The 55,995-nt window shown below is 60.0% G+C and overlaps 1 protein-coding gene across 1 annotated transcript; it reads left to right on the top strand.

Annotated features, from left to right (window-relative positions):
* The first annotated feature begins 21,624 nt into the window (after positions 1 to 21,624).
* BLK (BLK proto-oncogene, Src family tyrosine kinase) lies at positions 21,625 to 32,273 on the top strand. The gene is made up of 12 exons (XM_004614703.2): positions 21,625 to 21,723; positions 22,650 to 22,695; positions 23,655 to 23,748; positions 24,661 to 24,759; positions 25,564 to 25,667; positions 26,509 to 26,655; positions 27,496 to 27,648; positions 28,158 to 28,337; positions 28,654 to 28,730; positions 30,597 to 30,747; positions 31,484 to 31,615; positions 32,068 to 32,273. Exons 1-12 carry the CDS (start codon positions 21,625 to 21,627, stop codon positions 32,271 to 32,273), a joined length of 1,488 nt encoding a protein of 495 aa, XP_004614760.2.
* Positions 32,274 to 55,995: the final 23,722 nt, after the last annotated feature.

Raw genomic sequence — 55,995 nt, 5'->3', positions numbered from 1 at the left:
GTCCCTCCCCCAGTGCACGCACATTTCCCAGCACCTGTATCCCTAGGTTCCCTCCCATCACCCCCTGCCTCTATGGCAGGTGCATCTTCCTCTCTCTCTCTCTCTCTCTCTCTCTCTCTCTCTCTCTCTCTCTCTCTCTCTCTCTCTCTCTCAGCATTGTGGTTTGCAGTACAGATACTGAATGGTTGTCATGTATATTCCTTTATTGTCACCTACTTCTAACACTCAATTCTTGTCCAGCGTGATCTTTCCCAGCTATTATTGCCATACTGGTCCCTTCTCTATCTTACCTGCCCTCTGCCCCCCACACACTTGTGGTTGATTCCAACCATTGTCCAGTCCTCCTGGCCCTCGTTTTTCCCCGGCCTTGGATATTAGTCTTCTACTACATACTTGTATATCCCACAAATGAGCGCAGTCATTCTGTGTCTGCCCATCTCCTTCTGACTCATTTCACTCAGCATGATACTCTCCACATCCATCCATTTATAGGCAAATTTCATGACTTTACTTTTCCTACCAGCTGAATAGCATGCCATTGTGTAGGTGTGCCATAGTTTATCCATTCATCTGTTCTTGGGCACTCAGGTAGTTTCCAGAGTCTGCCTATGGTGAAAAGTGCTACAATGAGCATAGGAGTGCAGATGGCATTTATGTTGTGTGTTTTTGAACCCCCAGGGTATAGTCCCAAAAGTAGCATTGCTGGGTCAAATGGGAACTCAATGTCTAGTTTTTTTTTTTTTTTTTTGAGAAATGTCCATATTGTTTTCCCAAAAGGCTGGATCAGTCGGTGTTCCCAGAAATGAATGAAGGTCCTTTCTCCCCACATCTGTGCCAGCACTGGTTGTTCTTTTGCATGTGTGCTAGTCTCTGTGGTGTGAGATGATATCCCATTGTCGTTTTGATCTGCATCTCCCTGATGATTAGTGATGAGCATTTTTTTATGTGCCTTTTGGCCATTTGAATTTCTTCTTTTTTTTTTCTTTTTGGGTCACACCCGGCAATGCACACACAGGGGTTACTCCTGGCTCTGCTCTCAGGAATCATTACTGTCGGTGCTCAGGGAACCATATGGGATGCTGGGATTTGAACCTGAATCAGCCGCGTGCAAGGCAAATGCCCTACCAGCTGTGCTATCGCTCCAGCCCCCTGAATTTCTTCTTTAAGGAACATTCTGTTCATTACTTCTCCCCATTTTTTTAAATAAGAATTTTATTTTATTGAATCACCATGTGGAAAATTACAATGCTCTCCCCATTTTTTGATGGAGTTAGATTTATTTTTCTTATAAAGTTCTACCAGTTTCTTATATATCTTTGATAGTGACCCCGTATCAGAAGGGCATTGGGTGAATAACCTTTCCCATTACGTAGACTGTCTTTGTATTTTGGTCACTGTTTCATTTAAAGTACAGAAGCTTTTTAGTTTAACGTCCCATTTGTTTATCTTTGCTTCCACTTGCTTGGTCAGTGTATCTCATCTTTGAAGATACCTTTAGCTATAATATTGCGGAGGGTTTTGCTTACATTCTATTCCATGTTCCTTATGGATTAGGGTCTGATGTTGAGGTCTTTTATTCATTTTGATCTGACTTCTGTGCATGGCATTAGATAGAGGTCTGAGTCCATTTTTATTTTTTTTACGTATAGCTGTCCAGTTTTCCCACCACCACTTGGTAAAGAGGCTTTCCTTGCTCCACTTCATATTTCTTGCTCCTTTATCAAAGGTTAAATGACCATCCATTTGAGGGTGTGTCTCAGGATATTCAACTCTATTCCATTTTTCTGTGGATTTGTCTTTATTCCAATACCATGATGTTTTATTTACTACCACCTTGTAGTACAGTTTGAAGTTGGGGAAAGTGATGCCTCCCATCTTCTTTTTCTCTAAGGATTGCTTTAGCTATTCATCAGGGCTTGTTATTCCATGTGAACTTCAGGAGTGTTTGATCAATTTCTTTGAAGAATGTCATGGGTATCCTTACAAGGACCACATATAATCTGTATGATGCTTTGGAGAGTATTGCTGTTTTGACAATATACAGGTCCTTTACCTCCTTAGTTAAGCTAATTCTGAGGATTTTCTGAAGCGTGACTGTGAATGGGATTGTTCTTTAATATACATTATTCCCTTTCATTATTTGCATATAGGAAAGCTATGAATTTTGGGGTTTTGATTTTGTAACCTGCCACTCTACTGTACAAAACTATTGTTTCTAGTTTTTCAAGGTTCTCTAAGTATAGTATCATGTCACCTGCTAATAGAGTCTGACTTCTTCCTTTCCTATCTGGATGCCTTAATATCTTTTGCTTCCCTAACTGCTGTGGCAAGTACTTCCAGTGCTATATTGAATAGAAGTGGTGAGAGTGGGCAACCTTGTCTTGTCCCTGATCTTAGGGGAAAGGCTTTTATTTTTCCCACTGAGAATAATGCACTCTGTGGCTTGTGGTAGACAGCTTTGACTATATTGAGGAAAGTTCCTTCAACTCCCATTTTGTTGAAAGTTTTCATGATGAATGGGTGCTGGATCTTGTCAAATGCTTTCTCCTCATCTATTGAGATGATCATATGATTTTTTTTCTTTTTGAGTCATACCCAGAGATTCACAGGGGTTACTCCTGGCTCTGCACTCAGGAATTACTCCTGGTGACGCTCAGGGGACCATATGGGTTGCTGGGAATCAAACCTGGGTCGGCTGCGTGCAAGGCAAATGCCCTACCCACTGTGCTATCGATCCAGCCACAACCATATGATTTTTATCTTTTCTTTTATTGATGTGATGAATTATGTTGAGTTATGTGAATGTTAAACCATCCTTGCATCCCCAGGATGAATCTCACTTGATCATGGTGTATGATCTTTTTAATAGTGACCCAGGAACCCTCTCTAGCATACACCTGAGCTCTTTTCTGTCAGGCTGTGTGAGGAAAACCCCGTCTGAGTTTTATTTCCTCATTGTGAGTAACAGTGCCTGCTACTGTGGGGGTAATATCTCTGGTGAGAGTTAACAGTGCCTGCTGAAGCTTGGGGGAGGGTCACTGGTGGCTGCAGCACCCATAGCCCTTGGGATTGGGGGAGCCCCCTGTGCACCCCGAGGGAGGGACCAAGCCCACAGGCCCCGCCTGGTCTCTCCCATGAATCGAGAAAGAGGCTGAGTGCAGGGGGAGGTGGTGTCACCCGGCCAGGCTGCACAGGAAGGACCCTGAGGGCCATCAAGGCAGAAGGCCATGCATCTGCTGCTGGGCCCTGAGCCCAGCCACCTCAACACGCGGTGGGGTGGGGGGATGCTAGTGTAGCCTCAGAGGGGTCTCAGCAACTCTGCCTGGAGCCGCAGGCTCCGTCCTGGGATCTGAGAGGCCATGTGGAGGCCCTGAGCACTGCCCAGGTGAGTCCCGCGCGTTCTTGGCCACCTCGGCCCCAGAGCTGTGGGGATTGGTGGGGAGTGGACGAGCCCGGGGACGGGAACATGGGCCGAGCTGTCGGGTGTCTGGGAGGTGTTTGGGCTTCGTGACACCTCGTCCCTCCCGCACATGACGTGCTCGTCCTGCCAGAAAGACGGTGACTGTCGGGGAGGCTGCAGGGGCCTTTGGGGGGTCTCCAGAGCTCCCCTGAGGCGGTGCCACCGGGTCGGTCACCTGTTGCTTAGTGTTGTCCTGCTGCTCTCTGAGGTGGTTTTCCCGCTGTAGCGCTTCGGCTCCCTCGTTGCCGGGGCAGGTGACAGCAGTGAGTCAGGCCCCTGGGGTTTCTGCGCTGTGCCCTGTGGGTCATTCTGGCCGAGTCCCGCCTTCTCCCGCAGAGCCGGGGCAGCCGTGTGAACACTCCTGTCCTGTGAGCACGTCCCCCCATGGGGAAGCTGGCGCCTCCACCTGAGCCTGCAGCGGTGACCAGGTGGCCCCAGACCACAGCCACGGCCACGCCGCCGCCCCCAAGCCTTAGTACAAAGTATGAGGCCTTGGGCTGGGGCGATAGCACAGAGGGGAGGGTGTTTGCTTGCTTGTGGCCGACCCGGGTTCGATTCCCAGCATCCCATATGGTACCCCGAGCACCGCCAGGAGTAATTCCTGAGTGCAGAGCCAGGAGTAACCCCTGAGCATCGCCAGGTGTGACCCAAAAAGGAAAAGAAAAAAAAAATCTCAGCAAAAAGATCTTATGTGCAAAGTGTGAGGCCTCCAGATGCCTCAGGGTCACCAAGAAACACCAGCGTTTCCCTCCTGGGCCAGACCCTGGAGGAGCCCACAGGGATGGGGGGAGCGGCGGGCGGGACACGCCTGGCAGGGGCCGAGATCCAGCACTGCCCCGTCCAGGAGCCCTGCTGGGCACAGCCCTGGGCCCGCAGCACCACGCAGGGCGGGGGTGGGGGGGTGCTCTGAGCAGCACTGGGTCCTTGGGCCTTGGCGGTGACTTGCAGGCCTGGTTATCCTGGTGGGGCCTGGGGTCCCGACCACCACTTGGAGCCCCCCAAAGTCAGAGTGAAACCAGGAAGAGGCAGTTTCCTCCGGAGCCCACGTTTGTCCCACTCCTGCCAGACCCCGCCTCGCCGCACCCCGACCCAGGGGTGGGAGACGCTCTCTGCCAGCCCTTCTCTCTCCCCACTCTGCCGTTCCCCTGGTCTTCCTTTCCCCTGTTTTTTCAGTTCGGGTGTAGCCGGCTGTGCTCGGGGGTCACTCTTGGTGGTGGCCGGGAGCAGACCAGAGCAAGGCCTCTGGACTGTCCCCCATCCTGTTTCGGTGACTTTCCTGAAAACCAACAATTATTCCTATGTAAAAAGTCAAATAAATCTCGAGAGCACGGTGACTGCGCGGTGACTGTCCCAGGAAGAGGGCCCCTCTGTGGAACATTCCAGAACCTGCCCTCTCCCGCCTCATCTCGACAGGGATTGAGGTGCGGGGTCAGGGACAGGCCAGTAAGTAGGCTGAGCCCTGTGCATGAGGCGAGGCTGGGGTGGCCGGCGGTACTCAGGGGAGCCCAGGCGGGCGGCAGTGGGGGCGGGAACAGGCCCCTGTGTGGTGAAGGTCATATCAGTGCGGTGGTGTCTGCCCGGCTGCCCCCACCCACTTCCTGACCTGCTCTGCTGGTGGGGGCGGGGGTGTCAGCACCTGCACACCCGTCCCCTGCAGGCAGGCAGACAGCAGAGCCCTGAAACCAGGATGGCAGCCTCCCCGGTGACTCCTCCCGTGGTTAGCCGCTGCGACCTGCGACCTGCGACCTGCGGGGAGAGTGTGGGGCCATGTCCCCACCCCTTGCTGCAGGTGGGGGTCCATGCGGCTGTGAGGGCCAGAGGCTCAACCCAGGGCCGTTCCTGGCTGGAGCCCTGGCAGCCGGCCGCCCGGCCCAGCCCGGCTGCGATCCCAGAGCTGGGCTCCCTGCGCTCTGTCTCCGCTCTCCTCTGAAACAGGCACAGGTGGTAGCTCTGTCCGGGGGGAAACTGAGGCTCCCAGCAGTGGCCCTGCGTCTCCAGGCCACTCCCAGCAGTCCCCTGCCCTTTGCACAGGCCTTTCAGGAGGGGCAAGTGTCTGTTCCCTTTTTCTTTGGGCGGACCCTCCCGGGTGGGCTCGGGAAACAGGGCCCTCTAGCTCCTCTGTCAACAGGTTGTAAGTTTGGGCCTGCGGGGGGGGGAGAGAAGGGGGGTGCCGCTGCTCAGGGCTCGTTGGGGGTCTCCAGACCACACCCTGCAGGGCTCAGGGGCCATACAGAGGGTTGGACCCTAGTTACCTGCACACAGGCACCTGACTGCTGCTCTCTCTGTCTCTCTCTCTCTCCCCCTCCTCTCTCTCCCTCTCTCTCTCTCTTCCTCTCTCTCTCGCTCTCTCTCTCTCTCTCCCCTCTCTCTCCTTTTTTAAAGCACAAATATTTATTCTAAAATCTTGCGAAGGGAGAAGTGATCATGTTCCACTTCTCCCGGGAGGGAGGGAACGTGATAGCCTTGGGAATGTGGGCCTGAAGGCTAAGAGCCCGGCCACCTCCTCCTCTTGCAAGGACAGCCCCCCCACCCCCCAGCTGGACCACAGGGGCTGGGGCGATGGCTCAGAGGCCAGGGGACTTATGACACCTGTGCTCAAGGCCCTAAGCTGCACCCCGGCACCAAGGGCCCCCAGGGCCCCACCTGGGAGGGCCCCAGTGGGTCTGGTCAGGACTGATGATCTCTCGCAGGTGGATCCGGTCAGGAGAGCTGCCATTGCCCAGGCCCGTCTCTCTCTCTCACACCTGCTTTTCTTGTTGGGACCGGCGGGGATCAACACTGGGGCGGCGGGGGGGGGGGAGGAACAGGGGGGGCTGGAGGCTGCATTTCTCCTGTGTATCCGGGTGGGGGCTCGGCCCCTTCCAGGTCCAATGGAGGCTGGGGCACATCACTGCTCACGCCCACTAGAATGTGTTTAAGGGTCACTGGAGACACTCTCATGCAGAGAGTCCCTTTCTCCCACCATTTCTGTTGTTTAATCCAATTTTAAAATATGAAATAAGGGGGCTGGAGTGATAGCACAGCAGGTAGGGCATTTGCCTTGCACGCGGCAGACCCAGGTTCGAATCCTAGCATCCCATATGGTCCCCAAGCACCGCCAGGGGTAATTCCTGAGTGCATGAGCCAGGAGTAACCCCTGTGCATCGCCGTGTGTGACCCAAAAAAAAAAAAAAAACTTAAAAAAAATGAAATAAATACATTTTCAGAACTATGGCACTTGGGAGCAGGCAGTACTCTGGTGGTTCCACTCGAGGGGCCACGTGGTCCTGTGAGCGTTGGCAGGTGCAGCCAGGGACCCCCAGCACTGCCAGGGTGGCCCGGGACCCCCGGTACCTCTGGGCTGAGCAGAGCCACACCCTCGGCCTACAGTGAACTGCTGCTAGCTGCCATGAAGGGCCGTTAGCTGAGCATCTCGGGTCCCCTGTTTCCCGACACCCCGAGACGCTCCGCCCTGCACCCGGGGCTGGGATGTGGCTCAGACATTCGGCTCGTGCCACACCGTTGTGGTGCCCCAGCCCCCGTGGTTCCAAGCTCCGTGGACAGACACTGCTCTGACCCACGCCCCAGGGCTGGGACCGGGCGGCTCAGAGGCTGCTGCCCACCCCCCACCCCCGACGGCCAGTGCTGTGGGAAGCTTCTGGGGCTTTCCTCTAACCTCTCAGCCCCTCTGGGGTCCTGCAGGGCCCCCTCCCGGCATCAGCAACGAGGAGCAGGAGGCGCTGGTGGCAGCAGGGAGAGCCGGGGACGGTGCATCCACGCAGCCGGGCCTGGGCAGGGCTCAGCTTCGTCATCTCCACCCCCGGGACGTGCCCTTGAGAGTCTCCCTGAGCCTTGTCAGACCCCAGGCCCCTGACTTGGCTTCTCAGCACTCAGTCTGCCCGAGGGCTCCGAGGGAACCGGGTGTGCTTGTAGAGGGTCCTGAGCACAGGAGAGGAGAGACCAGACCCTCGTCCCTCTGGGCGGCGGGAGCCACCGTGAGTCCTTCCGGCTTGTTTGTTTTGTGGTGCTGGGGATCAAACCCGGGGCTTGGCCTTTGCAAGACAAGCACTGGCCACCCCCTGGGTCCTCTGGGGCTCGCCGCTGAAGCAGGGAGACTCCCCCCGCCCCCAGCTCCGTTTCCTGCTGTCCCGGGGCTGTGATTAAATCTCAGCTGCAGGCTGCTCCCCCCAAGCCGCAGGGCAGCTGCCAAGGCCCCCGGGGTGGGGCTGGGCGTCAGGGCGCCCGAGCCTTCCTGCCGCGCTCTATAACTCCCTCCCCTGTGGTCGCTGGCACCGCACACGCACTGGAGCACGCAGTGACTCACAGGCCACTGGGATCCGTGGCCAGGGTGGGGACCCCAGGCTGGGCACTCCGCAGGCATGTGCGGCCTCCGTGTGGCTTCTGGGGCTCCTGCTCAAGTTCCTTCAGATTCTCCAAAGAGCCCGGGTCCCTGGACGGTCGCAGCGATGAGCTGTGAGCTTTCCGCTCTGCCTGTCCTGCCGCTTCTCTGCCAGGAGCCCGGGTTTGAAGCCAAAGGGTCTGAGGGGCGTGTCCCAGGAGACACAAGGACACAGGGCTTGGGTGTGCTTAATTATTTGGGAGCTCAGGGCGACTCCACTCCTGGCTCAGTGCTCAGGGCTGGCTCCTGGATTTGTGCTCAGGGCTGACTCCTGGATTTGTGCTCAGGGCTCCCTCCTGGCTCTGTGCTTAGGGCTCACTTCTGGCTCTGTGCTCAGGTCTCACTCCTGGCTCTGTGCTCAGGGAGACTCCTGGATCTGTGCTCAGGGCCCCCTCCTGGCTCTGTGCTCAGAGCTCCTGACTGGGTGTGAGGTGTGTAAGGAAATCACCTTCCCCCGTTCTATCTCTTCAGCCCCTCAGACATACTTCTGAGGGCAGAGACTGGGCTTGTGGGATCCCCAGACGGCCCCCTGTCCGTGCTGGCCTGAGGCCTCACCCTGCCCGAGACGCGTGTCTGTTTTGCTTGTCGAGCCCTGGGTGTGTGCAGAGGGAGATTGGCTGTCAGACCCGCCCCGGCCCCCCTGGGAAGTTCCTCATTCCTCTCCAGGTGACGAGGTGGAAGCATACCCGAGGCCCCCGAGACAGTCCCCCACTCCGGCACTCACGGAGGAGGTGGACTCCTTCTCCGGCCGCAGGAGGCCTCGAAACTCCAGAGGCCGAAGCCCAGGGCAGCCCAGTGGGGGTCGGTGCTTGTTTCCAGGGGGCTCTTGGGCCTTTTCCAGCAGATGTTCTGGGCAGGCCGGACCCTGGCTGCCTCTCCCGGCTGCCCTGTGCCTCCATCTCCTCGGTATTCCCCGGAGTCTTGCCGCGGGGAAGTGGCAGCCAGAGGCTGGAGGCCGGGCTGGACACACGGGAAGCGGCAGGTGCTTGTCCCGGGCCTCCAGAAGCCGGGCACTGTCTGAGGGATCTCTGGGCCTCGTGGGCCGGGCACGTCAGCTCTGGGCCCTTTGGGGAGCGGGGGCCGGGGGTTGGGAGTGAATGCATTTTCTCCCATTTCATTTTACCCTTCTGGGTGTCCCCAAGTCCTGTCCAGTGCCGGGGGACCGCGAGACAGGAAAATGGGGACACCATCCCCCCAGTACCTTGCGTGCCCTCAAGGAGCCGAGGTCAGCGGCACAGTTGTGCCCGGAAGTGTTGGGAGCCACCAGGGAGGGTCCCTTGGGCTGGCCCGGCCCCAGCAGAGGCTGAACTCCAATGACCTCTGGGCCCGCCCCTCCTGCTGGACAATCTGGCCCCGAACGTCCCTACTTGGTCCTGGGGTCAGCCTGGCTACCCCCCGCCATTGGAAATGTGTTTGTTCTGTCGTTTGGGTCTGAATCAATTCTGTCTGGTACTTTAGAGCTTACGAAGGACTGAAATCGCTCCACGACCCTCGAGGGCCTGAGGAAACCACCACTACTCCTGGCCCCATGTTATATAGACAGTGACCGAGACTTATGCAGCTTGTCCCAAGTCTCCGGAATTCCAGAGAGATAAGTGCGTGGATTCTCCGAGGGCCGCTCTGTTCGACGGCCCAGCCCCATGGGCCGAGGGGCTGCGGGCGCCTTCGTTCCTCCTGTCAAAGGCAAACCCTCGCAGCTCACTTCCCCGTGGGCACTTTACCTTGCTCCCGTTTTCTGCTTTACATTATATATTTTTTAAGATTTTTTATTAGAGAATCGCTGTGACGTACAGTTACAAACTTATGAACTTTTGTGTTTGCATTTCACTCATACAGTGATCGTTTACCCATCCCTCCACCAGTGCCCATTCACCTCCACCAATGATCCCAGTATCCCTCTCACCACCCCCCCCATCCCCCCACCCTGCCTCTGCGGCAGGGCATTCCCTTTTGTTCTCTCTCCTGTTGGGTGTTGTAGTTTGCAATAGAGGTATCGAGTGGCCATCATGTTCGGTCTATGGTCTACTTTCAGTTCAGCTCACATAGAGCTGGGAGGACCCATTCGGGTTGGAAGATGCTTTACATTATTTTTGCTTTCAAGATTTTCTGGGCCACAGAAAGGCAGAGATGAAGCTCCCTTAGTTCCGTCAGTCCTGGGGGTGGGGGGGGTGTTTCTGTTCCTTTTTTGCAGCTTCCCTGGCCCCCACAAGGCCCAGTGCCTGGGGAAGCCGATTGTAGGGGGCTGGCCACGTCCACATGCAGGGACCCACACGGGCTACAGTCAGCTCCCTGGGGACCCTGAGTGTGACAGCTGTTACCAGTGGATTGGTGCAGGGCAGCAAGGTGGGAGATGGGGGTGTTCACCGCCCCCACCAAAGGCACTTTGCCGAGCGGGCCTCAGGCCACACCCTCAGTGGCCACTCGTGGGGGTAGTGAGAACAGAGGAGGGACGCCCATGCTCCTTTCTCACTGCCAGCTGCTCTAAGCAGAGCCTAGAGAGCCCCCGGCCACTGCGGGTCCTTCCCCCAGCGTCCACGGCCACTGCGGGTCCTTCCCCCAGCGTCCCCGGCCACTGCGGGTCCTTCCCCCAGCGTCCACGGCCACTGCGGGTCCTTCCCCCAGCGTCCCCGGCCACTGCGGGTCCTTCCCCCAGCGTCCCCGGCCACTGCGGGTCCTTCCCCCAGCGTCCCTGGCCACTGCGGGTCCTTCCCCCAGCGTCCCTGGCCACTTTGGGTCCTCCTGCCCCCACCTCGAGCCCTCACTCTGGGGTCATGACTTACAGGATCACCCACCAAAGTCCTCACTGTCCAGGAGAGCCATGAAGGCCGACTCCTGAGTTGAGCCGTGACACCCCCCCAGGGGCCCCCAGACTCCAATCCCCCCGGACCTAGAGAGGTCACTGTGCTGAGAAACTTGGGCAGCACAGTGATCCAGTGGGTGAGTGTTGGGGCGGGCGCTGGGTTCTCAGAACACGCCGACTTGGGGGAGCAGGGCCCCTGCGCCCCAGGACTGGGAGAGGTCCCGGCCTCACAGCCCGTCTGGGGGGCTGTGTGGGATGCTGGAGGCCTCAGTGGTGACGGCTTCGCTGCAGGGCCCAGGAAGAGTGTGGGCACAGCTAGGCTTGGGCCCGCCCCCGGGCCACTTCCTCCCAGCAGGGCAGGCAGTTAAGGCGACCCTCAGCCCCCGCTGAGGCTTCAGTCCCGTCCCCCCTGATTCTGGTGTCGGATCCTAGCACTGGTCCCCGGGGTCACCGCAGGCCAGCTGGAAGCGCCTCAGTCCAGGTCAGTGGCTGCTCCGTGGCACCGCCCACGGCTCTGGGGGACACGCAGGGTCCCGGCCGCCCTGGGAAGGTGCGTTTCTGTCGGACTCGTGCACGGCCGTCCGCAGAGCCAGGCTCAGAAAGAGGGTGTCTGGGCGCAGCAGGCAGGGCCGGTGGTGCCCCCACAGTGAGCCCACTGGGGACCTGAGCCCCCCGCTTTGTGGGAACAGTGGGGACCCTCCTGGGTGGTGGTTCTACAGCATGGGACCCCAGCCCCACCCTTCCAGCCCTTCTCTGCCCTCCCACCGCTGGGACCCCAGACTCCAAATCCCCTCTCCCCGCTGCAGGGCTGCAGGCCTGGGTGGGCACTGTCTTCTGGAAGGTTCTCTGAGGAAGGAGCTGCTTTGTAGGCCATCTCCAGGACAGGGGCGCTGGGCTCCAATCCCAACTCAGCAGAATTCCAGTGGGGAGTGAGGCTTTGAAAATCCAGTTCTGTCCCTTCTTGTCCCGGGGAGGTCCGTGGGGGGCTCCGGGCCCGGGGGCAGCTGTGCAGGGCCCTCCCCACTTGGATGTGCTCTAGGCTTGGGCAGGCCCGTCAGGGCACCTGTCCCCGGAGTCTTGTCTCATGTTCCTACCAGCTGGAGAGCCACAGGCTCCCACCATGCCTCCCCTGGGGGGGCTCTGACCTACAACCCTACGTGCAGACTCATCCCCCAGTGCTCCCTCCTGATTTGCCCAGCAGCATCCACGGGCCATCTGGGAAGACCCCCACTCCCAGGCCTCCTTTTGCCATGTCCACACAACTCCGAGGGGGCAGGGTGCCAGGTCCACCCAACCGGGGCTGGGATTGGCCTGGTCCTAGCCCTTCTAGAAAGCTCTATGGTGTTCTGGATCAGGAACCCTAAGCCAGTCCTTGTGTTGGTGCTAATGGGGCTCCTGGGAGGGGGATGGGGGCCAGGGCAGGGGCACTGGGCTGCGCACACCTTCCTGTCCTCAGACACTCCCTTTCTGCACTGGTTGGGGGGGCGGGGGAGGCACTTCCAAACAGGGCTGAGAACAGAGCCATGGGCGCCCGCGGGAAAGCTGCCGCCTGGCATTGTTCGCTGAGTGGCCCCTCGTTGCCCGGGTGATCCCAGAGGCTCTTCTGGAATGTGCCAGAAGAGTCCGTGCTCTGTGAGTGGTGGGGGTGTGCTGGGAGCCCGCCTTTCACCCCTGCTCAGGCGCGCGTGAAGGGGCCTCCGGGGGCTTCCCGAGGCCTGTCCTCCCGCTTCAGCGACAGCTTTGCTGCTCTTGGTCTTCAGTGAGCCACAAAAATTAAGGGTTATATTGGGCGGCGTTTGGTTTGGTTTTCGGTCCATACCTGGCCGTGTTCAGTGCTACTCCCGGCTGTGTGCTCAGGGATCCCTTCTGACCAGCTTAGGGACCGTGTGTGGTCTGGGGGAGGAGCAAGGCTGGTTACACACAAGGCAAGAGCCTTAACCTCTGTTCCATCTCCCTAGCCCCTGATCCACAAAATTAGGAACAGCACATAAAGTTCCTGAAAAATGCTGGTTGGAGGTCGGAGTTACAGTACAGCGGGGAGGGCACTTGCCTTGCCCAGCCACCCCGGGTTTGATCCCCGGCATCCCATATGGTCCCATAAGCACCATCAGGAGTAGTTCTGCATGCAGAGCCAGGAGTGACCCCTAAGCATTGCCGGGTGTGGTCTAAAAACAAATTTTAAAAAAACCTTTTTTTTCACCTTAGTCCATGCTTCTCTCTTTAGTGAGGGTAATCCCTTCATGTCATTCAGAAGGTTCATCTATCTCTTCGTCGAAGTTCACGTGTTCCCATAGGATCTTTTTGCGTATTCTATTTAAGACCTATTTAGGCAGCGATGGCTCTATAATTCTGGGCAGCCGTATTTTTCTGTCAATGATGCAAACATGTGCCGGGAGGGTGCATTTATTGGAATGTTCAAAGGCTCTGAATAGGCTGCACTCAGAGAGTGAGAATCAAGAGATCTCAAAAGCAGTCAAGGAGAAGCAAACGGGGCCCTCTGGCCGCCCCTGCATATATAAGGAGCATCTGAGGCCCCGGGTGGGGGGGGCAGGGTTCTGGGGGGAGAGGGACCCTCAAGCGCTGGAGGAGACCTGTGTGGCACTGGGAGGCAGTGTGGGCACGAGGCGGGCTAAGTCCCCTTTGTGCCGTGGGTTGGAGGTAGGGAAGTGCCCAGGGCATGCTAGGGGCAGAGAGAGGACCGGCCAGTCCCTGGTGAAGCATGGGTCAATGACGCAATGAGGCTACATGTCTCCTCTTAATGGAGAAAAACTCTGAAATAGGAGAATTAGGGACATATGTGCAAATCTCAAAAAGCAATTTGGGGTTTCAAGAGGACGAAAGTTGCCAACAGAGTAACATGAGTTCTAATGTCGTTCTTGTACATGTCTGCAATGCTCAAAGCAACAAGCACTTACCTGTCAAAACGGACAAAGCCGGGACCAGAGCGATGGCACAGTGGGTAGGGTGTTTGCCCTGCAAATGGCCGACCTGGGTTCGATCTTTGGCATCCCATAGGGTTCCCCAAGCACCGCCAGGAGTGATTCCTGAGTGCAGAGCCAGGAGTAACTCCTGAACATTGCCAGGTGTGACCCAAAAAGCCAAAACAAATAAACAAACAAAAACTGCACGAAGCTATGAGTGATGCCCAGGGGGTTTTTGGAGACAAAGCAAGAAAACAATGATGAAGTCTTTGCTACATTTGGGAAGAGATATAAAAACATAATAAGGCGGATAAGAAATAGGTTGAAGCAGATATGATAAGTATTTCCAGCTTTAGATGCCAGTGCTTCTTACATCTGCTTCTGTGTTTTTATGTAGCACTGTAGCTCATCGATTTGCTCGACGAGGCACCAGTAAAATCTTCATTGTGAGACTTGTTGTTACTGTTTTTGGCATATTGAATACGCCACAGGTGGCTTGCCAGGCTCTGCCATGAGGGTGGGATATACTCGCGAGAGGGACGGAGGAATCGAACCTGGGTTGTCCGCGTGCAAGGCAAACGCCCTACCCACTGTGCTATCATTCTAGTCCATGTTTTTATGTGTTAATAAATTTACATTCGATAGTGAGACGCTTTTACCTGGCTGTAACTTTTATAACATTGGGATGAGGAAGATATTTGTAAGTGTGAACACCAAAGGCAAATGTGGCTAAAAAAAAAAAAGAATCAATAGTTTGGCTAAAATTGGGGGCTTGAACAGGGGTTGGTCACATCCAAGGCAAGAGCTTTAAGGCCTGTACTATCTCCATGTCCATGTTTTTTTTGTTTTTTGTTGTTGTTTATTTGGGTCAAACCTGGCGATGCTCAGGGGCTACTCCTAGCTCTGCACTCAGTAACTTACTCCTGGTGGTGCTCGGGGGCCACATGGGATGCCAGGGATCGAACCCAGGTTGGCTGCATGCAAGTCAAACACCCCACTGTCCTTGTCAGTCCGGCCCCTGACATGGTTATTATTTTGCATAATATTATATAAAAGCTTAAATCCAGGGGTTGAAAAGATGCAGTGTAGTGGGCAGGGAACTTGCCTTGCACACAGCTAATGTGGGGTTAGGCTCTGGTACCCCATAAGGTCCCCCAAGCCCTGCCAGGAGTGATCCCTGAGCTCAGATCCAAGAGTAAGTCTCGAGCACCCCAAAACAACAAAAAAACCTCCCCAGAAAATAACAAACCCAGAGGACACATTGCTATATTGATTAAAATTTATTATCATTTAGAGAGGTCTTAGGCATAAAACAATAAATGCCTGAAAGTTAACACAGCCAGCCAATCCTGCCGTGAGAAGTGTGAGCCGTTAGTCCCTGTGATAAATATGCATGGAAGGAGATTGAAACAAATTTCCTTGGTCAGTCTGAGCAGCGTTCCCTCCTTGGCCTGCTGGGGGCTGGTGGTGAGGGTGCAGGGGCACCAGCCCCGGCTGCCGTGGCAGGGAGGAAACTCACCCGGCACCAGCCTGAAGCCTGAGCAGAGTCTCTCGCTGAGGCTTAAAAGCACGGGCCGGACAGTGCGGCACCTGGGGTAGGGGCTGTTAATCTCGTTTATTTGTGATCGCCAACAGCTGGCACCGAAGAGTTGGCTGGCCCCAGTCGCCACAGCGGTGAGCGCTGAGGAACGTTGTGCAAATACCCACGCTGCGAGGCCCAGGGGAACAGCTGCCCTGAGGCCCGTCAGCCCCGCAGCCCCGTTTAGTGAAAACCATGAAAAACCGCTGGGGAAGTCCTTGTGGTCCTCTATGGTGTGTGTGGGGGTGGGGGTTTCCGGTGTCTGTCTGTGCACAAATTTGAATTTTCTGATTTCTATATTACCTGCTTAACAAAAAAGAGAAAGAAAGAAAAGAGGAAGAAAGAAAGGAAAAAAGAAAGAAAAGAAGGAAAAAGAGAGAAAGAAGAAAGAAAGAAAGAAAGAAAGAAAGAAAGAAAGAAAGAAAGAAAGAAAGAAAGAAAGAGAGGAAGAGAGAAAGAGAGAAAGGAAAGAAAGAAAGAAAGAAAGAAAGAGAGGAAGAGAGGAAGAGAGAAAGAGAGAAAGGAAAGAAAGAAAGAAAGAAAGAAAGAAAGAAAGAAAGAAAGAAAGAAAGAAAGAAAGAAAGAAAGAAAGAGAAAGGAAGGAAGGAAGAAAGAAAGAAAGAAAGAAAGAAAGAAAGAAAGAAAGAGAAAGGAAGGAAGAAAGAAAAGAAAGAAAGAAAGAAAGAAGGAAAGAGAGAAAGAGAGAAAGAAAAAGAAAGAAAAGAAGGAAGGAAGGAAGGAAGGAAGGAAGGAAGGAAGGAAGGAAGGAAGGAAGGAAGGAAGGTTAAGAACATCAAGATTGTTCGTGGAACCAGAGGTTGAGTACAGGCCTCGGCACACGCCAGGCCCGTCCTTTCCTCCCGTCCATGACCGCCGGACATTCCCTTGCTCTCAGCATCTCTGCCTGCTCCGCCACTTACTTAGCTGTCGGGGTCTATGTCTCACCAGCTGCCAAAGTTTCCTCTTGACACATTTTTCTAACGAGGGGCTGCTTCGCCAGGCCCCCATTCTCACCCAGGCCCTGGGAATCGAGGTCCAGGAGTCATTTATTTGTCGCTGCTTGGCAGGCGGTCCCCGGCAATGGCCAGCGTCCTGATGCCCCGGGTCCCCTTCATGACTGAGGCACGGTTGGGCTGCGGGGACTCTGACTTGTTCTTTGACATCTGGATGTGGAGCACTGTGACCCAGAGTCCACTTTTGGGGGCTGGAGTGATAGCACAGTGGGTACGGCGTTTGCCTTGCACTCGGCCAACCGGGGTTCAATTCCCAGCATCCTATATGGTCCCCTGAGCACCACCAGGAGTAATTCCTGAGTGCAGAGCCAGGAGTGACCCCTGTGCATCGCCGGGTGTGACCCAAAAAGCAAAGATAAATAAATAAATAAATAAATAAATAAATAAATAAATAAATAAATAAATAAATAAATACAGAGTCACTTTCGCCTCTCCACATCCACTTGACCCCTTTGGTCCAACTTCCTCACTCCTCTTGCCCCTCCCTTTCCAGTGACCACAAGTTTATTCTGTTTTGTTTGTTTTGGGGCCAGACCCGGTGATGCTCAGGGCCGACTCCTGGCTCTGAGCTCGGGGATCACTCCTGGCGGGCTCAGGGGACCACATGGGATGCCGGGGATCGAACCCAGATTGGCCGCGTGCAAGGTCAGCACCCTCCTCGCTGTACTTTCTCTCCGGCCTCATGTTCGTTCTTCCAGCCTGTTTGCTTTGCACCTTCACGTCTTTATCAGGCACACAGGCAGGGAATCACCAGCTTCTCGCTCCTGATTCCACCAATGGGAGCACCCTGACAGGAAATTCGCAGGTGGGGAGATGGGGTTCCTGCTGTAAACCAGAGCAGGCAGCTTCGTGCCGCGCCCTCTCCACAGACCCTGCACGCACAGGGCCTCCCCTCCCCACAGACTCACCCGAGGGGCCCTTCGTGGCCCTTCCTCGCCTTTGGGAACATGGCGGATGCGGTTCTGGTCAGACTCGAGGGGTCGGCGCATGTGTGCTCCAGCCCTCTGCCAATGTTTTGTCGGCATTGTTGTTTTGGTTTTTGGGTCAGGGGTTACTGCTGGCTCAGCACTCAGGAATGGTTCTTACTGGGCTTGGGACCAGGGATTGAACCCGGGTCAGGACCGTGCAAGGCAAACGCTCTATTCACTGTACTATTGCTCTGGCCCCAACCGTTTTTGGTTTGTACTTTTGTTTTTGGGATACACCCAGCACTGCTCAGGGGTTACTCCTGGCTCTGCACTCAGGAATTACACCTGGCAAGGCTTGGGGGATCATATGGGATGTTGGGAATTTAACCCAGGTCTGCCACATGCAAGGCAGTGCCCTCCCTGCTGGACTATCTCTGGCTCTGTCAATTGTTAACTGCATTGTTGGACATGTAAATGAGTGAGAGAGAGAGAGAGAGAGAGAGAGAGAGAGAGAGAGAGAGAGAGAGAGAGAGAGAGAGAGAGTGTCCTTTTGGGTTGTATGGTTGAATTATACAAGTTCTTTTCACAATTTGGGTGTTAGCCCCTTGTTGATTTGACTTGCAAATGTCTCCTCCCACCGTTCAGTTTTCTTTTGCGACACAAAAGCATTTTAGTTGGGGAGCCAGATTGATAGTTTCCCTTGCATATGGCCGACCCGGGTTCAGGGTCCCCTGAGCGCTTCCAGGAGTGATTTCTGAGGGGAGAACCAGGAATAAACTCTGAGCAACTCTGGGTGTGACCCAAACAACAACAACAAAAAAGGAGGAGCACTTTAGATGGGTGCCATCCCACTATTTTTTCTTTCCTTTCTCTTACCCTGGGAATCGAGTCTTCCAGTGAATGTCATTCGATTAGTCTTTTTCAAAATTTTAGTCTGGGTTCAAACTTTATTCTGCTATGTAAACCTCTGGATAACTTTAATTAGGTAGCATAAGATAGAACAGCGGGTAGGGCATTTGCCTTACATGTAGTCGACCCAGGTTCAATTCCTCCATCCGTCTCAGAGAGCGTGGCAAGCTACCGAGAGTATCCCGCCCGCACGGCAGAGCCTGGCAAGCTAACTGTGGTATATTCGATATGCCAAAAACAGTAACAACAAGTCTCTCACTGGTGCCCGCTTGAGCAAATCAATGAGCAACGGGATAACAGTGCTACAACTATTATTGAAGATGCATTTAGTTTATACTAATAACTGCCAGGGGTAATTTCTGAGTGCAGAGCCAGGAGTTACCCCTGAGCATCACGGGTGTGGCCCCCAAATAAAAAAAACAAACAAAACCCCACCAAAATAAAGAGACCTAATCAAGAAAGAGAAGAGGATAATGCGGCTGGAGCGATAGCACAGCGGGTAGGGCGTTTGCCTTGCACACGGCCGACCCGGGTTCGATTCCCAGCATCCCCTATGGTCCCCTGAGCACCGCCATGGGTAATTCCTGAGTGCAGAGCCAGGAGTAACCCCTGTGCATCGCCGGGTGTGACCCAAAAAGTAAAAAAAAAAAAAAAAGAGAGAGAAGAGGTTAAAAGAACTGCCCAGCTCAGGCGTCAGGGCCCATGCTGGATCCTGGATACCACAGGCCACAGCCCCCCCAACCCTGAGGGCACTGCTGAATATTACTGGGAAGGACCCCAGGCCACAAAACAACCCAAGGTCTACATTTTGTTCTTTAAAAGGAACTACAAGACCATGCCTTAACCTCCTAATAGAAACAAATTGGAAAAAGTGAAATAAATGAAAGATGGCCTAGAAACCATAAACCTCATCAAAAATGGGACAAGGAGGAGGAAGAACGAGACTGGAAAATAATTGCACGTATATTTAAAGATTTGGTCCTTAAAAGGGCCGCAGGGCTACGGCTGAGATCCGTCTGGCCTTCAGAGAAAATAACAGTCTCTGCTAAATTATTCAGACCGAGCAGAAACCAGGCGTCTGCGTATATACGCTGAAGCCACCATCGTCTCAGTGCTGACTCCGCAGTTCAGCCCGGGGAGGTTCTCGCTCTGAGCGAGGCCCCTGCGCCCTCAGACGCATCCGAAGCGACCACAGGCTCGATTCCAGGAACGCTGCCCGTTCCAGCACAGGAAGTCCGTCAGCAGAACTTAGCCTCCGACAGATGTACGGTGCTGAGGAGGCCCTCACCGCATCAGCATCTGTTCCTGAAAGAAGACCGAGCCGTCATCCAAAACCCTGGCTCGGAACGCTCCTGGAAAGCGCTCTGCTGCTTGCAGTCTTGGCGTGACGTTTCACTTGACGCCGAACTTGACCCAAGGTGCCACAAGAAAGCTAAATACAAGGTGGATTGTTGTTGCTGTTTTCCTTTTTCCCTTCAGCTCTGGGCCATCCCTGGCAGGGCCCTGGGGGGTTCTGGGGGCGTCCCTGTGCAAGGCACGTGCTCTGATGGGGTGGTCCCTCGCACACGGAAAACACGTCGGTAAGACTCACGCACTCAGAAACCATAAACCTCACCATGGCTCACCCCTGGCTTTCCGCCTGGCATTCGGAATCGCTGAGTGAGGTAGAATGATCAGGGCATATGCCTCCACTCTCCAGGGGAAAGCGCGTGGCCCAGACATGGGGGACCTTCTGAGAAGATTGTCATCTAATTTTGCCTTATTCTGCCGTGCTCAAGAGACTTTGCAAAATTTCAATATTTTGAAAAGTATCGAAGTGTATAGATTGTCCAGTGTGTGGTCCGTGGGTAGTTCAGAGAGAACCGGCTGGGAAGATGGCAGGAACGGGCGTGTGCTGTGCACGTGGGGACCAGGCGAGCACGGACACCATAGTGTCAACTAAGCCCAAACGCCATAAGGCCGTAAGGACCCCCAAGCACCAAACAAGGAATGTGTCCTGCGCACCACTGGGAAATCCAAACTCAAACACAAAATAAGGGGCTGGATAGCACAGCGGGTAGGGCGTTTGCCTTGCACGCAGCCAACCCGGGTTTGATTCCCAGCATCCCATATGATCCCCTGAGCACTGCCAGGAGTAATTCCTGAGTGCATGAGCCAGGAGTAACCCCTGAGCATCACTGGGTATGACCAAACAAACAAACAAACAAAAACACAAAATAAAACCAGACAGAGTCAGTCCCAAGTGACGGTACGTGGGGAACATGAGTGCCAGGACCAGAGCCAGGAGTGGCCCCAAAGCAACCAAAAAAAAGACTGGGACAAGTTTTCTTTGTTTGGGAACCAGAGCCAGAGGTGCTCAGAGCTGAGTCCTGGCTCTGTGTTCAGGGTCACTCTGTGGTGCTGGGGATTGACCCACCCAGGGGGGACCACCAGGAAGGCACCCTCCTGCTACTCTCCCTCCCTCCCTCTCGCTCTCTCTCTGAAGCCATCTCTCCAGTTAAAAATTCCCTGTCATCTTCTCAGAATTCACCAGTTTAAACAAATCGATGAAACCATATTGAGAACAGAAGAAGAATCCCTTTGATGCATAAAGGTTTCATTTACATTATTAAAAACTTTGGTAAAGTGCTAGTTTTAATCTTTCCCATGGCCTCAAAGTAACTAAAATTTAAAAAAAGAAAAGCTTTGAAAATCTGTATGTTTTAATCCTATCATTAAAGTGATAAACTAGGGGTTGGAGTAATAGCACAGCGGGTAGGGCGTTTGCCTTGCACGCAGCTGACCCGGGTTCGATTCCCAGCATCCCATATGGTCCCCCGAGCACCTCCAGGGGTGATTCCTGAGTGCAGAGCCAGGAGTAACCCCTGTGCATCGCCAGGTGTGACCCAAAAAGCAAAAAAGGAAAAAAAAGTGATAAATTAAAGCAGATTTTTGAGTGGATAATTTGGGCTTGAATTTATAGTTTCAGATAATCTAAATATCTAGAATAAATTGCATCTTGTTAAAACAAACAACCAAACAAATACCCTGTATCCAGAGATGTGGGGGAGCAAGGGCAGTGCACGTTGCTCACACAGAACTGGGTTGAGATGGGCAGTTCCACCGGTGACTGTCTCCTATGAAGCGCGTTTCTCTGGCTCTCCCGAGTTCTGAAGCTTTGCTCTTGGGAGTGTGTGGCGAATATTGCTCTAACCCCCTGCACACGCGTACGCACAAGGGCGCCCACTGGACATGGACATGGACGCTCAGCGGGTTGAGTTTATTCCACTAAAGGATGAGCTGCTGCTGTGGCCACGCGCTGACCCTCCTCAGTGGCCAGACAGACACGAGATGTGTGAGCACTCGGCGGCGGGGTGGGGGTCAGGCCCAGCTTGGGACAGCCCCTGCCCGGGGAGCGGAGGTTGGGTGGGCTCTTCCTAGGAACCCCATGGCCCTGCCGAGGTTCCCGGCCATCTCTGGGCCCTTCAGGGGCAGATGGCTTGTCCTGCCCTTTCCCTGGCCTGGGCCCAGGGTGGACTAGCTGAGCTGCCCTCCCTCCTGCCTCTCTGCGCTGGGTCCCTTGGCCCCAGGCCCCTCCTTCCTACTGGGCCACCGGGGAGGGCTGGGGGTCCCTCGGGCCTCAGGGACCTCTCAAGCCCCACATCTGCGCCCACAGGATGGGGGTGGTGAGCAGCAGGAAGCAGGCCAAGGACTGGGGGAGCACCCTGAAGCTCAGAGCCCAGCACCACCAAGGCCCCCCGCCCCTGCCGCCCCTGGTGAGTGTTACATCCTGGGGGTCCTGTTCCCAGTTGTGTCCTGGTGGGTCTGATCCCCAGTAACAACCTGGCGGGGCCTCAGAGTGCCCCGGGGGCCCTGCCTGTGGTCCCCAGTCACGTCCCAGGGGTCCGGTCCCCAGTGACCCCACCCGTGGGGCGGGCACCATGCAGCTGCATGTTTGGCCCAGATGGTTCTGTTCCGCTGAGTCAGAGTGATGCCCTTGGCCCCAGTGGCCGCTCCGTGCACTGGGCAGAGCGAGGGAGCAGTCGGAGGGGCTGTCCACGCCCCCTGCCCCCTGCCCCGGCTCTGAGCTCCAGGCAGCCTGGCGGGAGCAGCACCAGGGGCGTCTGGGGGGTCTCTGTCCTCTGTGGGGAGGCACCTGGGGGCCAGGAGACCCCCAGTACTGACTCCCGCCCCCAGCTGCCCGCCTGGCCAGCTGACCCCGGCCCCGCCTGGTGTGCAGCCGCCCCTCGTGGACACGCAGGGTCTGGGGTCTGTGCCCTCCTGGGCTGCAGGGTGAGCACCTGGTGTAGCCCCTCACATCTCCCAGCTCACACCAGGGAGGGTCGGGCTGGGCGTTGGGGGAGCAGCGCCGCAGTGACCTCCGGCCAGCACACGCCCCTGGCCGTCTGTCTCTGGGCAGCAGAACTGGAGGCCTGGCCATGCCTCCCAACCCGCCCACAGGCCCACAGTAGGGAAGAAACTGCCCGCAGGCACCCCAAATGTCCCTCTGTGAGGCACTAATCAGCGTGTGTGTGTGTGTGTGTGTGTGTGTGTATATACGTGTGGGCGTGTGTGTATGCATGCATGTACATACACACATGTACATGCATGTGTATGTGTGTGACATGCATGTGTATGTGTGTGACATACATGTGTGCCCATGTGTATGTTGTATGTGCATACATGTGTATATCCACTGCAGGTCCTGTTTGAACACTTGAACCCTGCCCCCCCTGACCCAGACCAGGGTAAGAAGGGGCCCTGGGAAGCCGAGACCCGCGCCCACCACCCCTCCCTGCAGCTGGCACAGGTCCCAGGAGCAGCTCTGCCCATAGCACCGTTCCCCCACTCCCGCCAGGAACCAAGCACAGCACCCTCAGTGCCCCTGAGTCTATGGGGTTTGACCTGGGGACTCACCCCTGAAATGCCTGCACTCCCCACTCTCTCCCCACGGCCCAGCCCTGCCCTGGTCTCACTCCCCTGGGTGGGCGTGGGGTGGGGGGTACGAAGCCAGTGGCCTTCGCCCCTCAGAGGGCCGTGGGGTCCCGCCCTGAACCCTCCACACGGTGCCCAGCCTGGGAGCTCAGCTCTTTGTCCATGCCAGGTGCGGGCACCCCACGCCGTCACGGATGGGGACGGGAGTAGTGAGAGGGTCCCCGCTCTGAGAAGCCCGGGTCTGTCAGGCTCAGGAGTGGGCCTGGGGACCCCCCTCAGTTTCTTCCCCTGCGGGACCTGCCCTTGGAGTGAGACTGGGGTCTTCGCCGGGACACCAGCAGCAGCCCCCATGACCCTGTTCCAGTTCTGGGTCCCCAGACTCGGGGCTTTCTGGAAGCCAAGCCGGGGGGCCACAGCTGGTGCATCCTCCCTGGGAGCAGGGGGGAGGGGGGAGGGGTCCGCGGAGGCCGGGCACAGAGCAGGGGCGGGACACGGGGTCTGGGCTCCTGGTGACTGGGACAGACCAGCCTGGAGGCTGCTCTGTGGGTGCAGGGGAGGTGGGGTGCGGGTGGCTCCGCGGGGCCAGACCCTGCCGGTGGAGCTCCCCCTCTCGGCCTCCTGACCCCCACGCCTGACCCGGGCCAGGGGAGGCTGGAGCTCAAGGCAGGGGCCTAGGCCTGCCCTCTTCCCTTCCTTCCCTCCCCTTTCCTGCCTTCTCCTCCCCGCCTCCCCTTCCCTGCCCTTCTCAGTGCCCGACCTCTCTCTGTGCCAGGGGAGCACTTCGCCGTGGCCCTGTACGATCACTCAGCCCGCACTGCCCAGGACCTGCAGCTGCGGAAGGGGGAGAAGCTGCAGATCCTCAGCCAGTGAGTTCTGGGGCAGAGGTCGCAGGGGTCCCGTCTGCCTCACCCCTCCACGGCTGCGGCAGCATCTCCTTACCCTGACCTCTCGCTCCTTTCTGTCCACCTGCCCGCCTGGTTTCCTTGACTGACTCATGCCTCACCACTGTAGGACTCCTATTCATCCCTCAAAACCCACCCCCCACCCCGGGCCAGGGAGAGAGACAGAGACAGAGAAAGAGAGAGACAAAGAGACAGAGAAGCAGACAGAGAGACAAAGACAGACAGAGGGACAGACAGAGACAGAGACATAGGGAGTGGGAGCTAGAGCACTGTGGGTTGAGTATGTGATTTTTGTGCACGAGGCCCAGGTTCGATCCCTGGAACTGTAGAGTCCCCTGAGCACCCTGGAAGCGACCCTCTGAGCACAGAGACAGGAGAAGTCCATGAGCACTGCTGGGTGCAGCCCCCATGACAAAAACAAAGAAACAGCAACAACAAACAGCAGTCTCTCCTGGAAGTAGCATACTGCCTCCTCCAGGCAGCCGCCCTGCCTGTTCTCTGCATGTTTGTGCTGAAACCCTCATGGTGCCCCCTCCTCCAGGCAGCCGCCCTGCCTGTTCTCTGCTTGTTTGTGCTGAAACCCTCCTGGCGCCCCTCCTCCTTGCAGCTCTGTGCCCGAGTCCCTCATGTTCTGACAGCAGGACCTTCCCTGGGGTTCTGCCCTGACCCTGTCCCTGCCCAGAGCCCAGCCCACCCTGGGTGCTGCTCTGCATCTGTGCATCCCGCCTCCCCTCACTCCTCAGTTTGACACCCGGTCCAGTGGGGTGGGGGGCTGCGGGCTGCACCCCTCTGGGCCCCAAGCCTGGCCAGCTGGAAGGAGCCCAGGGGGCTGGGCCTCAGGTCCCTGGACCCGCCCCAGCTCACTCTCCTGCCCAGGGTGGGAGCCTGGCGGCGAGCCCGGTCCCTGGTCACGGGCAGGGAAGGCCTGGTGCCCGGCAGCTTCGTGGCCCCGCTGGACGCCCTGGAAGTGGAACCGTAGGTGGGGGCCCCCCGGCCAGCGGCTCACAGACTGGTGGGCAGGGGGGAGGGTCTGGGTCCGACCAGCAGAGAACCACGTCCCACCCTGGACCCTGTGTCCCCACCCCCAGACACACAAACACACACACACACCATACATACATACCACACACACACACCACACACACCACACATACACACATACCACATATACACAGACATACACACATGCACACTCACCGCACACCCCACACATACACATACACACACCGCACACATACACATACCACACACACACCATACACACACATACACACACCACACACACCATATACACACATACATACACACAAACCATATGCACACACATACATATACACATATATACACACACATACACACTGCACATACACCATCACACACACACACACACACACACACACACACACACACAGAGCAGGCCCGCTGGGGGGCCCGTCCTGCATTCACCCCAAGGCCCAGAGGGCGCCCCTGCATCCAAGGGAGGGCGGGGTGGAGAGATGAGAAAGGAGGGTCCTTGGGTGCTGAGCCCCCCAGGCCCGCCTCTCACCCTGCTGGGTATCCGTCCACCCAGTGGCACTGGCCACTCTGGTCAGTGACTCTCCACTGCCCCCTGGTGTCCCTGCCCAGCGTGGGAGACACTCCCCTCCACAGCCCCACAGCCCCTGGGAGCGGGAGGTCCTGTCCACCTGTCTGGGAGGGCCTAGAAAAGGCAGCAGGGTGGGCAGGTGGGGGTCACGAGGACCATGACAGCCCTGCTCAGGGGCCGTGCCCCCTTTCCAGATGGTTCTTTCCCAGCATTTGCCGCAAGGAGGCTGAGCGGCAGCTGTTAGCGCCGGGCAACAAGGCTGGTGCCTTCCTGGTCCGCCAGAGCCAGACCAGCAGAGGTGAGCGCCCCCTGCTGGGCAGGATCTGTGGTGACCTGCGGGGGCTGGAGATGTTTGTGGGTGCTGCTCCCCCACACGAGCAGAGGCAACGGCAAGAAGGGGCCCCTAGCTTGGAGCCTCTGGGGCTCAGATGACCTTTGGGGTCATCGCAGCCACGCCCAGGACCTCAGAGGCTCCTGGGGGTACAGATTAACTCCACGTGGGGGTGATCTGTCTGCAGGGTCGAAGGGATGGATGGATGGATGGATGGATGGATGGATGGATGGATGGATGGATGGATAGATGGATGGATGGGTAGAAAGACAAATATGTAGGTGGTAGGTGGGTGGATGGGTAGGTGGATGGTTGGGTGTGTGGATGGATGGATTGATGGATGAATGTGTGGATGGGTGTATGGGTGGCAGGTGGATGGGTGGGTGGGTAATGTGTGGATGGGTGTATGGGTGGTAGGTGATGGGTGGGTAGGTGGGCAGGAAGGTCGGTGGATGTGAGGAGTGTGGACACTGGGTCGATGCATGACTGTGGCTGGGTCTTCTCATCCCTCCAGCTTCATTGCTCTCAGGGCAGAGGGTCCCTGAGGGGCCAGGCGCCCAGGGGTGGGGTGAGTGTGATTGCAGGAGGATCTCGGGGTGCGGCAGCGCCCTGTGTTTCTGGCTGCTGTGGGGACTTGGGAGGGTACCAGGGCCAGTGTGGACAGAGCCGGGAGTGAGGCTTCTGGATTTGAGGCTGCGATGAAGGACAAGATGCTCACGGTCCAGAGAGCAGACCCAAGCGCTTCTCTGCGAGCCCCGGGGTGTCTCCTGGCCCCACTGGTCCTGTCTGATGGTGCCCGTCCCTGCAGGTGCCTTTGCTCTGTCTGTGAAGGATGTGACTGCCCAGGGGGAGGTGATCAAGCACTACAGGATCCACTCCCTGGACGAGGGCGGCTACTGCATCTCTCCGCAGACGCCCCTCCCCACGCTCCAGGCTCTGGTGCAGCATTACTCCAGTAAGAGGACCGCGGGGCACACGTGAGGGGCACAGGGGCATGGGGTGTGGCTGTGGGTGCAGGGTACTGGACTCGGGGCACCGGGCTGGAGGGGGCTGGCACCTCCTCACCAGGACCCAGAGGTGCCTGAATCATCAGGGCTCTGCCGGGGTCAGGGACCCTCCTGGCTGGGCACAAAGATTTGGTAACTGTCCACCTGATGATTCCAAGGGCATGGCCCTCTCCCCTGGGTCACGTGTGGCCACTTGGGGACTTAAACGGGATTTGGTGGAGCAAGTCAATGAGAATGAGACCCACCGTGTGCAAACACATTCATGGCATGAGTCCATGTGTGTGCGTGCACATGTGTATGAGTGTGTCTATGTGAAGGCCCTGAGGAAGCTGGAGGGACTCTTCTTACAGGGCATGTGTAAGTGTGTACTTGTGTGTGCATGTGTGCAAGTGTGCTTGTGCACATGCATGTGAGAGTGTACTAGTGTGCATGTGTATATGTTAGTGTGAGCACGTGGGTGCATGTGTGTGCATGCATGTTCATGTGTGTATATGAATGTGTGCATGAGTGTGTACAGCATGTACATGTATGTGCGTGTATGTCTATATATGAGTATGTGCATGTATGAGCGTGAGCATGTGTGCATGTGTGTGCATGCATGTGTATGTATGAGTGTGTGTGCATGTGCATGTGTGCCTGTATGAGTGTGTGCATGTGTGTATGTATGAGTGTGTATGTGTGCATGTGTGCATGTATGAGTGCATCCCTGTGTGTGCATGTGCATGTGGGATGGGGACTCAGCAGGAACACTGTCCCTGGTCACCCGCTGCCTCTGTCCCCGAATGCAGAGAAAGGGGAGGGGCTGTGCCGGCGGTTGGCCCAGCCCTGTGTGAGGCCAGCCCCTCAGGACCCCTGGACTCAGGACGAGTGGGAGGTCCCCCGGCAAGCCATCAGGCTGGTCCGAAAACTGGGGGCCGGGCAGTTTGGCGAAGTCTGGATGGGTGAGTGTGGGCCCCGCGGGGTCCCCAGCACTGAGCAGCACTGGGGGTGGCCCCAAGTCTAAGCAGAGGCTGCTGGGGCTGCAGCACAGGAGCCGCCTGGCTCCCTGCCCTGCCCGGGGTGTCCCCGAAGGGCACCTCGTCCCCACGGTGGAATGTCCTGGGGACGGGGGGGCTGTCCATCTGGAGGGTCTCTCCTTTTCCCACCGCCTGGCCGCTGCCCGGGATGCGACTGCGGGTGTCGTGCTGACCCTCTGCTCTGGCTCCGGGTGGACGTGGGTGGGGGGAGCTTCTGCTGCAGCTCCAGGTGCCGAGGGGGCTGGGGGACAGCGTCGGGCGGTGAGAAGGACCAGTCGCTGCTGCCCAGGCTCCAGTCGGGTGCACAGAGGCAGGAGAAGGGTCCCTCCAGCTTCCTCAGGGCCTAGTGTTGGGGTCAAGCCACACCAGGAGCCGATCCAGAGCCTTCCAGAAGCTTCTTTGGCTCTGTCACAGCCCTGCCCCTGCCCGCTCAGGCTACTACAAACAGAGGGTGAAGGTGGCCGTGAAGATGCTGAAGGCTGGGACCATGTCCCCGGAGGCCTTCCTGGCAGAGGCAAACGTGATGAAGATGCTTCGGCACGAGCGGCTGGTCCGCCTCTACGCTGTGGTCACCAGGGAGCCCATCTACATCGTCACCGAGTACATGGCCCGAGGTGTGTCCTGCCACATCCTGCACCTCCGGAACAGGAGCCAGGCCTGGGCCCTGCGGCAGCGAGTGGGGTCCACCCCAGGCTGATGTCCCCTGCTCAGGCACTGACTATCATGTGTTCTCCATCCATGTCCCCACTGGGCACTGCAGGCTGGAGATTGAGACCCAGGTCCCCCGCGGCTCCCCAGCCCCGCCCCACCAGCGCCCGTGGGATCCTCACCCCCAGCATCGGGACCCAGAGAGCGGCCCAGAGTGTGGCCTTCTCTGCCTGCCCAGGCCTGCCCCCGTGGGCACAGCTCAGCTGCTGTGACACTCCCTAGGGTCCCTGCTGGATTTCCTGAAGACAGACGAGGGCAGCCGCCTGACCCTCCCCAGGCTCATCGACATGGCGGCACAGGTGAGGGGTGGGGGCAGCCAAAGGGGGGGGTCCCACGCCCCGTATGCTGTGGTTTAGACACAGTCACCATGAAAGGCTGTGGGGACAGCAAAGAGGCAGTCATGGCGGTTTAAACACAGACACACATGCACACGTGTACATGCACACATACATGCACATGCAAGCACATGCATGCACACGCACACACGTACATGCACACATGAATGCACACACAAGTACACATATACACACATGCATACACATGCATGTGCACAGACACACACATACACACACACACATACACACACATGAACTGGAGTGATAGGTCAATGGGAGGAGCACTTGCCTTGCACTTGTTGACCAGAGTTTAATCCCCGACACCTCATATGGTCCCCTGAGCCCCGACAGGAGTGAGCCTTGAGCACAGAGCCAGGAGTCAGCCCTGAACACCAGGTGTGGCTCCAAACCAAATCCAAACAGCAACCTCCGCAAACACCCATGCTGGGGGGTCACACAGGGACGGTGCTGTGTGTGGAGCTGACCCCGTTCCCTCTGGAGTGTCACTGCTGCGCTTGGCCCAAACCCTCCCCACACACCGGAAACACACAGACATCCGGGGCGAGTGGGCGCCACCACTCCATGGGACCAGGCTCCTTCTGTCTGCCATGTCCCAGCTTGTCCCCTTGTCCCCTTGCCCCCATGCCCCGGAAGAAAGTAGGGACACAACCTGGGGCCCAGGCGCAGGCCACACCCAGCCGCCGGTGGTGGGTGCGCAGTTGGAACGACAGTCCAGGGAGGGGGGCGGGACCCCCACGGCCCCCCTGAGTCCCATCACTGATGCGCCGCTGGGACTACTGGGATTGGCCCCGGCTGCAGCCGCCTCTGTCCCCGGGGACCCCTTGCTGCTGTCACAGGTGGGACTGTCCACCTCCCGGGTTGGTCCTCGGGGTGCCGGGCTCCCCACAGAACCTTCCAGACTTCCTGGCGGCTTCTCTCCCCCCGGCCTGTCTGCCACCGCTGGACGCAGCAGGAAGTCTGTGGTCTGTGGGCTGTGCCAGCAGGACTGAGGCCGTGCCCGCGGGCAGCAGGAACTCGGGGCCCTGCAGGTTCCCCTGAGGTGCACAGCAGGACGGCCCTGGGGACCCATTTCCACCTCACAGAGGCCAAGCCTGCCCCACTGCCCCCAATGCCTGTCTCTCTGCCCTGCCCTGTCCTACACGGCAGCCTCACCCTAGTGTCCCAAGAGCCAGGGGCAGCCTGTGCCAAGACCCCAGAGTTGGTCGGGGTGGGTCCCACCCTGAGGTCAGGGACTCAGAAACACGGCTGCTGCCTGAGGGTGTGGACACCTCCACATGCCAGAGTCACACATGAGCTCACCCCCCACGTGCACACACATGTGGACACACAAGCTCACCCAGGCACATGCACACACATGTGCACACACAAGCTCACCCACACACATGCACACACATGTGCATACACGAGTTCACCCACATACATGCACATATGTGCACACATGAGCTCACGCACCCACACACATGTGCATACATGAGCTCATCCATCCACATGCACAACATGAGTTCACCCACACACAATGCACACACATGTGCACACATGTGCACACACAAGTTCACCCCCACACATGCACACATGTGCATATAAAGGCACAGGTACATATAGATGTGCACATATAAGCACACATGTGCGCATACTGGCACACATGTATACATAAAGGCACACGTGTATGCACACACATGTGCACACACACGTGCGCGCTCAGGCACTCCTGCCTGGTTTGCTCAGATGGCAGTGGTTCAAGCCGCTGCCCCCTCCCTGCCCAGCGCCTCTGAGCTCCTGGGCTGCAGCCTCACTGCGGCCTCCCACCAGGTGGCAGAGGGCATGGCCTACATCGAGCGCATGAACTCCATCCACCGAGACCTGCGTGCTGCCAACATCCTGGTGTCCGAGACGCTGGCCTGCAAGGTGGCTGACTTCGGCCTGGCCCGGATCATCGACAGCGAGTACACAGCCCGGGATGGTGAGTGGGGGGGGGGGCGCGGGCACCGCTGTCCTGACCCCAGGGCCCTCCTCTCGTCTGCTGCTGGGCTTGGCCGTCACCCAGCGATACGGGGCACAGGAAGCCCCTCTTCCTGCCCGCCCTGGTTCTGGGAAACCGCGGCTTTAAGCGGAGCAGCCGGAAGGAAGCAAGACGCCAGCAGCCCCTCGTTCATGGTCAGGCTCACCAGGACGCAGCCGTGATCCAGGGTCACTGGCGAGCAAGCCCCCCATTCCTACAACACAGGCCCTGAATCCTGCAGCCGGGAGCAACCCCCCCCACCGGAGCCCACTTCCGGTCAAGCCCCCCGACCCCCCCGGAACGAGGGTTTCTGTGGAGAGACGCCCTGTAAAGCTTGCACCCCAACCCTCACGCCAGAGTCAGGGGCCCACGCCGCCAGGACCACCTCGGGGGAAGGTCTTCCTCCCCAGCTCCAGAAACCCATGACCTGTCCCTGCAGGGAACTTGGGGGTTGGGGAGAGGCCCACTGGCTGGGGGGCCCAAACGGGGGGCTCAGCCGTGAGGGGGACCATACCACATCCTGCCCCGCCAGCTCTCGGGGCAGCAGGACGGGGTTCTTCCTCTGGCCCTGGACATCCACGACCGCGTCCAGTTTCCAGGCAGGGGCAAGCCGTGACCCCGTCAGTGACCGGGCAGTGGCCAGGGAGGGGCTCTCTGGGGGCCCGTGTGTGGCGAGCCTCAGCCCGCTGCCCCCCAGGAGCCAAGTTCCCCATCAAGTGGACGGCCCCCGAGGCCCTGCAGTGGGGCGTGTTCTCTATCAAGGCTGACGTGTGGTCCTTCGGCGTCCTCCTGATGGAGATTGTCACCCACGGGCGCGTCCCCTACCCAGGTAGGTGATGCCTCACACATGGTCCCGCCTGCTCCCCCCTTCGCTGGGGTGCGCCCGGGGCGCAGGCCCCTCCATCGGGGCCGGGCTGTGCAGTGGGCAGAGACCCGCCCTCCCCGCACGACCCCGGGCAGGGAGCAGCGTGCCCACACGTCTCCCGGCAGCGCCGGGGGCCCTCCCGGGCACAGAGCCAGGGACAGCGCCTGGGGCGTGACAACCCCCAAAGAACAAAGCGGAGAGTGAGCGTCTGTCCATGGGCCGTGCCCGAGACAAGGCTGGGGTCCCCGTCCTGACCCTGACATTTCCCTGGCTCCAGGTCGCCAGGGCAGCAGGGAGGGCCTCCTGCCCCCACCCCGTCTCAGGGGTTGGACAGGCTCCCAGACGCGGGAGAGGGCCGCCCTCCACCACCGACAGCCCTGGCAGCTGGGCAGACCCCACTGGCCTCTCACCCCCAGGCATGAGCAACCCCGAGGTCGTCAGCAGCCTGGAGCGCGGCTACCGCATGCCCCGGCCCGACACGTGCCCCCCAGAGCTGTACCAGGGGGTCATCGCCCCATGCTGGCGGAGCCGGCCCCAGGAACGGCCCACCTTCGAGTTCCTGCAGTCGGTGCTGGAGGACTTCCACACGGCCACGGAGCAGCAGTACGAGCCACAGCCCTAGGGCAGCCACAGTGGGCACGAGCAGGAAGGCGGCCCCTGGCACTGCCCTGGGGGTCGGCCTGCCTGCTGCAACCGGGCACACTTGGCGGGGACGGTCCCTCCGACCTCTTCGGGCTGGCACACGGTGACCCCACAGTGGCCGTGCCCTCCCCTGGCCAGTGTCCCAGCTGTAATAAAGTGACGAGATCTGACCTTGCTGGTGTCCTTACTGGATGCCGACTGCCCCCTCCTCCCGCCCCCAACTGGGCTCAGGGAGGCTGCGGCTGGCAGCCAGCAGGTGGCGCCCTTGCCCCAGGTACCCGCGGCCCTGATTCAGCCCTGATGACGGCTCCACCCAGTGGAGAACGGCTCATTAGCGCCCCCGTGTGGTGTTGGGTCGAGAGGGGGAGCCAAGTCTTCACACAGCCCCTCCTTAGGGGGTGCCAGTGGGACAGCCCCGACCAGCCACAAAGGGTGCCCGCCAGGATGTGGGTGCCCTTGTCCTGGAGGGGCCTCACTCGACAGAGGGCAGGACCCACCCCCCACATACACACACACTCCAGGGGGGGTGCAAGGTGCATGCACAGGCAGGCAGGGGCATTCACACACACACACACACACACACACACACACACACACACACACACACACCAGGCAGGCTGGATGCCAGGGGGTCCCAGGCCTCCTGGCCACACGCCCTGGGTGACCCTGCTTGTGAGCGGATGCCCGAGTGTCCCCCTCAGTTGTGCCTGCAGTGAGGAAATGAGGCTCTGTGGGTGAGGCCCCACCCAAGCCCCAAAGTCGGGGTGCCGGGGTGGAGGGTCCCCCCTACATCTGCACACCCACAGGCTTTTCGGGAGACCTGAGTGCACCCCACAGGCGCTGGCCTGGCACCCCACTGGCCCCCGTTGGATCCCTGGCATCCCGTATGGTCCCCCCAGCCCACCAGGCGTGATCCCTGAGCACAGAGCCAGGAGTCAGCCCCGAGCACTGTGGGGTGGCCCCCAACTAGCCTCAGCTCATGACCCCTCAGGAGCTGCAGGGGCACGGGCAGGGGGCTGACTGCAGAGCCGGTCAGTGCTGCAGAAACTGTCCACACCCAGGGGAAGAGGTGCATGGCTTCTCTGCTCTAGCTCAGGAGACTTGGGCCCCGCCCAGTGCCGAATCCCAGGCCGTGGGACGCTGGACAGACAGATAGGACGGATGGATGGACAGACAGAGCTGCCCCTATGGAGAGAGGGAGATGGACAGGCCAGAAACTGCAGTTCCCTGCAGCACCCCCTTCTGGCCTTGAAATGCACTGCTCAACTCAGGGTTCTGGGTCACCCTGGAGGGGACACACAGCAGGATGCCCCCTGGAGAGGGGTCAGAGAGGAGCCCTTCCTGCCTGCTCTCTCCCTCCTCCCTCCCTCTCCCCTTCCTTCCTTCCTTCCTTCCTTCCTTCCTTCCTTCCTTCCTTCCTTCCTTCCTTCCTTCCTTCCTTCCTTCCTTCCTTCCTTCCTTCCTTCCTTCCTTCCTTCCTCCCTCCTCCCTTCCTTCTTCCGTCCCTCCCTTTTTTAATTTGCTTTCTGGGTCACACCAAGCAGTGCCCAGGGGTTCCTCCTGGCTCTGCACTCAGGAATCACTCCTGGCAGTGCTCAGGGGACCCTATGGGTTAGGTCGGCAGAGTGCAAGGCCCACGCCCTCACCCCTGTGCTGTGGCTCCTCCCTGCTTCTCCCCTTCTCTTCCTCCCTCCCTCCCTCCCTCCCTCTTTCCCTTCCCTCCCCCCTCCTCCCTTTGTTCTGTGGGTGGACCGGTGCAGGCTCTTATTCCATCCTTTCAGGGTGTGTGTGGGCTGCAGGGGAGCTGCAGCCAGTGGTGGGAGCCCGCGGGGTGCTGGAGGCCGAGGGTGGATGTCAGCAGCCCCATCCTGGCCCGTTTCCTGTCCCCACAGTGCCAGCTTGGCCAGGCCTTCATGTGCCCTCACCGGCAAACTGACCACCCCAGGAGGGGGTGGCTCACTGGGTGCAGGGTGAGGGGTGAGGGTGCAAGTGACCATCCTCTGTCCTCTTCTCGTGGTGGTACCAGTAGGGACGTCCAGGACCCCAACCCCAGGCGGGACCACTCAGAAACAAAGTCCCAAGACCAGCAGCAACAGACTGGGGGCAGGGCTGGCCCTGGGCGGGTGTGGGGTGAGGGGTCCCTTCTCCAGCCGTGAGTGAGTGACGGTCTCCCGCCCTGCCTCAGCCCTGCACTCAGAGAGCTTGTTTCCTGCCTCCTGAGGTGCTGGAGGGGGGGATCCCTCTTCTCATCCACGGGGCAGGGAGAGGGCACCCTGAGTCACACCTCATGGGCATGGGCCTGCCTCCGGGACTTGGCTTCCCCTCACAGATGCCCCCGACCTCTCAAGGGTGAGTTGAGAGTGACAGGAAGCTCCGACGTCCCCCACTTTTAACAAAAGGGCAGGACCGATAGCCTCCGTCTGCTCGTCCCTCCCCGCGACCCCCAGGAACCAGCCACCCCAGGCCTGCAGGGGAACCCGGAATTGGGTCTTTCCCCATCAGCTCCTGGAAGTGCAAGGCATGTGGTGGACAGCCGAGCCCCGATGTTCTCAGGACTGTGGTCAGTGTCCCAGGATAAGGCCCCAGAGGGTGGAAGGGCCTGGCCATCGGCCACCACGCAGAGACGAGGCTCTTGGAGCCCTCCAGTGTGGGCGCTCTCAGGGGGCTGCCAGGCCTGGGCCAGCTCGGCCTCCGGGACAGCCCCAGCCTTGCTCCTGGATGCCCACCTGCCCATGCCCACACCCATGGCCCAGGCCTGCCCAGAGCTGAGCCCAGGGTCTTGGCGGGGACACGGCAGTCCAGGGGACCGTCCCATGGCAGTGCAGCAGGACGGGGGCCAGGCTGGGCATCTTGGGGCTTTAGGGGGCATCCTATGGGTCAGTGTGGGCCTGGAGGGAACTGCCTCTTGGCCAAGAATCACGGACCACTGGCAGTGGTGCTCCCCACGCAGAATTGGGGTGCTCATGCAGAGTTTGGAGACTGATGGGGTACCAGGGGCCTGAGGGCAGGGGTAAGGGTACAGGGTGGGGGCTGTGGGTGGAGGTGAGGTGTAGGGGTGGGGCCTTTGGGTGGGGTGAGGGTGCAGGGGTGGGGACTGCAGGCCAGGGTGAGGGTACAGGGGTGGGGGCTGCGGGTAGGGGTAAGAATGTAGCAGTAGGCACTGTGGGCCGGGGTGAGGGTACAGGGGTGGGAGCTGCGGTTGAGGGTGAGGGTGCAGGGGTGGGGCTGTGGGCCGGGGAGAGGTGCAGGGGTGGGGGCTGTGGGCTGGGGTGAGGGAGCAGGGGTGGGGCTGTGGGCCGTGGGCTGGGGAGAGGGTGCAGGGATGGGAGCTGAAAACTGGGGTGAGGGTGCAGAGGTGGGGGCTGCAGGCCGGGGTGAGGGTATAGGGGTAGGGGCTGTGGGCCGGGGTGAGGGTGCAGGGTGGGGGCTCCGGGTGAGAGTTAGGGTGCAGGGGTGGGGCCTGCGGTTGAGGGTGAGGGTGCAGGGGTGGGGCTGTGGGCTGGGGTGAGGGTGCAGGGGTGGGGGTTGCAGGTGGGGTAAGGGTGCAGGGGTGGGGGCTGCGGGCGGGGTAAGGGTGCTGGGGTGCAGGGAGCTGTGAAGGGGCCTGGAGCAGCTCTGGCTGACCCTGTGTGCGTGCAGGAAGGAGGGTCCAGGCAGCCCCCTGGTTTTGGGCCGCGCCCTCGCCCCATCCAGGCTGCCTCGTTGGTGGTCCGGGCCCACCGCAGGCCTGTCTCCCTGTGATAACTTTGGGGTCAGGGGTCAGCCTGGGGCCAGCAGCTGGTCAGGCCTCTGGGACCTTGAGCTCCCGCAGCGGGAGGCGCCGGTGGCTCGGCCAGGCGAACCCCTCAGGGCTCTGAGGCCAGGTGGCAGGACGCCCTTCCGCTGGACTCCAGCGCCAGGGCCACCTCAGGCCGCCTCCCTGCCTGCCTTTGCATCCCGAGGACGCTGGGCCCGTGTCTTCCCCCCTGCTGAGGGCCCAGCTGAGGGGGCTGGTCCGGCCACCCTCCCACGGTGGCTCTGTCCCCGAGCCTGTCCCCATTCTGCCCTCAGGTGGCTGCACAGTGCTGGAGCCCGTCCTCTGGGTGTGGCTGGCCGGGGCTCTGCGGGCAGCAGTGCTCCGAGTGTCGGTGCGTCCTCAGGACCCCAGGCCACAGCCCAGCAGGGGTGGAGCAGGTGAATGCGAGGGAGGGCAGGAAGGACAAGGGGGCGCTAGCTCCAATGCACCCCTACCTGGGTCAGGAGGAGACAGCCGGAAGCGGGGCAGCTGGTGCCCACCCAGAGACAGTAGAGGACAGGGGACCCGGGCAGGCCGAGGACCAGCCACCCCCTGAGGGTGGTGCCCACAGCCGCCCCCTCCAGCCCCAGCTGGGGTTTGCGTGTTCCCTCGGGCCTCCCCTTAGGGAGGGTGGGGCTCCCGACAGGCACCAGGGCCCTGGGGTGCAGCTCACTGGGGCAGGGGGAGCAGCTGCCCCTGCAGACAGGCCTGTGAAGTCCTGCCAGGACCGCTCTGTCACCGTCTGTATCTCACACACTCAGTCACTCACACACACACACACACACACACACACACACACACACACACTCATAGTCACTCACACACTCTCATTCATACACACACACTCACAGTCACTCACACGCTCGCAGTCACTCACAGTCACACACTCACAGTCATTCACACTCTCTTTCATACACACACTCACACTCACAGTCACTCACACAAACACAGTCACTCACACACTCTCATTCATATACACACTCAAAGTTACTCACACACTCACAGTTACTCACACACTCAGTTACTCACACACTCTTATTCATATACTCACACACTCACACATGCACATTCACATTCATTCACACTCACACACATACAGCACTTACAATCATTTTACACTCACACATTCACATACACTCATATACTCAACGCTCACACACTCAGACAAGACATAAACACACTCTGACACACATAGTCACACACTCACTTTGACACACACTTACACATGCTCACACACTCACACATACTCATACACATTCACATTCATACATTCACATTGCTCACTTACACACATTCACATTGATTCACATGCATACCATCACACTCCCACATTCACACACATACAGGCACTCTTACACTCACTTATGCACACATTCATACGCACTCAACCACTCAGGGAACACATTCACTCTAACACACAATCCCACACACTCACTTTGACACAGATTTACACATGCTCACACACTTATTCTGATGCACACTCATTGACACACTCACGCTGACACTCACTCATGCTCACTCTGACACACTCACGTTCTCTGACACACTCACACTAAGGCTAACATTCGGACTTTCACTCTGACACACACACTCACTGTGACACGCTCACACTCAGACACGCTCACGCTCATCTGACACACACGCTCATTGCCATGCCCACACTGACATGCTCACACTATCACTCAAGCACTCACACACGGCCTCTCCCCTGCTTCTCCTCAGGACTAACTGGCTCATGTCCACCCCTGGCCAAGAGAGCTCCAGGCCCTCTCCAGGACACTTATGACCCCGGCAGAGGGCAGCTATGCGGGCCCCACCGGGCACCCTCTCGGAGGGCCAAGGGCAGTGCAGGCTCGTCCTCCTTCTCCTCTGGGCCCTTCTCTCAGGCCCCCTCACGGAGACCCCCCGTGCCTAGTCATACTGGGGCCCTGGAGGGCCGGTGCAGGGTCCCGGGAGGGCGCTGCTCTGGGCAGAGCTTTTCCTTCGGAAGGCGGGTGCTGGTGAGGTCTGAGTCCCCAGGCCCTACCTCTGGGTCTCCTCTGGCCTGGCCGCTCCCTCCGGCCCCTGCGCCAGGCGCCCTCCAGGCCGCACCCCTCCGTCCCTCAGGGGGCTATCTGGCAGCCGTCAGCTGGACAAAGCATTTGTCAGCTCTAATGGACGGGCCCCAGCCCGGCCTGTTTCAGGGCCCGGGAGCTTTGATCTCCTTGTCTGCGACGTAAATGAGAGGATTAGGGAGCGGCCAGAGCAGGGCTCCCCCCACCCGCCTCAGATAAGGCTGGAGCTGCGAGGCAGGAGCCATTAGGGACCCCACTCGGCGGGCGGGGTCTCCTGTCAGGGACCCCACTCAGGCGGGGAGGGGTGGGCGAGGCTGGGCTCTCCAGTCACGACCCCCCTGCTGTTTAGATCTGGGGGGGGCGGGCGGCGAGGCCAGGGACGGGGCTGACACCCGCCGAGGTGGCCGGGTGGTGCCTCTGACATCTGGTCACTGTCGGGGACCTGGGGCTGGGCGGGGACTGGTATTTTTAGGACACTTGGCGTCCAGGGCCGGACGGCACTGCCCACGGGAGGAGGCAGAGTGAGGGGGCTGGGGCGTCTCCCGGCCGGCGGGTGCTGGGCTCACACCCAGGGCCCAAGCCAGGAGCCAGGCGGGGTCTCCCCCGCCACCAGCCCGTCGGGCCAGGGCTGTCCCTGCCACACGCCCTCACGCGGCCCCGCCATGGGCCCCAGAGCTGGTCTCTGCGCACTTTTGTGTTTGGGATCACACCCAGCGGTGCTCGGGGATTGCTCCTGGCTCTGTGCTCAGAGGTCTCTCCGGACGGGCTCAGGGGACCATCTGGGGAGCTGGGGACTGAACCCAGGTTCCAGCCAAGCAAGACCTCTTCCCCCCGCTGTCCTGCTGCCCCGGCTCAGCCTGGTCCCTGTGCACCTCTTCTAAGTGACGGGCTGGCTCTGGGGTCGGGGCGGGCGTCAGTGTGCATGAGGTGGGGACGCCCCGGGGCGAGTCCCATTGTCGTGGAGATTAGGAGTGTGCCCACCCCGAGCCCGCAAAGATCCTGGAGGCAGCGACCCCCGGCAATGGAAACAAGGCACCCGCTGACCTCCCTGGGGCCTGTGGCTGACTGAGGGACCTTTCCCAGGGGCCACTCTTGCCACCTGCTGGAGCCAGGCACGGCCAGCCCTCGCTGCCCTGGGTGGGGGGAGTAGCACAGCTGGGGGGCCTGGGGGCCGAGGGGGGCTGGGTCACCCCGGCAGGGCCCGGGGCTGACTCCAGACTCTGTGCTCAGGGACCCCTCCTGGTGGGCTCTGAAGACCATCGGGGGTGCCGGGGACCCAGCCCAGGTTGGTGTGTGCAAGGCAAGCGCCCTCCCCGCTGTGCTATCACTCTGGCCCACAAAGCGACTTTTTTTTTTTAAAGAGAAACACAATTTTATTTATTTATTTTGCCTTTTGGGTCACACCTGGCAATGCACAGGGGTTACTCCTGGCTCATGCACTCAGGAATTACCCCTGGCAGTGCTGGGGGGACCATATGGGATGCTGGGAATCGAACTTGGGTTGGCCGCGTGCAAGGCAAATGCCCTACCAGCTGTACTATCGCTCCAGCCCCCCAAAGTGACTTTTTTAAAAATAATTCTTTTCCTGGGTCCGCTCCCTGGCATCCCGCAGGGCCTCCCGAGCACTGCCAGGAGTGATTCCCGAGTGCAGAGCCAGGAGGAAGCCCTGCATGTCGCTGGGTGTGACCCAAAAAGCAGAAACTAAAAATAATGAAATGAAGTGATTTTCCGGGCAGCCAGCACTGGCTGGGGAGGTAGCTCGGGGCCGGGGCCTGTTCCCTGCAGGGCTGACACCCGACACGGCGTGGCCCCGCACCTAGGCAGAGCCACCCTCCCTCTGACGCCCGCCCGCGCCTCTGACCCACACCAGCCCCACTGGGGCGGGGGTGCCTGGAGGCCTCGGGTGGGCATGGGCAGGGAGGGCACCGGCCAGCAGGTCACTCTGGCTGACTATGACCATCCTGGTCATCAGGTCACGGTGGCCAGTGTCACTCTGGTCACTGGTGCCCGTGGTGCCGTGGGTCATGCTGGTGTGGGCGGGACTAGGGCTGAGAGGGGTCCAGGTCCTGGGTTGACCACACGTGGTCCACTGACGCCCTCAGCCCATGGGCTCCAGGGGGTCACCCCGGCCCAGCCCGTGCCCACTGCCGGGCCATCACTGCCAGGGGCTTCCCTAACTGTGGTCACCCGAGGGCAGCCCCACCGCCCCAGGGAAGCTGACAGCACCCTCATTCCTGCAGTCTCAGAAGGTGGCGAGACTCTCTGGGCCTTCCCCAGCTCTGGAAGATGAGAACTCCCGCAAGGCTGGGCCCTCCCCTGGGGGACAGGAGCCGGCTGGGCCCGGAGCTCCTGGGCTCAGAGGTCTGGGGGCAGGGAGGGGGCAAGGCGGAGGCAGGGAGGGGCAGAGAGGGTCAGGGAGGGGGCAGGGCAGGGGTCGAGAAGGGGGCAGCTCTTTCCAGTCAGAGGGCTGCAGTGGCAATGACCCCAGCCTTGGGGCACAGAGTGGGGCCCTGTTCAGAGGACCCCCAGCCCAAACCACTGGGCCAGGGCTTTCCCCCTCGGACTGAGGCTGGGGACCAGGCAGTACGGAGGGCCGGGCCCCGCTGTGCCTCAGTGCCCAGGCTGGCTGCAGGAGAACCCCCCACCCAGGGGTCTCCCCCTGGCCCCCCTTCTCCCAACCCCAGACCGTGGGTGTGTGGGGTGCTTTGGGTTCCGATAGCCGAGCCCTGGGGGTCAGGTCCAAGCGGGATTCCAGCACTTCCCGCAGGCAGCGCGGGCAGGAGTGGACGAGGGGCCCGCAGATGCCTCGGATTCTCCCACACGGGCTATTTCCGTCCCTGAGCTGCCGTCCTGCATTTCTGGGATGTCAGAGAGCGGAGCTGCCGGTGACCGGGCGGCGGCCATTTGGTCTCGGGACCGTCCTCCTCCCCGGGGGGACGGGGGGAAGGGCCCCAGCCTCCCCGCCCCCGTAGTCCCACACCCCAGGCCCCCAGCGCCCCCGCCCCCATGTCGAGGGCTGGCTGCCCGGTGCCTGGACACGGTCCAGCCGAGGGCCAGGATAACAAGCCGGCGTACCTCGAGCATCGGAGCCAATTAAAAAGACAAATGACGGAGGCTTATCTGCCCCCTCGCCCCCCTCACACCGCCACAGGGCCCTCCCTTCCCAGGAAACGGGGCGGCAGCCCCCACCCCCCTGCCCGCGCCCACCTGCCCTCCCAAGGCCCCCTGAGAGTCTCTGCAGGCTGCCACCCGTGGGCCCCCAGGAGCTCGAAAACCAGGGGGCAAAGCTTCGGGCTTATTTTTAAGCTCTGGCCTTGGGACCTGGAGCTTGACCAGAAGGTTCTATTTCTGGAGGAGCGTTTAATTGGTTCCGTCCATAGTAACGAGGGGCCGGGCTGTGCGGCGGGGTGGGGAGGGGGGGAGAGGCAGGAAACCAGCCAGCCTGGAGAGAGAAGGAACGTCAGAGCAGGGAGCCAGCCACAGCCCCAGGAGCCCCGGAACCCCGAGTCTGCAGGGCACGGGCCAGCGCCTCTCGGAGGGTCAAAGGTAGAAGGTCTGGGCACGGCCCTGGGCTCACGGCCCCCTAGCCCTTCTCTGCTGGCCATCCAGGACTGCATCCCAATTCCTCTGACACACACCCTTTGCCAAGGTCTCGCCTGTAAGGCCGGCAGAAAGCTTGTCCTGAAATCTAACTGAAGGGGGAGAAGGAGCCTCTGTTTGCTGTCACTCCCAGCAAACTCCTATTCAGCCTTCAAAACCCCACCCGCTGTCACCTCCCTGGCTCTTCCCTTTGCTGCCCGTATTCCAGCACCTTTGTTCTCATTCTGCCTCGTTGTACTTACTCCACCAAGTGAACCAAAGTCGGCTGAGCGTCTGTGTGCCAGCAGATGGCCTGCTCTGAGGAGGGCCTCGGCCAATAGGGTGACAAAGTCCCGCTCCTCTGAGCTGGAGGGAACAGATATTCTTTCAAATTTCTAATAGCAAGGGGCTGGGGCGATAGGGCAGTAGGCAGGGTGTTACCTTGCGTGCGGCCCACTGGGGTTTGATCCCTGGCACCCCCTACAGTCCCCAGAGCACCACCAGGACTGATCCCTGAGTGCAGAGCCAGAAATAATCCCCGAGCACTGTCGGGTCTGTTCCAAAGCAAACGCCACCCCCTCCGGCTGAGCCACCTGGCTTGTCCTTGTCTGTCCGCCTTGGCATGCCTCAGTTTCTCCATCGGCAATGGGCCCGGGGCTGCCTGCACCCTGTCTGCCCTGTGTGGCTGGAGGGGGAGAATGTGCGTGGGAACCCAGAGGGGTGCGCCAACAGCCCCTGCCCCTGCCCTGACGAAGGGCTCCCCGAAGCCCAGCCTCCCTCCCCACCCCACCCCTGTCTCCTGGCCCCCTCCCCCAGCTTCCCGACTCTCCCAGCAGCTGCATCTCTGACCGGCCGTGCCGGTGCCCTTGAGAAGAGCCGGACACGGTTTAGTCTGAATTCCAGCCCTCCCCCAGCCCTGGCGCCCGGGGCCTTGGGGATGTGGCGAGCTGTGTGGGCCTGGCCGGGAGATAGAAGCCCCGCGAGGGCCGAGCCGGGAGGGCTGGGCCGGGGGTCAAGGCTGGGAGCAGGGCCCCAGGGGGTCCAGCGCTGCTTGTGGTGGTCATCAAAGCTCCGGCCTCTTCCAGGGTCTCGGTCACCTTCTAACCACATGCCTCTGGTCCTGCCCGGAGCTTCTGTCCAGCCCGGGGCTCTGCCCGCAGCCACCACCACATCCCGCCCGAGTCTCTGAAGCCCTGCCGCCCCTGCCGCCTGGCCTGGTCTGGAGGGGCTGGCCTGTGTCCCCCCACGGCCCCCTGGAAGCCCAGACCCTCAGAGTCCTGTTTGCAGGCAGGCCCACGTGGGCCACACCCCCATTCTCCCTCCTCAGCCTGGGGTCCTGCTGCCGTTCCCTTCTCCTGCAAAGACAGAGGGGCTGCGGTTACAGGGGGACAGGGGGACAGGGGGACAGGGGGACAGGGGGACAGAGGGACGGGGGACGGAGGGACAGAGGGACAGAGGGACAGAGGGACGGGGGACAGGGGGACAGAGGGACGGAGGGACAAAGGGATGGAGGGACAGAGAGACAGGGGGACAGAGGGGTGGAGGGATAAAGGGACGGAGGGACAGAAGGACAGAGGGACAGGGAGACAGGGGGACAGAGGGATGGAGGGACAGAGGGACGAAGGGACAGAAGGACAGAGGGACAGGGGGACAGAGGGACGGAGGGACAGAGGGACAGGGGGACAGAGGGACGGAGGGACAGAAGGACAGAGGGACAGGGGGACAGAGGGACGGAGGGATAAAGGGATGGAGGGACAGAGGGACAGGGGGACGGAGGGGTGGAGGGACAGAGGGATGGAGGGACAGAGGGATAGAGGGACGGAGGGACAGAGGGGTGGAGGGACAGAGGGATGGAGGGATAGAGGGACAGAGGGACAGGGGGACAGAGGGACGGAGGGACAGAGGGACAGGGGGACAGAGGGGTGGAGGGACAGAGGGATGGAGGGACAGAGGGGAGAGGGACAGGGGGACAGAGGGACAGAGGGACAGAGGGACAGGGGGACAGAGGGACGGAGGGACAAAGGGATGGAGGAACAGAGAGACAGGGGGACAGAGGGGTGGAGGGACAGAGGGATGGAGGGACAGAGGGGAGAGGGACAGGGGGACAGAGGGACAGAGGGACAAAGGGACGGAGGGACAGAGGGACAGAGGGACAGGGGGACAGAGGGACGGAGGGACAGAGGGACAGGGGGACGGAGGCCCGCGGGAGGCTGCCCAGGGACACCCAAGGGTCACTATGGGGCAGGCCTAGACACAGTCCTTGCTGTGGCCATGGGACAGTGAGTGTCCAGCACAGCGAGGAGCCCTGGGGCAGGAACATTCCAGAGTGTTGGGGCACCCCCGCCTGCCAGCCCTCAGTGTCCCCAGGGGGCCACTTCCCTGTGACCTGCACTCACTCTCAGACTGCCTTTGGGCTGCACTGGCAGGTGCTCCCAGCTTGGTGCTCCCGGCACTGTCAGAGCGGCTCTGCTGGCCGACATCCTTGTGCCTCTGCTCAGGCCCTGACCCACCCCCACTTCCCAGCACAGATCCCTGAGGCCTGTGGCCCCTTTGGACATAGGGCACTGCCACCATGTGGAAGGCTGAGAGCCAGTGCCCCTCTCCCGCCTGGCAGCTGGCCCAGGGGCTGTGCTGGGAGCCCTTGCTCTGTAGTCAGGACACCCAGGGGCTTGCTGTGGCCACGGGCCCCCTCTCATGCGGTGCGGGGGGCCCAGGGGCCCAGGGGCCACCCCAGCCCCCCGCTGTACCTCCTGCCCCATGTGGCTCAGGCAGGGGACCCCAGCCTCCTGCTCCTGCCCCCTACAGGAGTTCCAGCCCCTGGGCAGCCAGGTGAGATCACTGGGCGGTGCCACGTGCCATGTGCCAGCCTGACCGTCCCCCACAAACCTCACCCCGTCCCGGAGGCCCAGGCTGGCTCCCGCTTCTCCTGGCTCCTGGGGGCTTCCGCTCTGGCCCCCCATTGCACACGGCTCTACACAGAGGCGCAGCTGGGCCTGGTCCAGCGGGCTCCATCTCAGCTCAGGAGTCTTCACTCAGAGGCCAGAAACAGCCCGGGGCGGCGGCGTGGGCCTTGCCTGCAGCTGACCCCGGCTCGCTCCCCGGCACCCGGGCACTGCTCTGGGCCCTGCACGGTGTGACCCCAGCCCGCCCCAACCCTTCACTGGGCTCTTCTGAAAACACCCTCCAGGGGGCTGGATCTGGGCTCATCCCACGTGGGGACATTTTCAAGCCCGCCTGGGGCCCCATAGCACAGCCCATGTCCTTCAGGAGAGAAGCTTCGTTACCGCCGGCCGCTGGTGGTCAGGGTGGACACAGACAAGGCCGAGGTGCAGGTGAGGGGCTCCTGTGTCCAGCCAGAGCCAGGGGACACCACCTCTGTCATGAGACTGAGTGAGTGGGGGGAGGCACTTGGGTCCCGGGGTCCTGGAGTCACAGCCCCACGGCCCAAGGCTGCAACCCACACATCCCTCTGACTCCGACCCGAAGCTGTTGCCATCAGCCATCACTCGGGTCCAAAGCTATGACCTCCCCTGCTCCAAGTCTGGTGCTCAGCTAGGAAGCATTTGCTGAGAGGGCACGAGAGTGGCTTGGGTCCAGAGGCAGGGAGGGGGCAGCACGGTGGAGCTCAGCTCCTCGCAAGGAGGAAGGCGTGGGGCAACAGAGACCCTTTCCTGGTCAGTCCCCTTGAAAGAAGCCGTTGGGGGGCTGGAGTGATAGCACAGCGGGTAGGGTGTTTGTTTGCCTTGCACTCGGCAGACCCGGGTTCTAATCCCAACATCCCATATGGTCCCCTGAGCACTGCCAGGGATAATTCCTGAGTGAAGAGCCAGGAGTAACCCCTGTGCATTGCCGGGTGTGACCCAAAAACCAAAAACCAAAAAAAAAAAAAAAAAAAGAAAGAAAGAAAGAAAGAAAGAAGCCGTTGGTGGTCAGGCTGAGCCTCAGGAGGAGTGTGGCCACCCAGGGGACAGGGCCGCTGGTGTCCTCACCGCTGGCCTTTATGGATGTCTCTCACCTAGGGTCCCAGCACCCATGGCTGGATACAGAGCCGAGAACAGAGTAGACGGAAGCAGTCTGGGGCGGGGGCTTCTTAGAAATGAGCCCATCCCCAGGGCCGCCCGCCAGGGGCCAGGGGGTTCTCAGAGGTCCTGCTGGTTCTCAGCAAGGACGCTGGAAGCCAGCAGCGACCCCTGAACTGCCATAAGCTCCCCAGAGTGGATACCAGGTGTGTGTGACCCCTTAATCGCCGCACGGCCACAGTGAAGAGGAGGGAGGGCAGGGAAGGCAAGAGGAAGGAGCCACAGGGGGGTGGGCTGAGAGCCGGACTGCAGGCACCACGGGGTGGACAGATGCAACTGAGCCTGGCCACGCTGCCCAGAGGGGAGGGAGAGGGGACAGCGTGGCGGTCAGACCGGCAGCGCCCGGCGGCCAAATCAGGACAGGCCAGGATGCAGGCCAGTCCAGTCGGGGCCGCGGGGGGGGGGGGGGAGTGGGGAATAGCAGAAAGCAAAGTGCCCACAGGACCCTGGACAGCTCCGCGGGGGCTGTGCCTGCTCGTGGGCCAAGCCGAGGGTGGACACGCAGCAGGGACCTGCCCGACTGCTCTGCCCTCCCCGTGTCCCAGACTCCCAGTGTGGGCAGGGACAGCCCTGGGAGGCAGGACGGGCTGCCCTGCAGTGGGCTCTGCTCTGCTGTGGTCAGGGGGGTCGTCTGCTGCCCTCCGACGGGAGCTGGGCACGCCCAGGCTGTGTGCGAGGTGAGGGGGTGTCTGTGGATCGGGGTGAGGGCAGCCTGCAGCACGGCCCGGGCTGGAGTCTGGGGCCCTGGGCATCGCCCCAAAAGCTCCCAGCCATGAGGACTGCGGGGCCAGAAGGGGCAGCACTGTGCCAGGCGCCGGGGGCTCTGGCCCTGCAGGACGTGTGCCAGCCTGCGGGGGCAGAGTTGGTGACACCTGGAGACTGCGCCTCTCTGGGAGCTGGTGCCACGAGGAGGGTCTGTGCACCCCAGTCCGTGGACATTCTGTGTGGCCGCCCCCGGGACCCCGCAAACTGTGAGTGAACAGCAGAGGCTGCAGCTGGGTGCCAGGAACGGTGCGTCTGCTTGTGCTCGCAGGGTCCGAGGGAGAAACCAAGCCCCAAGGCCTCGCCACGGAGCTTCGCAGCATCCCCTGAAATACCGGTCTAGAGGCCCGAGGGCTGCGGGCTGAGCCCATGGCCGCACCGGGGTGCCTCAACCATTCTTGCACTGCCATGTGGGGGCAGGCCACCTGCCCAGTGCTCATGGGGCTGGCAAGTCTCAGCACAGTCCCAGCCTCTGGGGTGCAGGGGGGGCCCGGCCTCAGGAGCGTTGGAAGCCCCGACTGGCCAGCTGGCCCACATCCACCTGAAGAGCCGAAACCCTCTGGGGGATTGATGAGCACCCACGAGTGGGGGCCGGCCTGGGAGCCCCCGTCCCCTGATACTGGGCCTGGTCCCGCGGGTGCCAGCGTGAGGGACATGCCTCCCGGGCCACGGTGACCCCAGGCTCCGAGTCCAGCGATGTTTTGACACCTCGGTGCGTGGTGCTGCCTCCAGAGGCTCACCCTCCTCCTTCAGGCAGTGTCTGTCCACATCTGTCAGGCCTGTCTGTGCCCCGGGCTCACCTGCCCAGTGCAGGCGGGCACGCTCGGGGCAGCGGCTGCTCCAGTTGGCTCCAGGGATGCCCACATCTGCTGGGGGCATCCAATGCCAGCCACGGCTGTTGTCGTAAAGGGCGTCAGAGGGCAAGGGTGCCGAGGTCCCAGAAGGCACACGGGCCCTGACCTGCCCACAGCCCCAGGAAGGAAGGGCCTCCTGAGGTGCCAGATGTGCAGGATGGATACCCCCGACTGGCCCCGGGTGTTGCTGGTGGACAGTCCTGGCCCAGCACTCTGCAGCCTTCTGGGAGGCTCCGGGTCAGATCCGGAACCAGGCTGGGAGACAGCACAGCAGCCTGATTGCCGCCCCACACGGCCGCCGCAGCCCCAGATGCATCACGGGCCTGGCCAGGGATCCCCAACACGGATATTCTCGGGCCCTTGTGCAGATCTGGCAGCCTAGTCAGCCCAGAATTGCCTGGGGGACTCTTGCGTGCTCTGAGCACTGCTCGAGGAGTCCCCCCAAAGGAAGAAAATAAAAAAATATGTGAGCAAATGTGGAATTATGGCTGGATCCAACATGGGGGTGGGACAGACAGGGTCAGGGGCCAGGGGTGGGAAGGGGGTGTCCCACATAGCAGCGGCCTCTCCCAAGTGGCCACCCCAGTGAGCCTCAGCGCCATGCCCAGTGCAGGAGCTGACCTAGATGGTCCATCTGTCCATTTGCACGATCTGAGGTGCCTCGAGGCGCCCAACTCACAGACAGCAAACAGAACGCGTGTCCAGGGGTGAGGGAGCCAGAGAATCAAATCCTACAGGACACTAGCCGGTGCAGTGTCCACTGGGGAAGATGAAGATGTTCTGGAGGGCCAGAGCGATAGTACAGTGGGGAGGATGTTTGCCTTGCATGCAGCAATCCGGGTTCGATTCCTCGGCATCCCACAGGGCCCCCTGAGCACCACCAGGAGAGATTCCTGAGTGCAGAGCCAGGAGTCAGCCCTGAGCATTGCTGGGTGTGACCCAAAAAGAAAAAAAATGAAAAGAAAAGAAAATGTTCTGGAGATGGATATGCTCGAGGTCACTGAACCCCACACTTCAAAATGGTCCAAAGTGTCCATATCAGGCCCGGGGGCAGCCATGGCAGAGCTCAGGCCACTTGCTGTGTTCCCTGACTTGGGGACAAGTGAGACCCTTGGTGGCCTGAGCCACAAAAGTGACAACAGGACGGACAGGTGGGAAAAATTTAATCAATAAAATGGCAAGACTCAGGTAAAAAACATTTTCCCACAATTTTATTCATGTACTTAGTTAGGCTTTTGGTGTCACACCCAGAGATGCTCAGGGCTGACTCCTGGCTCTGTGCTCAGGGATCATTCCTGGTTTGTGCTCAGGGGATCCCATGGGATGCCGGGGATTAAACCTGGGTCAGCCAATGCCCTTCCCGCTGTCCTATCGCTCCGGCCCCCACCACAGTTTCACACCCAGAAACGGAATGCAGTTCTGAGATCCCAGAAGATGGGCCTGGTGTGCTGGCACCCCCCAGAGGGCTGTGAGGGACAGGGGCTGGACACTGGGGGGATAGCCAGGGCCTGCATGCGACTCCTCCAGACCTGACAGCTGGGGCCACACAGGCGCCAGGCTGGGAGGGGTCTGAAGACGGAGACATCTCCAGCCAACAGCGGGCTGACCAGGCCGCCACCTCGGGGTGAGACTCGGGCTGGGGGCAGGGTCCGCGCCTAGCGGTGGTCCAGGTGCTGACTCCGGCCCGTGGCAGCCTCGGTCTGATTCACATGTCTGTGAGTCGGGGCGACCAGCATGTCCAGCAGCTGGTGGACACAGAGTCTCCGGGAGAGCGGGCACCTGGCAAGGAGGCTCTGGGAGGCCGGTCATCAATGACCCCCCACGGAGCACCGGGGACCACTCGCCCTCCAGGCTGTGTGCCCCGAGGCACCCCACTCGCCCCTGCTCCGACAGATCACAGGGTGTGGCAGGGCAGGAGCCGGGGGTCCATCCAGGGCTCCGGCCACTGCGAAGGAAGTGAGCACAGGGGTGTCTGCTGGACGGGGCGTGAGTCATGGGGCGCTTTGGCCCTAATCAGAGCCGCTGGCTGAGGAAGGCCAGAGGTGGCCGGCGGATAAGGGGGAGGGGGGGACTCGCCCTGGGGCGACAGCCTGGCCTTCGGGCCCCCGCCGGGCTCCTGAGGACAGACGGCCGGGGTGGAAGTGCGGCTGGTGAACAAACGAGAGTGGGAAGTGGCCGCCGAGCCGCCCGGACGGGGCAGATGTGACAGGAAGGAGCGGGACGGGAGAGAGGAGACCCAGGCCGTTTCCTGCCCGCCCGGCGCGGGGACAGATAGTGGCTGATAGTGGTGGGAACGGGGAGACAAGATAGCGGGGACCGGCCCTGGCCAGACCCGCGGAGCCAGGGAGGAGCACGGGGGGCCGGGCTGGCCAGAAGCTGCCCGAGCGGCCCCGGGTGGTGCCTGGCAGCGGGTCCTGCTCGTCCCACCCGCTGAGGGATGGGGTGTCGGGAACCCTGCTTCCCCCCCTGCGTGCAGACCTGGGTGCTCAGGGGTGAGTGGGGACAACCACGTCCCCTCCCTGCCGGGTCCCTTGGAGGCCTCTGCTGCCCCACCATCCCCCCGCCCCCACCCGTGTCCCTCCGCCACACCCCACCCCTCCGCCCTGGCCCCAAGCTGGAGCCGCCCTCGCTGGCCAGATGCGGAAATGGTCCATTGCGTCTGGGCTCCTGACCCGGCCCCACTGAGTCCAGCCACACAGTCCGAGACTCCCGCCCGTCCGCCCACTCCAGGGGGCTCCACGACCACGGTCGCTGCTGGCCGTCAGCTTCTGTTCTTTCATTCATTTTTTTTTTTTTTGTCAATTATTGTTGTTTGTTTTTGATTTCGTCCCGACGGTGCTCAGGACTCTGCACCCTGGAATCTCTCCCTGCAGTGCTCTGGGGACCATCCAGGATGGCGGGGGTCAAAGCCGGGTCAGCCGCAGGCCAGGCAAACGCTCTCCCTGCCGCACCATTGCTGCAGGCCCTCAGCTTCTGTTCTGTTTATTTCTCTGGTGTGGGGCCCACACCCAGTGGTGCCCGGGCCTACTCCTGGCTCTGCGCTCGGGGTCACTCCTGGAGGTGCCCAGGGGACCCGAGTTGGCTACCTACAAGGCCAGCGTCCTGCCCGTCCGTAGCCTTCTCGCCTTCCCCGATTCCCGAGGTTGAGCTTCGGAGACGGTGGGTGGCTTTGCTGTCACAGACTAGGTGTCCTCCGTTGGGAAGGCTCTTCTGCACCCCCAGGGCACTCCAGACTGGGGGCCCAGCGCCTTCTCCACTGAACCCCCCACTCCCTGAACTTCAGCCCTGCTCCAGGGGGCCTCGCGCCGGGGGTGGGGACCGAGTGAGGACACAGAGACGCTCACGGGTTCCTGGAGGGTGACAGGGCAGAGGGGACGTGCTCAGGGAGACACGTCCCTTCCTCCCCTAAGCCCCACGGGTGCCCCAACAGGGGGTCACGGGGGCCAGGGGGGAAAGGCAGAAGGTGAAGGCCGGAGCAGAGAGGGGAGTGCAGAGGCAGAAGGACAGGTATTGTCTGCTCTCCCAACCCCTCCCCTCCAGGGAGGCTGATAACCAGGGCCTTATCTGGCCTGGGGGAGGGCCCAAAACGCAGCTGGGCTTTCGGACCCCCTGACTCACTCCCTGACGTCATCCAGGCTCCAGCCAAGGGAGCTCCACACCAGCCCCCCAGAAATGCCGCCTGCCGCTGAGGCAACCTCGGGAGGGAAGGTTGTGGGGAGAGCAGGTGGCAGCCTCCACGGGCCAGGGAGAGGGCTGGCCAAGCAGCACTGGCCTCTGGGACGGGGCCCTGCTCTCCCCAGGACAACACTCAGACGCATGTCTCCCCTGTCCCCCCGAAACATTTGCACCTTCCAAGGATGCGGATGGGGCCCAAGAAGGGGCTCAGGGCTGGGGCTGAGTCTGGCGTAACCCCGACCCCAGCTCAGCCCCCTGAGCACTGTCAGAGGGGAGCCTGAGCACAGAGCCGGGAGCAGCCCCTGAGACCACCTGGGGTGTGGCCCCCATGTGGGCAGAAGGAAGGGGGGTGGGTGGAATGTTCTAGAGAGGACCTCAGGGGCACATGCCCGGCTCACAGCACTCCAGGCCCCCTTGTTCTCAGCCCTCCAGCCTCCAGTACTTCTAGAAGATTCTGTTGTCCTAGCAGACAGGAGAAGAGGCATGGGCCTGGCCTTCTGGCCCCCTGAGGTGTAGGCCAGGCCCCAGGACGGCAGCCTCGATGGGAAGGGCCCCACTGTCCACGCCACGATGGCCACGCGGAAGCCCCCTGCCCTCCTGGGAACCCGAATCTGAGAAGCAGAGCCACGGCCTCGTCTGTCCCCTGATGCCTGGAGAAAGGCCCAGCGTGGGCTGTGTCTCGGGGCCACTCCGGGGGCAGGGGACGGAGGGAGGAGGCCTCTGGTGACCCTCAGGGTCAGTAGCTCGGGGGTCCTGACTGTGTGCAGGTGGGCAGGGGTCCCCGTACTCTCTCGGCTCTGCCCTGCCGGGCTGCAGGCGCACACACGCCCCCAAAGCCGTCTTGCTGGCACGCTCGGCTTCTGTGGCACGTCCAAACACTGTTCATGCGGGCTCACGCTGGTGCAGAGAACACGTGTGTTGGGTGAGCACACGAGAGGCTCTTGTTCTCCTGTCTGCACACCGGCCCAGCCCAGTTCCTCAGGGGTGCAGCAGCCCTGGGACCTGGAACTCGGACCTGCAAACGGGGTGTGCTGGGGGCAGCAGACTCTGGGGTCTTCCAACAATTGCCTCACATACTCAAACATGCATACACACATACAGACATAGACACACTCACACGCATACACACTTACACAGACATACACATACACACATGTACACAGATACTCACACACTTGCATACACATATACACACAAACTCATACTCTCACACACTTGCACACACTTGCACATACTCACACTCATACACACATACATACACACATGCATACACACATGTACACAGATACTCATACACTTGCACACATATACACACAAACTCACACTCTCACACACTCACACTCATACACACACTCACACACATATACTCACACACATGCAGACACACAACTCACACACTTGCACACACATACACACCCATACTCACACCCATACTCACACTCACACACATACATTCACACACTCTCACACACATGCACACATACACATACATACAGACTTGCACACACATATATACACTCACACACATTCATACACTCACACGCACACACATATACACGCACATACACACACACTCACCCCTTCCGCTGACATAGGCGGACTGTGGGTGGGCCCCAGTGTGGGGAACACAGAGCAAGTGGACCTGCAGGACCTGGCCTGGGCTTTATCTCTGGTCCCGGCTGGCTTCTCTGGTTCACCCAGACAAACCCACCAGGGTCCCCGCAACAGCTCTGGGGGGGGGGTGCCAGAGGGGCTCGTGTGAGCCCAGGCCCAGAGGAGGTGCCACGGTGCCAGACAGAGGAGAGGAAGCCACCGGGTCCTGCCTGGGAACGCACCTTGCCCTCCCCCACAGGGCCCCTGGAAGGAGCCCAGCAGAGGCTTCTCCGAGAATCCCCTCCCCCCAGCCAAAGCAGCTGCAGGCTCCCGCCAGGCCTGACGTCAGCGCTGGCGATAAGGCCGGACAATGGGGTGTGAGACTAATAGAAAAACACCAAGGATAAGGCGGCTCCTGCCCCGGCTGATGGGAAATAGCATTGTCTGTCCGCTGTCCGTCGGCTTGGGATTCCAGGGTGAGGCCCGCGGGGGAGGGGGCAGGCGCTGCCAGCGGGTCTGGCCCGGCTCCCCGCCACCCATCATTCCTGGGGTCCCCTCGCTTTCCTCCATTCTGCTTTCCTGTGTTCTGTTCTGTGCCGTGCAGGCAGACTTTGGAGATGAGTTTCGTTACAGAGAAAGTTCAGCAGAACAAGCCTGCTTGTGCCCACTGTCCCCGGCCAGACGGGTCCTCCAGTGGAAGGATGCCCGTGTGTCCCCTGCTCCCGCCTCTGCCTGTTTCCGAAGAACAGGTTTCCAGACGGCACTGAGCAGCTGACACGTTAGTTTGAGCCATTCCTGGCAGGATTTCGGGGGTAGGTCCCAGCCCATGCTCAGCGGTGCTCAGGGGCCGTGTCGTGTGGTGCTGGGGACGAACCCAGGGGTTCTCGCAGGCAGAGCGTGTGCTCCAGCCGGCCAGCAGGCTCTGGCCGGCCTATACTGCGGCAGTCAGGAGTGAGCTGCTGCAGGCTCCCCGCCGCTCCCATTTTCTTTCTTGCATCCTTCAAGTGTTGAACCCGGAAGCTCAGAGGCGGCTGCAGGCCCCCCTGGGTGCAGTCAGCCCCTAACTCCTGCAGGCGCCAGAAGAAACCTGCGGGGTTTCTGCCACGCTGGCTGGAATGGACCGGCCGTCAGTCAAACAGCTCAGCTCTGCAGACATCACAGGCTCAAAACTTTCCACACTTAATGAGTCCTCGAGAAACTTGCCACCAGCCTTCCCGTCCACCCCCAGTCGGGGGTGGGGGGGTGGGGTGGGGTAAACGGGCTAACAGAATACTTTCCAGTGGCATTCTGGACATGGCTAATGGGCAGCCACTCACTGCCACTTTCAGATTCCAAAACTTTTTTGTCACCCGAAAAGAAATGTCACATTGGTGAAGCTCTCCCCCGCTGCTCCCCATCTCCCGTCCACTGTGTTGTGTGGGCCTGCTTTCTCACTCCTCCCCTGGACGCCTCTGGGCAGTCCCGGGAGTGGACCCAGCCTGCACAGGCCCTTTGTGTCTGGCTTCTTTCCTCTGCATGATGAAGTGGACACACATCCCTGGGGGCCTGTCCTAGGACATCGGGCGTTCCCTGACCTGGCAAGACCCAGTGCGTGTTTAGCCGTCTGGCTGGTCCAGTTGTCCGTGGAAGGACACAGGCTGTTGCCACCTTCTTGAGCTGTGAAGTGTGTGACTATGAGCATTCTCAGGCATCTCCTTGCCATGCCCACATTCAGGGCAGGTGCCTAGTAGGACAATTTCTGGGCCCTCGGGAACTGGTGAATGTCCCGAAGAGCCCCTCTGTGCCTGCCCCAGTTCCTGCCCCATCCACAGGCCCCCTCTGGGTTCAGTGGAGCCAGGAACTCCACAGCCCCGACACTGCTGCTTCCGGTCATTTCTGATTCATTCTGCACAGTCAGGTTTGCTGCTGTCACTGACCGTGTGAGGAGGGTTTAAAGGGTGGAGCTTTGATTTGCATTTCCTGGAGCATCAGGGACCCGGGGTCCCATCCATCTTTCTATGGGTCATCTGTAGCTCTCAGGAGACAAGCTTATTCAACTCCTGTGCCCAGTTTTAAACTCTGTGTGTGTGTGTGTGCACATGTGTGTGAGCACGTGCAGTATGTGTGCATGTGTATGTGTGATGTGCATGTGTGTGTGCATGTGCGTGCATGTGCATGGATGTGTGTGTGTATGATGTGCGTGTACGTGTGCGTGTGTGTGATGTGCGTGTATGTGTGCTATGTGTGCGTGTGTGCATGTGTGTGCATGGCTCTTTCTCTATTCTGGATATGAGCCATTTCTCAGATGTGTAGCTGGCACGTCTGTTCCATTCAGTGAACTCTCCCGTGGTCCTTTCAGCAGAACTGCACTTGTTCTTGCTGCAGGTTTGGGGTCTTAAGATTGGCAGCCTGGCCTCTCTGATCCTGTTCCTCCGTCTCGATTTTGTTTTACTGAATTGATTCCTTTTCATTAATGGAAGGACTGTGGCTGGTGGGTCTCACGAAAGTCATCCCGAGAGACAGCTGAGTCCTGTGAGGGCTGGCTGGAGGAAGAAACTGGGGACCGGCGTCCTGGTTCTGGGTTGGTCCTTCGTAAGCCTCACCACCAGGGACCAGAGCGACAGGATAGCGGGAAGGATTCTGCCTTGCACATGGCCAACCTGAGGGCCATCCCGGCATCCCATTTGATCCCCCGAGCCCTCCAGGATTGAGTCCTTAGTGAAGAGCCCGGAGTACCCCCGAGCACCGCTGGGTGTGGCCCCCAAAGCAAAAACAAACAAATCAAAAATGTAACCCCCACTTCAGCCAGAGAGAGGGAACTCTCACATTTACCTCGCTTGCTTGGAGTTGGACTGGAAGCTTTTGAACAAATTCATCTTAAAAAAATGTTAGGGACCTTGGGTTAGGGACCCAGGCACCTGTGGGGTGGGGTAGGTGACAGGCAGCCCCGAGGCCCCACCCGGTGGCTTCCTGAGCTCTGCCCTGCGGCCCCGCCCCCCCCCCCCCCCCCCCCCCCCCCCCCCGCTAGGCTAGCAGAGGGGAGAGAGGCCTGTGGCTGGGAGCTAGAGACTGTCCCCCCTCAGCCGGTCCTTCCTCCGCTACTGAATTCAGCTTGCCGTCTCCTCGCCCGTGACTAGTGAGTCCAGAATGGACTGAGGCATTGGAACGCCCAAGGCGATGTCTTCCAGAGCAGTTACAGAACAATGTCTTCCTGGGCGGGCAGACAGTCCGGTCCGACAGAGATAAGGAGCCATATCCACCCTCTGGTGGGCGGCACTGGCCTGAGCGTCCAGGGGGTTGCCGCAATTGGGAAGGACCCTACTCTTTTCACCCCTTCCGTCTTTGAGTCACC

The sequence above is a fragment of the Sorex araneus genome, chromosome 1 (assembly GCF_027595985.1).
Source record: "Sorex araneus isolate mSorAra2 chromosome 1, mSorAra2.pri, whole genome shotgun sequence".
Taxonomy (NCBI): Eukaryota; Metazoa; Chordata; class Mammalia; order Eulipotyphla; family Soricidae; genus Sorex; species Sorex araneus.
This window is presented reverse-complemented; position numbering and strand designations above follow the sequence as displayed.

Bases quoted from the DNA above. Each gene is read 5' to 3' on its own strand.
- BLK (XM_004614703.2), top strand. From the start codon at position 21,625: ATGGGGGTGGTGAGCAGCAGGAAGCAGGCCAAGGACTGGGGGAGCACC. The intron at 25,668-26,508 runs GTGAGCGCCCCC...CCGTCCCTGCAG, and splicing joins CCAGAGCCAGACCAGCAGAG to GTGCCTTTGCTCTGTCTGTG. The intron at 28,338-28,653 runs GTGTGTCCTGCC...GACACTCCCTAG, and splicing joins CACCGAGTACATGGCCCGAG to GGTCCCTGCTGGATTTCCTG.